At 36.1% G+C, this 53,619-nt stretch overlaps 2 protein-coding genes across 3 annotated transcripts; both read right to left on the bottom strand.

Moving 5' to 3' along the window:
* Nucleotides 1–11,363: 11,363 nt before the first annotated feature.
* LOC121411485 (magnesium transporter NIPA2-like) lies at nucleotides 11,364–29,579 on the bottom strand. Of its 2 annotated transcripts, none has more exons than XM_041604248.1 (7): nucleotides 28,526–29,579; nucleotides 23,273–23,452; nucleotides 22,466–22,522; nucleotides 20,322–20,412; nucleotides 19,055–19,215; nucleotides 16,667–17,239; nucleotides 11,364–12,117 (listed from the first exon to the last, which is right to left on the bottom strand). In XM_041604248.1, exons 2-7 carry the CDS (start codon nucleotides 23,412–23,414, stop codon nucleotides 12,077–12,079), a joined length of 1,065 nt encoding a protein of 354 aa, XP_041460182.1. In that variant the 5' UTR covers nucleotides 23,415–23,452; nucleotides 28,526–29,579; the 3' UTR covers nucleotides 11,364–12,076. The 2 variants fall into 2 exon arrangements, with proteins under 2 accessions (XP_041460182.1, XP_041460181.1); XM_041604247.1 differs by having other exon boundaries at nucleotides 28,530–29,579.
* A 2,031-nt stretch (nucleotides 29,580–31,610) lies between these two features.
* On the bottom strand, nucleotides 31,611–51,977 carry LOC121412087 (G-patch domain and KOW motifs-containing protein-like; the record flags this gene model as incomplete). The annotated part of the gene is given in 11 exon segments (XM_041604996.1): nucleotides 31,611–32,707; nucleotides 35,428–35,513; nucleotides 38,303–38,469; nucleotides 39,071–39,490; nucleotides 40,684–40,811; nucleotides 41,429–41,571; nucleotides 41,574–41,638; nucleotides 42,304–42,410; nucleotides 44,685–44,824; nucleotides 47,275–47,504; nucleotides 51,763–51,977. Coding segments are annotated over 11 exon segments (1,842 nt in total), but the record flags the coding sequence as incomplete, so codon positions are not given.
* Nucleotides 51,978–53,619: the final 1,642 nt, after the last annotated feature.

The raw sequence follows: 53,619 nt of genomic DNA, 5'->3' as shown, positions 1-53,619 counted from the left end.
TGTTTGTTTTTATTAATATGTTCAATGGTATATGTTTTCAAAAGTATTTATTGTTTGCTTGTGGTAGTATGTATAATTTATTATAATTGGTATTGTAAAGTAAGAACTAAGAGAAGTGTTATTTTGAAAGAGGTTGATACTCCACGATTGGCGCAATAAACCCCCACCCCCAAAAAAATGAATAAATAGGGGGGGGGGGGGCATCATGGCGTATGTGGAGGTTTTTTTTTAAAAGGGGGCGAGCGAGAAAACAATAATTTGTGGTCTTATCAAAATGAACACTATTTCATAGATTTTTTATATACATGTTCAAGAAATAATATCTCATTTCACACCTTTTCCTATCCTATTTTTATTGTTCGGGTTTTTTTTTTTTTGGGGGGGGGGTGGCGGTCAGAACCCCGCTAAGCCCCCCCCCCGCAATTTATACACGAACCGGTGTACCTCCACCCTGTCGTCAACCCTGAAGAAAAAGAGAGCAGGATATAAGCAAAGAACAAAATGATGAGAATACCACGGAAATTGGACGATGACTCCCTCCCCGAAGTTACTTCGTCTAAAGATAGCATTATTATTCCATGGTAGGCCGTGTCCAAATTATGGAGATAATGATGATACAAGTTTCCTTTTCCCATTTTGAATCATGCAATTACATTGTCACACTTTACTGCTCAGACAAAACACGATTTTGGACTCTAATTGAACTGCTTTGACACTTCCATCGTTTAGTATCAAAATTTGTTCAAATGAAAATTATTGTGCAAAAACAAAATCATTGTTCAAAATCACTTTACTGATTATCTCGGTGGAGTAGCACTCTTTCGGGCGACTGCCAACTTGCCTATTTGGGATGTGGTTCGTGAGAAATCATCTACAAAAAGTAGATATATATATATCTTTGTATGTATGAAAATGAAGTACAGTTTATTAATAAAATAACAAATAAGAACTTGGCGTGTTGTATTGATTCCGTTATTTTAAGCCCAGCAATATTTTAGAACACTGTCGCAGTGGGCGAGATTCATCGCGTGACTTGGTATACTCAATACCCCATTTAAGTCATGGATGTGGACTGTTCCCGGTTCATGATTTTTTGCGTAAATGAGATGAAAACGGATGAATGAAACATATGAATAGAAACTAGGGGTACAAAATAGGGTATATGGATTAAAATCTATAATGTTAGTAGACAATACAGACATGTTTATATTCACTTCGTCCCCATGTAGCTGGTTTAGTATCAGTCTAACAAAGGCATAGATACACAAATGGTAGTCTTAGTTGCTTGTGGAGTTTCCGTTCACACAATACACGTTTCCGGCCATATGATTAAGTCATCGATTAAGCCTTCATTCCTCAACCCTTTCCAGGTAAAGCCGAGGTATACCTGTATGTATATCTGTAAAACTCCTTTAAAAGAACGCGTTTAGAGTTACACCGTTGCTTAAAGATTTGAGTGTCACTGAGTGTTCGTGCAGCGAGCGGTACAAGCCATGCCGGTCTATATTCTTTTAAAGAAAGAAAACTTTTAAATTTAGCTCGAAATAATTGTATGAAATGATGGTATTTGGGGACCTATCCCCAATCCAAAAGTATAGACTGAAAAATAAGAATAAACTTTGAATGTATACTTGATTGAGGTTTTCATTCCAATAATGGATTGGTCCGCTAAAGCATTTAGAGAGTACAAAATAATGTAAAGGTAATTTCAAATACGGAGGCCTGATGACATGGATGAGTGCGATGGATGGATGGAGGGGGGGGGGGGGTAGGCCTAAGTTAAAGGACGGGGGTCTGAATATTCAGAATGGGAGACAGAAGGGGGTGGAATGTAACAAATGCATAATATTGAGAGTGGTCGAAAGCATCGCGGTAAGGCAATATTGATTACGCTATATTATTGGGTTAAATGTATTATAAAAAGAACTTCTTTGGTACATTTACAAGAAATGAATGACAAAATGATTCTACTCCCTCCAGTTAAAAAGATGCCTATACTTGAGAATATGCCGAGAGCAAGATTAACATTAAAAAACTATTAAAAAAAAATCAGTTTTGTCCACAGTTTACCCTACAATATTGACTTTGAAATGTGTTGGAAAACGCGGAAGAGGTACTCTAATTAAAGTGTTTAATCCCTTCCACCAGTTACCCCCTCCTACGGAAGTCAATGTTATTTTCTATAACCGGGTATGTGGGGAGTGTCAATCTATTTTGAGGCATTGTCAGAAGATTGTTCGTGACATTAGTGTCGATTCTACTGTTTTGAACCGCTCGTACCATCAAGAAGAAACGAAAGGTGTACCACCTTCTGGAATGTTATCCGTCCTTCTTTAATCTTAATTCAGCATACCTAAAGGAGAGGGAATGAGTAGGAGGGAATGAGTAGGGGGGAATAATTATCAATGCAAAAAGACACATTTAAATGTTTCATAGCTCAGTGTCGTTGAAGGGGAAGTTCCACCAATACGCATTTGATTTTAAATGAAAAGAGAAAAATCAAACAACGCTGAAACAAAATCTGGTATAAAATGGTTTTCTTGCGATATTTGAAAGTTTCCCTTAATTTTACAAAACAGTTATGCTTTATCCTGGTCGGTATGTCCATGAGACCCGATGACATCTCTCATTTCATTTTTTTTTATGTATTTCAGTACCTGAAATATTTCGATTTTTCCTCATAATATGAAAGAAAGCTGATCCCTGCATTTGGGAAATCGCGGAAATCGCATTTTTTGTAACCTTTTGCTAATAAAAATAACAAGAAAAATGTATTGAACAGTGTTTCTCAGAAATCATTCAAAGAAAGACATTATCATTATTTTGATCTATTTTTTTTTTACTCTTTGTGCCTTTGATTAATTCTGAAGAGAAAACAAACAGGGGCGAAACCATGCATTATATTCAAGGGGGGGGGGGTGGATAAACTAATCAACACTTTCCCGGATTGGCTATTTGTATAATAGTGATAGAATCCGCTGCTCGACAAGAAACAAAAAAAGTGACAAAAGCTTTGTATAACCCACTAAAATGTGGCATTCATATTTTTTCCGTATATAGCTCGAATAATATTTATATTACGAATCAATAAGGATATTGATGTGTCTGAGGATGAGGTAGGCCAATAGAGTAAAACAAAACATGAACCCGAATAAGGTGTACATATACAATCAGGTTTTATGATAGATTATCAAAATGGACTAGCAGTCCTATATCACTAACCATTTCCACGAAAATTCATACCACACCCAAATTAGATTCCTAATCTTGAATACAGTTGCGGGGAAAGATTTGCAAATGCGTCCAAAAGTGAAACATATCTGACTTGGCAATGTTACTTGGCGATGACCCAAAGTGTATAATCAATTCAATATTCACGCTAAACTAATATAAAAACATTATAACTACATACATTTTGGTTAAATCTTATTCATTTTTCCAGTTTTACCATCCGATAGGGGTGGGATGACGTGCAACACCCCCAATATGGTCACCTCAAGGCATGAAAGGAGGCTTATTTGAGTACCTTTAGGATTAATTTAAGGGTTTCTGTTAAAAGGTGAAATATACATCGGGGAATTCTCAGGGGCAGAGCCATGATTTTTTTTCATTTAAACATATATGGGGAGGGGGGCAGGGTGGAAATGACTACCCTTAATGTGACGACATATATTATATCACTAGATCAACAGGGGTGATATACGACTCATACCTCTAACCTTCACACTCTTCTTTCATTTCATTTTTGTTATTTTGAAAAAAATATAAACCAAGCAAAAATACAATCATAACAATGTCATAAACAATAATTATAGCAAGGTCATTAAATCACCTTTTTTCTTACATTATTTCCGCTTCTCCACTTGTTTTCCCTCAACTATTTAATAAATAGTAGGGGTGGTCGCCCCCTGTGTCAGCGCCCCTGCACCCTCCCCAGGTGGTTCGGTTGTCTTGTCGCTCTATGGTTTGGTAAGGCGTATATAGAGCGACATCACATCCGCACGACATGAGAAGTGTTCAAGAAATTCGAGTGCAAGTCCATGTACGTCCCAAATTTAATCTTATTTCTTGTACAAATGTTTACCAGCTCCTTGCACCAGGAGATATAAATTCATATGCTACACATAAAGATCAATTTATCATTTGCATATATCTGAAATTGAAAATTGACAGTTTGTTGCAAAAGTACGCCTCTTGCAAACATCTTAGGAAGAGAGAAAGGGGGACGAGCTGTCTATATCAGCACATGACATTCCGTAAAGTGACTTTCGTATTTCCTACTTTAAATAGCTGTCATAATACTAAGGAATATATATCTATAAATACTCATGAGGAATTTGCCAAAGAGTTTTGAAATATTCCTCTGTCCTTGAAAGCTGAAACATAAATGTGGGCATGTCGCAGTCCTGTGCTTATAGTAAATAGAGCTCTGATACGCGCGAATATCATGAATATTCGATGCTGTTGGAAATTGACCTTAAAAGTGTACTTCTTAAATCCACTTAATCACCTCGTTAAATACACCGCACCCCTAATGCACTTTTAATACATTTCAGTGGTTGTCCCGAGAAATTATAAAACGTGAAAAAGAAATGCTACAGCAAGAACATGTATGGTACAACCACTTGGACCGATAGGATTTGTAGGAATTAAAATTCAGGTTGAATTCACACGGAACCATGCACTACAGATGGGGGGGGGGGCGGGGCTTGGGCACTGGACTCACCCCCCCCCCAAAAAAAAAAATGAGGGTCCACGTACGACCATTAAAGGGGAATGAAACCTTTGGAACAAATAGGCTTGTGTAGAAACAGAAAAATCAAAGAATAAGAATAAAGAAAGTTTGAGAAATATCGGACAAATAATGAGAAAGTTATGAGCATTTGAATATTGCAATCACTAATGCTATGGAGATCCTCCCATTGGCAATGCGACAAGGATGTGTGATGTCACTGATGAACAACTTTCCCTTTGGTGGACTATAAAATACCCTCAAAATGTCTCTTTTTACTTTTTCTGATGATGATACAAACTCTTTATCCAAGATGTATTCTTAAAAAATATGTATTACATGCCCTCATGTAGAATGAACACATGATCTATGGATAGATGTGATAGAAAAGGGGCAATTCAAGTGAAATATATACTAAAGTAATGGGGAGAGTTGTTCACAAGTGACACATTCTCCTTTAAAAACTAGAATTAACGAGTAAGTTCAAGACAGTGAAATTGAAAATAGGTAGAATATACTATCAACTGAATACTATGTCAAAATCTATCCAAAACTAAATTTCTTTTTCATTTTAAAGAATTGAAAACGACATTATAGAAATCTTGCCCCGTAAACCATGTTGTGCCCCCTCAATATTTTTGGCTAAATATGTCACAGCGTGGAACATGTCATAGGCCTACATTAATTGAATTACTGTGTCACAATTTCCATTTGAAAACCATTCTTATAACTATAATCACTACCACTATCCTCAATCATCATTATCGTCATCTTCATCATCATCATCATCATCATCATCATCATCATCATCGCTATAATTTTCATTTACCCCCCACAAAAAAAAAGAAAGAAAGAATAATTCAATTAAAAAAATCACTCTTTTTCATTTCACTCCAACAACACTTAACCAAAGTACACAATTCACATTTAGGGAGAGACTAGTATGGCGTATGTGGTGATCCAGGCGATAACCGATGTAGAGGAGGAGTCAGGCAATATATCATGATACCCAATTGAATATTTTATTCATACAATATAATTACACATAAAACAATATATAATACAATATAAGTACAAACTGACCACACGTTGTGTAGCTGCAGTGAACACAGGGACTTCATAAATATTACTGTCACATTACACATTCTTAAAAGTCAACATACAAAAAGACTTAGTGGTTCTAAAAACAACAACAAAAGAAAACAAATCAAAACATGAAACTGTAGTCTTGTGGACAAGTCTTAAGTCGTGAGGTTCAAAGTTCGAATCCCTTAATGGTAACAACATAAAACTAATAGTTACCACAGAGTCAATCTCATAGCTCTCTCAAATCAGCATTTTAATTTTATGAAATGTAAGACACATATCATTATGTATTGAAAAATGTCTTTCTATTAGGTACATTGATTTAGCATAATTACGATTTCCTTTTTCATCACATCCATTCGTTCTAAGGCATCAACACATGGAGGCATAATCTATTGAGATTAAAAAAGTGTGTTTTTTTCTTTAAAACATAATCAACTAAAAATGGATTATGGTTCAATGTTGTAATTGTTCATCTAAAATAGAAAATTCAATTCAATTCAAATAATTACCCCATCTCACTGACAACAAATTCTTATCATCGTAACGTGATACACGATTGGTGCTAATAAAAGAGCAACATAGTTTGTTTTCATTCATTCATTATCTATGTTTAATGCACAGACTCATTGAAAACAACTTTAACTTATTTTTGAATGCCATATTGAAAAAAAAATGAAAGCAAATTAAACAGTATTAGCACTTGTCATATTTGGTAAAATAATTCGAAATTAATCTTTGGAACATTTCTCAACAATATATTAAATGCAAAGGAACTTGAAAATGAATACATGTATCTTAATCTGCATGTTGCCAATAATTATACAGCTTTATCACTGCTGATTGTTAACTCACTTATTTGGATTTTACAATTTTTCTAGATTTTAAAACTTTAAATTATTATGAAATTTCAATATAATCTATTCATGAATGCGCATATTACTTTAAATAATTGTCATTTTGCATACAATTTTTTTAGTATAAAAGTTTATTTGCTGATATTTCTATTTCTCAAAATAGAACAATCTAACAAGAATCTATCAAAAATCTATTATAAATTCAATAGTGAAAGGTTTGTAAGCAGTAAAGTGTTGACTGACATATTATGAAGATAAATTTAATATACAAAATATTCAAGGTTTTTATTTAAAACTCAATTCCTAATAAACAATTGGTGATATAACCTACCAAATTTGAGCCTTATCTTGAAGATTTTAGTTACCAAAAAGTATGGAAAGAGAAGGGTAACAGTTTGTGTCACAAATTGGAAGAAAAATATGAAAAGTACAACAAAGAATATCATGAAATATAACGACAAAATGCCGAACAAAAAACTTATGACATGCTGAATCGAACCCAAACACATGATGCAGGTCATCAAGTAGGGAAAGTGATACAAAATAACGAGATCTGATACAAAAGACAGGATGTACCAGTAAACCACAAATTTATTCCAAAGTTTTCGGCTGTGAGACTGGTTCCAGGAAATCTACAACCAATCGATTCCCTGCAGTTAAAGGTCAAGTCCATCCCAGAAAAATGTTGATTTGGATAAATCGAAAAAATCAAACTTGCATAACGCTGTAGATTTCATTAAAATCAGATCTAAAATAAGAAAGTTATTACATTTTAAAGCTTCTCTCATTTTTTTTACAAAAGAGTGATATCCACAGCTAAGTGACATGCAAATGAGACAGTTGATGATGCCCCTCACTATTTTTTTCTTGTTTAAATTATACATTATTTCATTTTTTACAGATTTGACAATAAGGACCAACTTGACTAAACAATATACAGCGCGTCCCAAAAAAAACTATACACTTTTGAAATGGCCGCCAAATAAAAAATCTAGCTCTTTGGGGAAAAAGACTCTCATATATGGATAGCCAATGAAGTCAACTTTCAAATGACACCAAAAAGTTGGAAAAATATTAATGCTTGAGCGAGCACTGCTCACTGAAACAAAGGGTATGAAAATTAGGGTGGGCTGGAATTAGCCTTCCAATTTATTTCAGTTGTTGAGAGGCAAATCATTTCGAACTTGCAAAGTTAAGGGCGTTGTGATAAATTAATGATCAACCTTGATCAGTTTTGATAGCTTAAGCAAATTTTTTAAGTTATTAAATTGAACTTTTATGCATGAGTGAACACAAATTACACTTTTGGAGCAGCATTTCAGCTTTATCATTTGGATATCTTTTGGGGCAGCATTTCAACTTTATCATGGCGATCTCAGCAATGTGTTCATGGGAGTCGGCCAGTCGGGAGAATAGGGGGTGAGATAGGGCTTAAGTGGGAGAAGTAGGTTGATGGAATAAGGGTCAACAGAACATTCAGCCCCGCCCCCTCCCTCTTTCCCACCCTCCCCTCCTGTTGAGAGACTGATGGCTATTCTTATGTACGCGTGAAGTCCAGAGCAGAATGTTGGTTTAATGATTAATTCTGAATTAGGGCATCAACTTTTTCCTATCAATCATTCAATCAACAATTTATCAGTAAATTAACTCATTCAATGTGCAATGTGATCAATAAAACATTCATTTTTTTTCCAATAAATTATTTCATTAATCATCATAATCATTAATTTTTTTTTGGCAATCATTCAAACTGACCATCAGCCACCGGTCACTTGGCAGTTAAGTTTTGAAAAGGCTACAATCCGGGAGATGAGACAGAGAGAGAGAGAGGGGGGGGGGGGGGCTGGAAAATGGAGGTGAAGAGGGGAGGGTACCTATGACTTTTAATTTGTAAAAGGACAAAAAAGAGGAATGCCCTTTTAACCAAGTCTTAGCATACCTCGCCTTCTTGCTTGTAACAGGTACATGTACCATCACATTACTCTGACTCTCATGAACACACTTCTGATGTCCACAAGATGAATATGCTACACACTAAATTGCATTCCTGTTCACTCATGCAGTACATTTCAATTGAGTAATTCATGAAATTTGCCTATTAAAACCAAAACTTATCTCACTCATGAATAGCAGAACACCCTTAGCTTTGTAAGTTCCAAAGGACTAACCTCTCAAAAAACTGTATGGCTAATTCCTGCCCAGCCTAGCCAAGCTTAGTCTCCCAGGAGGAGGGAAGTGGGGGGAGGGGGTGAGATGGAGGGAGGGGTTGCTAAATGTTCTGTTGACCTTAAGCCCATCAACTTACTTCACCTACCTAAGTCATATTACCCCCTCTTCTCCTGACTGTCATGAACACATTGTTAAGATCCACATGATCCACATGATAAAGCTGCACTAAAAATTGCAATTCATGATCACTCATGCATTAAATTTCAATTTAATAACGTATGAAATTTTCACAAACAACAAACTGATAACATCTGATCTTTAACTCACCAAATAACCTTCAACTTTGCAAGTACCAAACAAAACATCTGAAAGAAATTGGAAGGCTAATTCCAGCCCACCCTTATTTGCATACCCTCTGTTTCAGTGGGCAGTGCTCGCTCAAGCATGAATAATTTTCCAACTTTTTGGTGTCATTTGAAAGTTGACTTTATTGGCTTTCCATATCTATAAGTCTTTTCCCCCAAAGTGCTACATTTTTTATTTGGCAGCCATTTCAAAAGTGTATAGTTTTTTTTGGGACGCACTGTAGTATCAAGCAATGCTAATTCTACATGTTCAGGGAGTAATTAGTAGTTGTTGCACTTGACAATGAGGAATAAATGAGAATATTTCATATTTCATATAATAAAATACAAAAGAAATAGTGAGTGGATGACGTCATCAGTCTCTTCATTTGCATACCGACCAGAGTGCATAGAACTGTTGTGTGAAATCAAGCGAAACTTTGAAATACCATAACTTGCTTATTTTACATCTGATTTTGATGAAATTTTCAGTGTTATGCTTGATGGAAAATGCAAAACTTCTTTTCTGCTACATGAACATTTAGGGGAATTATTATTAGTCCAATTTCCTGCCTAACTCCCATGTAAAATATATATATTGGCATCACATTAATATACATTCATAAATTCATACATACATAAGTACACACTTAGACAATTATAGTTAAACATGGTCACAATCTCTTTAAACAGACAATCCCATTCTGAAGTTGATAGGTCATACCATGGGGGGGGGGGGGGTAACACAAAGAGTTACGATTGATTTTCACAATCAATCGCAACATTTCATACATATATGTAAGTTACCTTTAATTGAACAATGATTTACATTTTTCATGTTAGTAATTGTTACAGTATCCACATCTGCCGCACTAATACACATCGATCAATGATTATAAAAATCATATCTTTGCATAGAACAATGGCATATAAAATGCAATAAATTCCCGTTCAGCCTCATAATAGAATAAAATCACTAATATATCTATTACAATGCCATTCGATGGAAGATAAATTTACTTGCACAGGTACAACAAAAATCATCATTTTGACATGAACATACATATATATATTTACCAATCATTTACACAAATATCAACAAGAAATTCATAATGAAATGACACAATACTTTAAGGCTAAGTTATAAGAGAGTACTACATTATATTTAATAATCAATTGATTTTGACATGGAAATTCATGCCTCTGCCAATGTCAATTATTTGAAATCTACATTACATGTTTACTTCATTCAAACAAGTAAAACACTTTTAATCTTTCAATGATTTGCATGACTTTTCTTTCATGTACGTGTAATGTCTCCTAAAATAAACATGCACGCTATGTACATGTAACGTCAGTGATGATTTAACAAGTCATACATTTTCAATGATTTGAATGAAAACAAAAAAATTCTTTGCAATAAAGTTCAAACTTCAATCCTGATGGCAGAGTTATGAATTATTTCACCACAAGAGGGCTCATATCTTGTTTAATGGTGGTAATCTATTTAGTGAATGAGGAATTACACAAAAATGTTTGACAAGAAAGAAACATGCAGACAGTTGATGTGCCAGCATGATAAACAAATGGCATTCTTGAAAACTCTTATGATGTAATAGTTGATATCAGTAAAACAAACAAGGTATGTTTGTACTTTGCTACTCTGATTAAAAAAACCCCAAACATTGTTGACAGGGTATTCCGCCTCGCAATTGTGCAAGAGTAAAACACAGACCATGAATTGCATGCAAGTACTTTGTTCTAAAGCCCAAAGGTAATTGAAATTTCAATCTGCTGGCAACATAATTTGTAATAATTCATATAAAATATTTTTCTTTAACTGTTGACAATTGCAAATCTAAATTAAATACAATGTAGCAGAAAAGGAACAAATGAAGTTAACATCCAACATACAAAAAATGTATTAAAATGTAAACATTCGAATGTATGGCAAATATCATGATCAGTATATTATATCATTGACGATTTTGGGAAGCTTATACTAATAATCAAGTAGGATGTTAGGATTGCACAACACAAGGCCATGATGATGATATTAACTGATGAGTCTGGAAAGCGGTGACAACAAAAATTTGAAAAATTTGCATTGCTTTATAATTTTACATAGCTTACATGTATACACTCTAAATTCCAAGGATTTAAAATAAATCCAGATCGGCTGTGAATAGCAACCAGCTGAATTTTTCAAATTTATTTTAAATCTCAATGATTAACTTTTAAATCTCATAAGATTCAAATTCAAGTCTTTTAGATTTATATTCAAACCAACAAGGTTTAACTCTAAATCTAATATTCGGCTGGTCACTATTCACAGCCGATCTGAATTGATTTTAAATCCTTGGAATTTTTTAGAGGGTATAAGCTTTAAATTTGTGCGTTCTATAATTGGGGACAAAATCACCCCAAGCCCCAATGTGGATACTAAGTATGTATGTATTTGAGTTTTTTCAGACGTGTATCAATCAGGTATGATTATTTACGTCTGGGACCGACCTTTAAGGTCACCATCCGAAAGATATCGCAAAATATCTAGAACAAGTTTATTACCAGCCAACCAGGTTGAATAATTACAGTATAGCTTTTGAACAGTTTCAACTTTGTTATTATGACAAGCTTATGACTAGTCTGATAAGCCATGAAAACCAGTAAAATTTGCAGTATTGTTTCATGTGGTCAATACCATTTTCTCTACATACCGGTATATGGCATTGACGACGAGAAAGAGTTACAAGTATTTACGACCTCTCACTTGCAGCTTTCACTATTCAAAATTCATTAAAATCTCCTAAAGTCAATGACGCTTGTTTTGTATTAATTGTAAGCCAACTGAACCGACAACACACACAAAAAAACCCTGGTAATAGAAATTACAAGAATCTCACCCTCTCGCTGGTAGATTTCATATGTCCTAAACACACAGAGGAAAGAATAAAACCAATTAAACGAAAACCATCTGTTGATGATATAATCATCTCAACGTGAGTGAAAGAAAAACACAGAAAACGTATAAAACAAAAGGCTTAAAAGAAGAAATTTAAAAAAAGTGTCAAACACCACATCCCATGAAATGATTATGTATGATCTACACCTGTAAATTAGTTCAAGTAAAAATCAAATCTATTCATGTTTATTCATACATGTATCAATCATTACAATTTTCCCCCTAATTTTCACATCAGTATGAAAAAGTACATCCTTTGCTGCAGAATGTCCAATTTATTAAATAATTAAACATAAAATTGCACTGTACAAACCTATTTTTACTAAGTACATTCAGGGTATGTACAGTACCGAATTGATGACGTCATAAACACTTTATTTGCATTTCAGCTTTTTGATACCCTATTTATAAAAAGTATGACGAAAAGGACCGATTCCCATCAAAATTGGGTTGCACAAGTATTTCATCATGCTCAACCAAAATATGATATAAACAAGTGGAATGCCTCTGGCCGTCTCACCTGCATCACGCGGTTCAATATAGCAGCAGTGCTGACTTTGAAAACTACTCTAACTCGCACAAGATGTTCAGTGATACATGGTTACTCTTATGTCCACTTTTTATGAATTAGACCAATAAACTTACAGAGATATGATGGTTATTCAACAAAAAACCCCAACATGGCCAAAGTTCATTGACCTTACATGACCTTTGACCTTGATCATGTCACCTGAAACTCGCACAGGATGTTCAGTGATACTTGATTACTCTTATGTACAAGTTTCATGAATCAGATCCATAAACTTTCAAAGTTATGATGGTAATTCAACAGATACACCCAATTCGGCCAAAGTTCATTGACCTTTGACCTTGGTCATGTGACCTGAAATGCGCACAGGATGTTCAGTGATACTTGATTACTCTAATGTCCAAGTTTAACGAACTAGACCAATAAACTTTCAAAGTTATGATGGTAATTCAACAGATACCCCCGATTCGGCCAAAGTTCATTGACCCTAAATGACCTTTGGCCTTAATCATGAGACCTGAAACTTGCACAAAATGTTCAGTGATGCTTGATTACTATTATGTCCAAGTTTCATGAATCAGATCCATAAACTTTCAAAGTTATGATGGGAATTCAACAGATACCCCCAGTTCGGCCAAAGTTCATTGACCCTAAATGACCTTTGACCTTGGTCATGTGACGTGAAACTTATGCAGGATGTTCAGTGATACTTGATTAAGCTTATGTCCAAGTTTCATGAACTAGGTCATATACTTTCTAAGTTATGATGTCATTTCAAAAACTTAACCTCAGGTTAAGATTTTGATGTTGATTCCTCCAACATGGTCTAAGTTCATTGACCCTAAATGACCTTTGACCTTGGTCATGTGACATGAAACTCTAATAGGATGTTCAGTAATACTTGATTAACCTTATGTCCAAGTTTCATGAACTAGGTCCATATACTTTCTAAGTTATGATGTCGTTTCAAAAACTTAACCTCAGGTTAAGATTTGATGTTGACGCCGTCGCCGCCGTCGGAAAAGCGGCGCCTATAGTCTCACTCTGCTATGCAGGTGAGACAAAAAGGGTAATATATGGCACTCTATAAATCCATACAATCATGACGGTAGACAACAAAGGGGAGGGGGGCAGAAATTTTGAAAACTTACATTTTTATTAATTGAAAATTGTCACAAAATGCACCAAAAATGTGCACAAAACCCTTCAATATCATTTAAGAAAAGCGCCCCAGCGTCACGCTTGGTCACTTCGCTCTTTCACTTATGAATTTCTTCAAAAAATTTTAAGCGTCTTGCCATCGAAGGAAAAAAATTTGCATACGGCCATGCATACAATGCACAAAATTCTACATGGACATACACCCCAGTTCTTTGCATTTATAATTTGGATTAAAATAACAGCCATTTGTCATTTTCCTGAATGAATTAACTTACGAACATGACTCTTACCCGTAAGGCATTACAAACTACATGTACTGTTTTAATATCAATTACCCCCAGTATACAATACCTTATCTATACAAAAAAACACACAAAAATCACAATATACAAGATATTTCCAGATAACAACCACTTAAAAAGACGATAAAGGGAAAAATACAAGTACTTTATAAATCATATCTTTAGTATTTACATACTTTTTCTTGATTATTCTATATCATTTATGTGTTTTAAAAACCATAATACAGGTCTAGATGTCTTTCTTAATATTTTTTTTATAAATTGCATATTTCCTAACTTACTTGTGGAAGAACGATTCCCTAAAGCCTTGATCAACTATTAATCAAATTCAAGATAATGCAAATATATCCCCTCATACAATAATAACAGAATAAAAATAAATAAAACCATCACAGAATGTTTCTTGTCTTAATTTTTTGTGTTTGGGGGATATAATTTCTTTGTAAAAAGAGTAAACAGAGATTAAATTAACATGGGTATTTTAAATAAACCATGGCTTGTGGACAATTCTCTTCGAGCTCATAAACAGGGTATGCAAGAAAAAAAAACACCATCAGAAATAACTTTATAAGATGAAAATCAGGATATTAGCCAAAATATGCTTACTACATTGTAACTTTATTGTAACCAGTGAAAAAGGTCGAAGAAATACACCATAAAAGGTTCCTAATTCTACACGATTTGAGTTTAAAATCGTTAGGCCTACAGTACAATTGTTTCACCTCTCTATACAAGTATATAAAATATAATTTATGAAGTATTTATGTTTCTATTAAGTTACTCAAGCACTGCAATCTATGTTCTTGTATTTCAATTTTCAATAAAGAGTTTATTGCAATGATAATAGTAATCTTATTTTCGAAAAAATAATTACGTAAACATGAATTTGAATACTTTACACATAAAGTACTTAGAGAAAGTTGATCTCTAACAATCACTGGTGGCAGCATACAATTACATATATTTTTCAAGACATTTCATGGCATGGATTTATTATTTTCTATGTGTGTCATACAGAGCAGTGATTAAGAACAAACATGCTGTTTAAACTTTTTAAGAGCCTGATTCTAAAGCCAAAAATATACAGAATTTTCTAAGAACTCTGTACAGTCAAGAAATTACGAAAATATTTCGAAAGCTTTTTGTTCACTACAGTGCGGTCTGCATCTTTGGACAGCAACTGTGTGTGCTGAAACCTCACCTCTAGCCAGTCACAGCAGACATCGCCTGAAGAAGCTTACAGCCACAAAATAGGCAAAAAAAATCATCTCAATACAGTGTAGGTCTTTACCTATTTTTTTTTTATATTAAAAGTATAAAGATGACATTTTTTATCAGAGCATATTTTTGTCTCTGATACCTTGTTTCCACTATAGAGCGATCCATTACAAATACCACGATTGGCTCATTGCGAATTTTTTTTCTCCAAAGTCAATACATTGCCACAATTGATCTGATAAGTTCACTACATGTATGCCTATTTTATGATCCAGACCAGGGTTTTGATCGTGACACAAATCGTGACAGTGTGAACTAGGTAGTACATAATTTATACAAGGTTAAATTAGAATAAATTCTACTTTTGGTATCAAATACAAGCACCATTACACACAATATATATATTTTTTTCATTCTTAGTTAGAATTAACCTGAACAAATAAATAAATAAAGGGATAAATAAAGCTGCAATGTAAAGAAGGAAATAATCACTGGGCTTTTAAATTCTCTCCATGATATCATGGAAGAATGGTAAATTGCCAATTCGTCCACTCACCACATGGTCTACTTTCATACCCATTTTCTTTTCTTTCATTTCGCCCACTTATTGAATTAGACCAAATGGTTTGTGGACTAAATGGCTATTGGACTAACTGGTTATTAGATGAAATGGTGAGCGGTCAAATTGGCAATTAGACCCTGTGGATAGTGGACGAACTGATGGTAGACCAAATTATAGTAGACAAGTTGGCAATTGGACGAATTGGCATTAGACGAATTGGAAACAAACCGGAAGAATAACTTGATGAATGGTCGTATGCCGAGGACTGCTCTTCAAATGCCTTCACATTCAGAACATTACAAATAAAATCAGAGACTGCCTGGCCGACAATTTTCATGTAGTCCCATATAATGCTCATCTGAGTGCAGTGCACATGACCAAGTACCAGGGGCCCTAGGCATGAGATTCTTGCATTAGGGACACTTGCTCATCCCCTAAATCTCTTGCTCATGCCAGTATTGCAGTGTGTCCCTGGTGATCTCCCAAGGGGTCATGGTTCCCTGCCTAAAATCCCATTCATCGCTTGTCATTGAACTTGGCATCTCTGGGAAGTATTGGCTCAATGTGTTATCAATTTGGTTATTCTAATGAGTTACTGCAAACATAAGTTTTTGGGGAAAACAACCTTCCACAGTCACTTTGCAACTGTTTCATCAATTACTCAAATTACCAACCAAAAACTAAATGTTATCTTAATATCTAAACAAAGCTTTAGGAAAGCTCTGATAATGGGATTTCACTTGCCTGTTGACTCTGTATCACTATCCATAGAGACGACCTCACTGTGACTATTCATCAGCGACAGATCTTCGCCCTTGGTCTTTGGCGACATCAGAGTGACAGCGTCCATTGATATATTCGCATCCTTGAAGGTATGGAGGAGATAGATGCCCATAAAGATGACCCCAAAGCCGGCGAGCGTGGATAACGAGTCCTGTATGCTCATGCTGGCCCACTCCTTGAAGAGTATCCCCGAAGCGGTCACCACACACGTCGTGAAGAACACGTAATGGATCGGAGCGATGACCGCGGCGTTGAAGGTGTCCAGAGCTTTGTTCAAATAGTGCATGCTCATTAATATACAGATTACAAGGCTTGTCAGCAGGAACCACGTGATGGGGAAGAGGAAAGTGTTTGTGCCTTTGGAGAATTCCTTGACGGCGATGCCGAAACCTTTACAAGCGAGGACAGAGAGGGAGCCCACCAAGGAGCAAATAGAGAGGTAGACCAAGATGTTTTTATGGCCATACGTTGGTGAGACTACGTAGATGAGGACGATCACCACTATTAATAGTCCTACGATGTATGTTACAAATACTGTAGGAGAGGAGTAAAAAGTATTGTAATAATAATTTATTTCTTATTTGATGTACATCACAAACATTGTCAGAGAGGGATTAAAGGAAAGACATACATGTAGGCCATTATTCTCAAGAGGTTTCAATTGTACCATGGTTTATGCAGATCTCACATGTATTTATACATGGTCTTTTCTTTAGTGCATGAAATGAAATAAGCATAAATATGTACACAAATCTGCATAAACCAAGGTTTTGTACTATGGCACAATTCAAACTACTTTTGAGAACATGGCCCATCGTGGTAATGACAAGGCATGCTAAACAATCAAAGAAAAACTTGTAAGAGATATTTTCAATAATATACAGTAATAATCTGTCTGGATGCACGTCTGGGGCCCGTTTCATAAAGGACTTGCAACTGTTGTAACTTTGCCATAATGGCAACTACATGTACCATGGTAACAGGGCTCAGCAGCCAATCAGAATCAAGGTTTCCATGGTAGTTGCCATAGTGGCATAATTATAACGGTTGCAAGTCCTTTATGAAACAGGCCCCAGGAGGGAAGGATGGGTCCTTAGAAAATCATAGGATGTAATGGATTGTAATCACTTTGAATAGGAGAGAAATGAGTACACCATTTTAAACCAATCTTTAAGGATTAACAATCATGTCACAATAAGGGCACAAAGATTGCAAAATGCTCAAATTAAACAAGAATGAGGACAGGGGCGTCGATCGATTTTTCAAATTGGGGGGGCAAAATCATGAATCAACTTTCCAAAGGCGCTCGATCACACAAACTCACACATACACCCCCCCCCACACACACACATATATATATATACATGTATACAGTATATGATTCATGAGATAGAGACACATATCTCACCAACAAATTAATGCGAGCGCGAAGTGCGAGCTGAAATTTCTTTTTAATCAGACCTGAAAGCTTGATGTTCTAAGCATTTTTGGTACCATTTTTAAGATGGGTATCTAAAAATTAAAAAAAATTTGATATTTCGATCTGAAAAAAATTGAGTTTAATGGACGTTTTCAATAAACAACAAGATATATATTCAACAAAGATTATTGCACATCGAAGTGAGATTCTTTCAAGGTTTAGAACTGAAAACGGGACATTATTTTCACCTATTTAATCAAGAAAAGTATGGGTTTTGCTACATAAAATGATGCGAGCGGGAAGCGAGAGCTGAAATTTTTTTTGTATTCCAATGTAAAAAGCGGACTTTTTAGCATGATTTTAGATAAGGAGCAAGTTGTGTATCTCAATCTCGCTTGCTGATTTCTGTGTAACATTACAATCTTATTTTATTTTTTGCATATGCAGAATTATGGGGTGGGCAAAACGATATGTTTGCCCCCCCCCAAATATTTCATTGGTGGGGCGATTGCCCCCCTGTCCCCCAGGATCGACGCCTCTGAATGAGGATGAAAGGTATGGAGGATTTAAGTACCTATCTTCTTGACATCTCACAATACATCATTTTACCTTGATATGTTTACTTAATATCCTAAATATAAATGCATGGTGAAATATGTAATCTTGCCAAGTCGGCTTATGTACAAATAGCAAGATAGTTTATCTTGCTAAGTAAATGTATAAAAAGTTATACATGTATGTTGTCATGACAAGTTACATTATCATTATTTATTACATATTTCTCCATGATGACAAACATTTTTAAGTCAAATTAAAAAGATAGCCAAGAATCATATAACGGCAATCAAGTCGACATGGCAAGATAAAATTTCTCGCTGTCTCGTCAGGTAAATGGCACTTGGGAGCATGCATAGAAAGAATATACTGACCTGACTCTTGTAAAAGTATGGACAGTTCAGCCAATGTGTTGGCCCCTTTTTCTGCCGGTGCGTGTAAAACCATGATGGTTGACCCAAATATACACTGCATACAGCCGACTTTACCAAGTAAGTTAAGATTTTCTTTCAAGAAGTAATGGGATAATACAGCCCTAGGAGTACAAAGGAGCATAGAAAATGTTAAGAAATATAGAGGAAATATCACAATAAGCAGGGGTGGCCCCTAGTCTGCAGGCACAGACCCTGATTGAAACTTTGATAAAAAAGTGGGTCTTTGCACGAGACTAGCATATAAACCTTGCTGTTTCAATTTCGAGGGCCTTCGGTACACAAGCCATTGTAGGCTGGGCATTCAGACCACTTTACTAGAGTGAAGAGTTTGCACGGCAGACTAATTGGCGCAGGGTATAGCGGGGCAAGACTGCCTTAAAGGTGACATCATTTTTTCTCTCAATTGAATTACATGGTTAACATTACATGGGCAAGAACTTCTTTATTTTCTTTTCTTCTTGTTCACGACTTGAAAAAGCTTGGGAGGGGGGGGGGGGGGGAGGGCATTCGACCCTGCCACCCTGTAGCACCACCCTGACAAAAAGGGATTCAACGATAGAATAATGTCAAATGGAACAATATTATATCCAACATTGTAATACATGATTATTTATTGTGAGATATTAATAGTATTTGACTAATACAGACTATGTATATAGTTTATAATGAGCTTAACTGCATGTACAGCGAACCACGTAAAAAAAATATCACCCGTAGAAGTACATGTATATGACCCTGAAATCTACATTCAATAGTATAATAGAAAATACACAAAAGTGAATAAAGACTCCAATCAATTCAAAGACCAAAGGACAAAAAAATAAAGCATCTTCTAGGTCAAATGGAATCCATTTCGAATGACCTATCTCAAAGCACAAATATTTTGATAGTCAACACACTCAATCTTTATTTACTGCATTGTACTACATACACATTTGCCTCTACAGCTGGACAAAACAAACACATCACAGTCACTGGCACATGATTGTACATGTACATTGTAAATACAAATGTCAAGGTAATTAGTGGAGGGGGAGGCAGTTTTTCCAATAATTGTGAAAATTGAAAAAAACAAACATTATACAATTTACCATCAGATTAATTTTTTTTACATGGTCTGCATACCCCTAAAAAATTATGTGGTCTGACATGTATACATGGCTAAGTTCAAATCCATATAGATATAATGTAGATATATCCAACTTACGTAACTAAAACACTAAGAGCACCAAGCGGGGTGACGAGGAGAGCTGGGGCAAAGGCATAGGCAATGAAGTTGAGGAACTCCCCAGTAGCCACTGCAAATAGAGATTGAGAACGATTCAACAAATGAAAATGATCAGAATTTAGAATGATACTGGTACGGCATTGCACATGTATTCAACAAATTGGAAATGGATTTTTGAAGATATTGGAATCTCTTGCATTGAACATTCAACAAATGAAAATTAATTTAGAATAAAATATTTTTTAATTCTTGAATCGGAGAATCAACAAATCAAAATGAAGTTAGAAGATATCTGAATCTTTCTCATTGCACATTCAACAAATGGAAACTTATTCATTTTTTCTTGCATTGTAAACTCAATAAATGAAAATTAATTTAGAAATATATTGGAATTTCTAACATTACACATTCAACAAATGGAAAGGAAATGAGAAAGATATTGTTATTTCTTTAATTGTTTATATACCAAATAAAAATGAATTTAGTAAAATACTGGAACCTATTGAATTTCACAATCAACAAATTAAAATGAATCAAGAAATATATTGGAATCTCTTGCATTTCATATTCAATATTAATGACAATGAATTAAGAAATATACATCTATGTGAATCTCTTGCATTACATTTACACATTCAACAAATGAAAATGAATTAGAAAGATATTGAAATCCCTTGCATTACACATTCAACGAATGGAAATGGAAAGTAGAGAGTATGTACGTCTGATATAGGAAAAGAGGGAGAGGAGAGGAACTTGATCTCCCAACCAGGAAACGAATACACTGACAATTTTACTTTTGGTTTGTATACTGGTATGTTGAAAATAATTATGAGAGATATAGTCAGTACTTTCACACCTTTGCTTTGTTAAGGTCATATTCATGCACAACTCAGTAAACATGAGTCAATGACAAAATTTTGCAATGTTTTGAGTGAAGTAGACGACATCAGTGGTACAAAATCAAAGAGCGAGAGACAAAAAACTTTTTGTACAAAAATACCTAGACATATTTCAAATGTCTATTATAAAAGCCCCAGTTTTCTGTGAAGCAAAAAACAATACATACATACATGCACCATCTGAATAAACGTAATTTTACAGAAAGCACAATTATTAAGCCCATCCCATGATCCACCCCCCAAGAAAGAATTAAGAAATATATAGTGGAAAATCATGCAACTCAAAGTAAATGCAATTAAACAAAACTGTGCATAAGTGAAAATATATGCTCATCAACCTTGTATGCAGTGTTATGCTTTATCAGCATGGTAGAAAGTAGATATTATGTGCATTTTATTTCTGTATGTTCTACAACATGGGACTGAATTAAAGATAGATGCCAGTTGTGGTAACGATCTCAAAATGACTTTTTACAGAATCCAATATAATGACTACCCAAGTGTCTGTTTATATGAATAAAAAATATTTGCCGAAGGATTCTGGAAGAAGTTGTGTAATTGCTGAGAAATAAGCATAAGTGTGGATTTGGGCACTTCCATTGGGTCTTTATTCCAGCAATATAATATACACTGTCCCATGTGTGCCTATCTGTGTTGGCGATCTTCAGTGTGATTGTTTTTCAGTTTAGATTTTATGATTTCACAAAGTGCAGTTTATGTAACTGTACCAGAACTAGATCGACGATGATATAGTATTACTTAACCTTGGTATTACAGACTTTCTCACGAAATCAGAGTTTTACTGCAACTACTGTAATTTATCTTTAACTATAACCCTTATCAAATTTTGATACATCATTAATTGAGCATTCAGAATTTCAGATGCTTGGTAACACAATAAGAAATTTCTTCTACAAAGATTAACAAGATTCTTATTTATAGACGTATGTAGTACAGAGTTCAAATTAATCTAAGGCTATCCAAGGCCATGTCCTCCAATGCCGTGAATAGGAATTTTTCGGGAGCTCTTTTGAGCCTCTTGCGGATGAAATCGCCCAGATCCCCAAGTTAATTTTTCCCTGGTCTGAAGTCAATTTTACTGGTGTGACCATGGCATTAAGGTGAATTCCAGCTTAGGAATTCTATCCACTCCACCTTGCCCCCTATGATTCACAAATAAACACAAACTTATGATTTTTTTGAAATAATAATCATACTTACGCAGTCCAAAGCCTGCCCACCAGAGCCATTCCTTCAGATATGCATGGCCACCATCACCTGCAAGATAAAATTACAAGTTATGCTCTGAACTTTACAAAAAAAGGGACTTTCATACACTACATACTGAAAAAAATACCATGCAATACCTAATACCCAAAATCATGATATGAATAAATAATCCTTTAAAACAATGTGTATAATCTAATTACATCCTCATGTGCAAATCATTATAGGCATTGACCGGTTAATTCTGCAGAAGTCACCTTTACACATCCAATTTCCAAAATATGCAAGGGCTTCAAAAAGTTTGAACAGACAAGAGAATGATTAAAAAAAATACTGAAAGCAATGTTGAATATTTTGAGCAAAGAATCTTATAGGTAATCTCCTAAAAACATCATGCAATTGCACTGAAGTCAGCACCTAAGTTCCTTAGAACTTGAGAATTACAGTTCATCTTATTGGTTTGGTCAACTGATAAATTCATTGAATCAAATTATCTAACATTGTGAACAAAATCCTTATTTATATGTACATGTATAATCTGCAAATATTTAACAAGTATCCATCATAACTTCTGATGTAACCAAACTAAAAGTTTAAGCCAACCAAATCCTAAACTGTCACATGGTCAAGGATGGTAAAAATTGATAAAACTGAACAAATTACAATTTTTAAAAGGATATACGATAATCATTTAAAAACATAACTGATATGTTACCATTATCCTTATACATGTAAAGTCTTATCTCTACTGGCCAAAATATGATCTCAATTACATTAAACTGCAAGTCCACCAAAACATACCTGCTCTTGTTGCATATGCATGAATCTTAATAAGAGCCTTCTTCTTGACTATCCCACTTGATCCAATAAATACCGTTGAGCTGATGGCAAGCAACAATCCAACTGTCAGATCACTACTGGATCTTTCTTCTTCACCTCCCATTGTACAAGCTTTTGCAAGCTTGGTAGTATTTTGATTTGCTAGGGAGGAAAAAAAAGCAGAGGCATGATTAAATTACAATTACATTATCTTTTAAAGGTATTTGCTAATATTGATTTGACTTTTAAAAAAGCTGAGCTGCGAGGTCCCACTTGTCACCTGCACCTGTGATATGTTACAAAAATGAAGCCCAGAAAAAAAATCGCGTCTGAAAATCATTAAGTGCTTCAAAAAAGTGAAATATAAAGTGACCGGAAATACCATCTTAATTTCATTCATACACTTATGTGTTCTATTATTATCGGCACGATAGAAATTACACAAAACCATCAATTATAACGTATATCAAAAGGATTTCTTTCAATTTTTTTGTTTTAGAGTTTTTAGGTTGACAGAAAGACATTCATGTACATATTTCATCTCTCCTTTGATATTTTTTAAATTACATGTCTACAACTTTAGCATATATATGCCCTTAACCTATTTAATAACTTAAATGAATAAACATATTTTTAAAAATGATATTGTGAACTTCAACATGAATATGGGCCCAAGGAAGAATTTTGCTTGTAAAAATTGCTTATCATTTTTTGTCATAAGATAAAAGATCTTAATTACTTTCTGTAAAATCCTATGGAAAAAAGCTGCCACACAACAAGACATTCTCTGTAGGAGTCTTCAAAAATTATGGAGCAAATTGCAATACCAGGAAAATTATTAATTTAAGCTGAGATACTGCCTGCTTTGTCATCATTGCCATTAGTGTCATTTTCTCTCAATTTTTCGTAATACTATACACAGCACTCACGTCATAGTTAAAAGTGTATGTAGGGTTCTAATGGGCAATTCCAAGCAAAAGTGGAAATTTTCCAAAAAAATTATATTGGCGGTATTTCAAATCTGGATAAAAATTTTTCTATCAAAACTCATATGATTATGGAATTTCATGAATACAAAAGGGGAACATAACTAGCCACAAATTTGCTTTCTTACGCATCTCCTCATAGGAGAATCCAAACCATACAAGAATTACCATACAAGAATTTACATACCCGAGGGGAGGGGGCACTCATTATATAGTGCATAGTGGGTATGTGCCGCGGAGGGGACCCCCATTTTCACACTCAAATTTCCGTTCCAAGGCGTAGCATTTTTGTCTTATTAAGCAAAAGAACAAAGAAAGCCGCTCGAAAGAATAGCATTTTCTTTTTGTCGAGACAAAAGAAATCCGCTCCAAAGCTATGCATATTTTCCGTTACACCGTTGGCTGTTCTGTCCGCATTGATCTGCTACATAAGCCGCATTTTTGGTGAAAAGCGGCCGCAGAGCACTGTCCGACCATTGCCTCTGCCCTAGCGCATCCGGCCCCGTGCCGCCGAGCTAGCTGCATGCACGTTCCATAGGGATGCATAGGCAATCACACGCAGGCAACCCGTTCCAAGGACCCTCCTTTTTACAACAAGCCCGCTCCAAGGCCCCGTTTTTTTTTATCTCCCCCACGGCACATCCCTACTTCTTTTTTGGTCGAGTGCCCCCCCGGGATTGTATACTGTACATGACACCGTCACTCCGTAACCAGGTATGGGTTTACTTTTGAAGTTGTAAATAATGAAATACACTAATATTTCAATGTAATGCAACATAAAGCTAGAACATAGAATCCAAACAATAAATCAAATTTGTGATAGCAATTTAAAGTTCATAGAGTTTGAGCAATATGTTTTCTCCTCATATATGCATGTCCATTTTGCGTCACTCTGTAACCATGTTTATGAATATTCATATCTCATTTATTCAGTGGATCAAAATAACAAATGTTATTATTTTGAAAAGTGGGTTTCAGCAACTTCCATCAGGTACCATTTCTTCGCAAAAAACTATTAAAATATGGGTGATATCTTTGTTTGTATACAAAAATTTGCTTTTGAATGTCACTCTATTACCTTGAAACTGCCCTAATGTAATAGATGCATTGAACAAAATCTACAGTTAAAAGTTGGGAAAATGGAGTTAGGGGCCTATACTTTGAATGTGAATTTGGAAATGTACCTATTCAATGTTGTCAATATGTTCTCGGGGTCAACTGCAAATAATGTCTATGGTACGATATTTCTGAATTTTATATATTTTTTCGTAAATTTGGATGTAATTTCTTTTTTATATTAAAAAATGTGACTTTAGTACAAAAAAACAATCCGAAAATCGGGTTTCCGCAGAATGTTAGATCTAACGTCAATACGTCATCTGTGCGTACGAGCCTTTAAGCTCTTCAGTCTATGTATTGGTGAGTGGAGCCAATGTAGTTCAGCGGAACATACCGAGATTGAAGCTTTTGGTCGACTACATGATGATGTATACTATTGTAGGCTCCGACCTGCGAAGCGGGCCGGAGCTCCCAAGTAATTCCACTGTCTACAGTGCGCTGCCGCTCTCCTCAACAATATTTATTGGCATAATTGTACTTGATGCCCCCAGGGGACATCAACGTTTTACCTTGATTCATGGATCCTCGACCCGACCTTGTTTACCATCGGCAAGTTGACATCCATCTGCGCGTGATTCGGTTGATCGCGCAAAAAATAAAGTAATTGGGGGCATCAAGTGCAAGTAATATAAGAGAGACGAGCTATAGCCCTCAAGGTTAAATAAGCTTTCAAGGTTAATTTTGCCAACAAGGTTAATTTTGGTTGCAAGGTTAATTTTGTTGAATCTTTTAGGGGCATCAAGTACAAGTAATAATAGAGAGATTATTCTCTAGCTATCAAGGTTAATTTAGCCAACAAGGTTAATTTGATTCGACGATGTTATGAAGGCTTGCGCGGCTAGAGAATAGAAAGAGGGGAAAATGGGGTTAGTGGAATGTAAACTTCTGAATAAACGTGCTGAATAACTGGAAAATTTGGGGGCATCAAGTACAAGTTATATAGGAGAGACGAGCTATAGCTTTCAAGGTTACATTAGCTTTCATGGTTAATTTTGGTTACAAGGTTAATTTTGTTGAAATTTTGGGGGGCATCAAGTACAAGTAATAATAGAGAGACTATTCTCTAGCTATCAAGGTTAATTTAGCCAACAAGGTTAATTTGATTTGATGTTATGAAGGCTTGCACGGCTAGAAAATAGAAAGAGGGGAAAATGGGGTTAGTGGAATGTAAACTTCTGAATAAACGTGCTGAATGGCTGGAAAATTTGGGGGCATCAAGTACAAGTAATATAGGAGAGACGAGCTATAGCTCTCAAGGTTACATTAGCTTTCAAGGTTAATTTTGCCAACAAGGTTAAATTTGGTTACAAGGTTAATTTTGTTGAAATTTTTGGGGGCATCAAGTACAAGTAATAATAGAGAGTTTATTCTCTAGCTATCAAGATTAATTTAGCCAACAAGGTTAACTTGATTTGACAATGTTATGACGGAAAATTTGGGGGCATCAAGTATGGCATTGAGTCCAAACTTCGCGCGTGTCCAATCTTCGCGGACGGTCATTATCTCCAAAACTTGCCAATATCCTTAAAATCTGACATCATCAATGTGAAAAGCGACCTAAAATTACCCTTCGCTGAAAGTTTCTTTAGGATTAGTCCAGTATTCATGAAAATATTGGCAAAAGATCGGCAAATTTGTCACCGTTAGCGCCCGTTTTGAAGAAAGCAACAAGCATCACGATATCACCATTTTACAAGCAGAAATCATAAAAAATGTGAGTTAAAGAGAAATTCCAGTAGTTGCAGTAAACACTGATTTCATGAGAAAGTCTGTAAAACAAGGCTTAATTGTCAGTATATCATCGAGGATCTAGATCTGTTACAGTTACATTAACTGAACTTTGTGAAATCTTGAAATCTACGCTGAAAAATGTTCACACCGAAGATCCCCAACACAGATAAGCGCACGTGGGACAATGTATAATTATTGCTTAGGGCGTCGGGCCCGACGCCCTACCCGAATCCTGTGCTTATTTGCTGATTTCTCAGCAATTACACAATTTCTTCCCAGAATCCTTTGGCACATGCGTTTTATTTATACAAACAGACACTTTGGTGGTCATTTCATTGGATTCTGTACGAACTCATTTTGATATCGTTACCAAAACTAGCATTTACCTTTAAATGTGGTACTAACCAATTCCATAGCATTTTGTCATCAATCTGATATAAATATTTCACTTTTTGAGCTTGAGTCTTTGTTTAAATCTCCACAAAAGCTTTGGTGCGCGAAGTTAGGTCACACTTTTTCTGAACGGTTTTCCAGCACAGCCCGCATTCACAATCACAATCACAATCACAATACCGGCGAAGCCCGGTGACCTACCTTACATTTTCGTCCATGATTTTATAGTTAATGATCTTGCCGTCAATGTGGTAGCTATTTCTTGAATTGGTTTTGTATAAATTATGAATAATTTGTGGACAAAATTAAGCCTGATAAATATTTTTGAAAAGTGCGCGAAGTTTGGACACCCCATCATACAAGTAATAATAGAGTTTATTCTCTAGCTATCAAGGTTATTCTGTTAACACGACTAGGAATCTGCCGGATCACCGCTTTCATCAATTTTGGGGGCATCAAGTGCAAGTAATAAGAGGATAGATGAGGAGGCAAGGATGCGCGCTCATTTAGATGCACCTGTTTGTGCTAGCGCAAACCGGAACTACTTTCTTTTTTTTTTTAAGCGAGAGAAAAGAAAATGTTTACATTTTGGAAACGAAGAATCATCGCGAAATCAAGGAGTACCACAAAGTTAAAACATTGAAGTCCCCTGGGGGCATCAAGTACAATTATACCTAATTATTAACCCAACCATTCAGATTCAGAACCCCAGAGTTAGATCTATTCGGTACCGCCTCAGACTCTTTTGGAGGAATCCCACCATAACGCAGGCCATGCAGAAAAGAATCCTAGGCCTACCCTAATCCTACTCCAAACTCTGCGTCTGGGACCGAAGTAAGCAAATCTCTTCGCATACTAAAATGGCCCTTGATTAGTAAATAATTCCCATCATATCCCGCTTTTTTCGTGATGTTTGTATTTGTGAAAATGCACAACGGATCTTATCAAATAAAATTCAAATGATTATCATGCTTCAAACTAACGTTATAGTCTAAATTACACATACTTACTGACACTCCTCTCTTTCTATCGATCGCATTCCAAGGTTAGCTTCAGTGAACCTGATACGTGACGTCATATGCATCAACAATGCAAAACACACGCCAGCTTTCATTTCTCGTATTTTGTGCAATCGCATATCGCGACGTACTATACTATCTTGACAGCATGCACTTTGCTGTACTGCATGCTGTCCATTTACAGCCGGGGTTTAGTAGTACATGTACTTGATTCTACCTCTTATCTTTCGGATCCTTTTTTTTAATGGAGATGGGGGGGGGGGGGGTGGTAGTAAATTATGGGATTGTTTATTCAATTTTCCTGCAAATTGGGATTAAAAATAAAACCTTCATAAATCATAGCGTACTGTGAATTGCATGGGTGGGACTGGTGAAAATTGTTTCATGGATTTACAGAGGTAGACGCATTTATGAAGATGTTCTGATCACCTAGTATTGACAGATTAAAAATCTGAGTGAATACCAAGTTTTCAAACTGAGGTGCTCCCTCGACAAGTTTATGAAACAATCCCTTTCGGCCACTGATGATGAGAATAAGGCGAATATTATTTGCTAGGACTTGGTCTTTTGCAAATGTGATTACCTTTCATTCTGAAGTGGCTTTCAACAGAAAATTCAATTTGTAGTTGAATAGCCAATGCGGAAAAATGACAATATGAACTATGAAACTACCCTTATAGCTTCACATAATGAAGGACAAAAGGGCTAATTTAATCCCGGCAGAATGACGTTCACCAAGCAGTACGTAAAAAGCGTGTAAATTGTCATATATATATAGATATATTTCTTTAAAGCTAGCAGTCTTTATCCAATTAAATCCATTTATACTGTAGTTCGATAAAGCACCTTTCCATACGTTTTGGCCTCTAAATAATCCACCACCTCAGAATGGTCAGCTTGTGCATTTCCATGCACCGAGTTCATTTTCATATGGGGAGTTAATATCCAGCCTGATTTCAGTTCACTGACAAACTTGCTCTGAGACTACATTACCAGAGCTACCAAGTCTCACGCATTATGCGTGAGACTCAAGCATTTTGGACTCTTGTTCATCCCCTCAAATTTCTGTCTCACGTAACTATCACAGCCTATCCAGATATATACATTGTACACAATGTCTGTAATCTCACTCAGATTCATAGAAAATCTCACGCATAGCTGGTCTTTGAACTTGGCATCTCTGCATTACATGCAGGGAATTCATAGCATAGCTCATAAGGGTCATGGTCAGGGGGGGAGCAATGGACACATGATGTAAAAAAAAAAGATGACAAGCAAAAAAAAAGAAGGAAAAAAAAAGGTTATCAACTAAAATTTTAGGGGAAGGACCATCCCCCCACCTTAATTTTTTTGGGGGACCTGTCCCCCCCCTGCTTCCACCGCCTATGACTGCTTTAGTTTTAAAATTCTTCAAATTAGGTGCATCGCTGTAGATGTTACATTATCGTTCACTTTAAATTCTTGAAGATACTAGAAAGACACCCCACCAATCTGTATCCCCACTGGAAAAATCTATTCATACACTTTCTCTCACTTTCTCTTAGTGTCAATGTTTCTTTTTATCACTCTTTTTCAGTTAATTTCCTCACCACATGCATACTTCTCGATCCATCTTTCATATGTACGTTTCTATTCACTTGGTCTACATTCTACAGGCAGTTGGTCTACTTCTCATTTAGTCCAATACCACATGGGCTACATCCAATTGGTCTACCATTTGATGTAAATGCTGATTGGTCTACAATATACCTGGGGGCCGTTTCATAAAGCTGTTCGGAAGCTAAGAACGACTGGTGAATCTTTCTTACACGCTAAATAATAAGCGATGAACATTAATGGCGAATATCATTTACCATAAGAAAGGATCACCTGTCACTCTTAATATAGGAACAGCTTTATGAAACACCCGACTTATTATTTAACTTCGCCAAATGAAATCTGTTAATCCAACATTATACACTCATTGGTTTCAGACCAACAGACCAAGTGGATATTGGATGAAATTGGTGTATCCCAACTGGAAATTAGACAAAGTGATAAATGGGAAAAAAGAAGTTAGATCAAATGGTTTGTAGACGAACTAGGATTAGATCATTCATGAGACAAAACGGAAGGTAGGCAAAATGGTTGTAGACCATTCGGCAATTGGCCAACCTTAACCTTAGAAGACTGAGCCAACACATACAAGGGCTGGAGTCTATGGAAAACATGTGCTATAGAAAAATGATTAAGTCTCCAATGGGTTAATACCATGTATTCCTCGTTTCCAGCATTCAATGCATATTTCTGTCATTCATCTCTCTCCCAAACAATGCATGTCTTCAAACAATAGATCATAAGAAAATAATGCAATCCCAAATATTTAATGCTAAGCCTTCAAATAACAACGCCTCTTCTCTTATATCAACAGCACATAGCATTATGAAAGCAACAAAGCTAACTAAAGATTTTCTTGAATGTATACAATAATACAAATTTAATTTCTATAAAAATTGACATTTTATTAAAAACAAAACAATTATGGTACAGTGCAAAATATAGTTTAATTATCTGTGCATTTCTTTCGCACCATTGCACATCTGTGGGCATATTCACATTTTTCCACAATATATTTCATTACCATGCCCACTTGCTATACAGAATGACCATGGATTTCCTGTAATCGACCTTTTTCTAGTTTCCAGTGCTCTTAGGCACAAATTCTGTGCACATGGAATTTATGATTAATATGCATTCACTCTTTTAAAGGCAAATGCTAGTTTCGGTAACGATATCAAAATGAGTTCGTACAGAATCCAATGAAATGACCACCAAAGTGTCTGTTTGTATAAATAAAACGCATGTGCGAAAGGATTCTAGAAGAAATCGTGTAATTGCTGAGAAATCAGCAAATAAGCACAGGATTCGGGTAGAGCGTCGGGCCCGACGCTCTAAGCAATAATTATACATTGTCCCACGTGCGCTTATCTGTGTTGGGGATCTTCGGTGTGAACATTTTTCAGCGTAGATTTCAAGATTTCACAAAGTTCAGTTAATGTAACTGTACCAGATCTAGATCCTCGATGATATACTGACAATTAAGCCTTGTTTTACAGACTTTCTCATGAAATCAGTGTTTACTGCAACTACTGAAATTTCTCTTTAATTCAAACATTTCAAGTGGAGCATGTTTTAGTTTATTGACCCACTTTTACATGAACAGCATTTAGGATCCACTCCCCTACTGATACATTCACTATAAAAAAAAATGTCAAGTGGGATGCTAATGAGATGTTCTTTATAAGGAGAAAAAATTAACACTCCCTCATGACATAACAATGACACAAGGAAGTCAATTGAAAGAGGAATGGAAGGGGGAAATCAATAACCCCTTCTCAAAACAATAGCCTAGTTTAGGTTCCTTGTTATGAGCCCATGATTCATGCAACCAATAAAAGAAGAGCTCTTCACAAAGACATGGGGGACCAGGTCTTTCTATTGCATAGATTCTTCTTGTGATAAGAAGATTTTGTTTCACTCAAAAGCTTGTCTTCGTATCTGTGCAAGTGAAAACATGGAAGTCTTGCAACACACAACAGACAAAGTAACGATGGCTGAGGATTTGCTGATAATGACAGAAGAAAGAAATGGTATAGAGATAGAGAGTTTTGTAAACACAAGTTCACTAGTATTCCAATCAAAGCAGACATGATTAGAAAGTCCATTAACTACTCTTCACGTTTGTCATAAAACTTTTTTTTCTTGTGCCAGTCTTGCATTTAGACCAAGCAAGAGCAAGATTATTTGTGGAGAATAGAGAATAAATAACAAGATACATTTATGATTTTAAGTTAGCAACCCATATATATATCGGTATAGGCCCAGATCCGAGAGGGGTTGGGTGGGGGACGCAAGGTCCTTAGCCACATCCTTTTTTGTTTTCTTTAGTAAAAAAGGGAAATGCTTTCCACAAGCAACAACACTTTTTCTTCAAAGTGTGCCCATTAGACAACCCCCTCCCCCATCCATCAATCTTGGCTCTGCCTGTTTCAGTAATCTTCCTCATCATGTATATTTCCAGCAAATTCACATATAATATCATAATCCATCTTGATGATCCGGTCTCTCTCTCTCAGCAGCTGAACACTGGCTTGGCAATTAGCTTTGTCCCTCTTGAGAACGGTACCAATCTGTAATGAAATTGTAAATAAAAAGAACCATCCAGTGTTAACATTGATGATAAATGTTTCTCCTTTTTCAAAGTTCAGTCAAAACTGTTCAGTCAAAATGAGTTCTTTGACACATTCTATTCAAATGGGAAACAACTTAGGTGTCAACTAAAGATAAAGTTTTCATTATAGACAGGTGGCTGCTAAGAAAGATTTGTATTTCAAAGTCCTACGCAATGTAAATTTTGGGGGAGTTAAAAAAAGGGCTTACTGTACTTTGGTTATCACGAAAAAGAATTGCAATATATTATTTTGGGGGGTAAAAACAAAATATGGGTGTATTTAACTGTAACTAGCACATCAATGATGTGGAGCTCATCCGGCATCTCGCAACACAATTTAACAAAATTTTAATTTCAGCCCAGCTGACAATGTAGTGAATTATATTGGTGACAATAAATTGAGGATATAGAATTGAAATTGATGAAGAAATGACATAGAAGCATTTTTTGTAATCTATGAATAAATTTCATATGAATTAAGTATTAATTATTATCTAGTCAAAATTTCTTAACTCTGTGTAGAACCTTGGTGAACCTAATGTAGCTCTCAGATGGAACAAAAATAACCAAAATCAATCAACAAATAAGTAAGCAATTTTTGTGAGTTTTGAAAATATATGAATAAATAGCAGATTCAATGAGTTTCAAAATTCTATGTTTAAATTTTGTATCACCACCTCGAGCTATCATATAAAGCAAACAAAACTGAAATTGATCAACAAATGAAGAAGAAAAAACATTTTTAGTGATTTATGAATAAATTTTGCATAAATGAGAATAAATAATTTTCCAGACAAATTTTCAAAAACTTGTGTACAAGTTTGGTGAACCTCATGCAGCTCTAACAGATGGAAGAAAAAAATCAAAATCTGGCAACAAATAAAGAAGAGGAATTTTCTGTGATTTATGAATACATTTCGCATAAATTAGCATAAATAATTTTCTGTTGAAAATTTTCAAAATTCTGTGTAGAAGTTTGGTGGGCCTCATGAAGTCTACCGGGTGGAAGAAAAATATCAAATTCTGTCAACAAATAAAGAAGAAGAGGCATTTTCTGTGATTTCTGAATAAATCTCGCATAAATTAGCCTAAAATTGCTCGAGTCAAAATTTCAAAATTCTGTGTACAAGATTGGTGAACCTCATGAAGCTCTACCAGATGGAAGAAAAAAAAATCAAAATTGGTCAACAAATAAAGAAGAAGCATTTTATGTGAATTTTTAAAAATATGCATAAATTTCGCATAAATTAGCATAAAAAATTCTTTTGTTCAAAATTTCAAAATTCTGTGTAGAAGATTGGTGAACCTCATGAAGCTCTACCAGATGGAAGCAAAAAATTCACAATCGGTCAACAAATAAAAAAGAAGAAGCATTTTATGTGAATTTTTTAAAATATGTATAAATTAATTTCTCATAAATTAGCATAAAAATTGTTCTGGTCAAAATTCTGTGTAGAATTTTGTGAACCTCATGAAGCTCTACCAGATGAAGCAAAAAAAAATCAAAATCGGTCAACAAATAAAGAAGAAGTAGCATTTTTTGTGAATTTTGAAAAATGAGCATAAATTAGCATATTTAATGAATTTCAAAATTCTGTGTAAAAGTTTTGAATGCCCCACCTCGTGCAAACAGAATTGAAATCGGACTTGAAATGGTGAAGAATAGCATTTTGAATTGTGGATGGACGACGGAGACACACGCCACGCCACGGCATAAGCTCATCTTGCCCTTCGGGCCGGATGAGCTAAAAACAATAATAAAAAAATTGCCTTTTAAGTTTGTTTGGTACTACTATTTTACAGCGTATAATAAAAAGTAACTTTTTTAAGAAATATATAGAAAATGAAAATGACCCTTCTGATCAAAATCACATTTGATATCCTCTAACTGTGAATCACAGAGTGTCATTTTCTTGGTTATGCCATGTATTGTCACAAATGTGATGCATTTTGGGGAAAGAGATTTATTGAAAGACACGGTGGTTCATGAACCAAGAGTCTCGCCTGATTTCGCGATCAATAAAATATGCAATATGATCCCTTAATGTTCAACATAATTTGCTTCTATAGCAACCTTACTAAATCGGACAAAGAGAAGCTTAAACGTCCACGGAAAATTGCCCAGAAAATAATCGGTCTTGAATTACTCCCAATTGAACTCTGTACAACGGGAGATTACTGGCTAAAGTTCAGGCTATCTTAAAAGATCAATCTCACCCTCTACACTACAATTATAACTTCAATAGGTCCGGTGTTCGCCTCTGTGTCTGTGTCAAACAGAGTACGTTTTAGGCAGTCATTCGTCCCCAATTCTCAACATGTGTTTAATAGTACTGTTGTCAGATAGAATGGGGAATTGCACTTAGCTTACTGTGAACCCCGCCCCCTTTTAATACTCACCTTTAATTTACTGTCTCGCAATACTCGTTCCACCCCCCCCCAAACACGACCTTTTGATCCCAACACCCTCATGGGCACACATGTGGCATTACCCAGGGATCATTTGTACCAAATATGAATTTAATTGATGCAAAAATAAAGAAATGACAGCAAGTTGAACAAAAACATTTTTGTAACAGACTAAGACTAACAGGAAAAGTGATCACTAGGGTATCTGCTGAACTTTGTGCAGGCAGAAAAAATGGGCTATGAGTAGATAGAAGATAACAGTGGACAGACCTGGCCTTTGTACTTCCCACTGACAACCATAATGTATCCAGGATCGGTTTTTGGTATGAGTGTCTCCAGCATAGATTGATGGATATCTGCAAGAAAAAAATGGATGATATAAAAAGTTGAAATACAATATTATCGAAACTTAAACAAGCAAGAATGCTCCTTGATACATAGGCATGGTTCCCACAGAAATTTGAAAACAGAATTCCATGACTTTTCAATGACTAAATTGCTGCCTTCCATGACTTCCTGTGACGTCCCGGGAGTTTTTTAATTTGGGATGTTACAAACCTGGGAAAATGGAAATCATCGACACCAATCATAATAGCAGAGTATGATCATAGAGTATGAGAGTTGCGAGATACAACAAACTGGAAAGCTGCCATAGCCAAGAGGTAAATGCAATTCCATGACTTTTCACAAATTTTCCAAACTCCCTGACTTTCCATGACCACAAATTTTTGTTGTAACATTAGGCATCGCTGCCCCATACCAGTTGTAACAGGGCCTCTGTTAGCCTATTGTTAGCGCTAATAACGCTTCTGTGCAGTCAGTACTGGTCTATAGCATAGCTTTCTTTATACCACATGATGCTATGTTGGGAAATATCCCAATCTGGAAAGTGTTATCGCTTCTCCCATTGAAAAAAAGGATAAGGTAATTTAGGAAAAAGCAGCTCATGAGCCAACTATAAACTGGCTTATTCCCATCTGACTATTTCCTAGAACATGACCTCCCTAAGGGCATCTCTCCACTAGTTTTCTTCCATTAGAGAAATGTCATAGAACTTCGTGAAAAACAAGTGGAATGCCTCTGGCCGTCTCACCTGCATCACGCGGTTCACTATAGCAGCAGTGCTGACTTTGCATACTACTCTAACTCGCACAAGATGTTCAGTGATACATGGTTACTCTTATGTCCTCTTTTTATGAACTAGACCAATAAACTTACAGAGATATGATGGTTATTCAACAAAAAACCCCAACATGGCCAAAGTTCATTGACCTTACATGACCTTTGACCTTGATCATGTGACCTGAAACTGGAACAGGATGTTCAGTGATACTTGATTACTCTTATGTACAAGTTTCATGAATCAGATCCATAAACTTTCAAAGTTATGATGGTAATTCAACAGATACACCCAATTCGGCTAAAGTTCATTGACCTTTGACCTTGGACATGTGACCTGAACATGCACAGGATGTTCAGTGATACTTAATTACTCTAATGTCCAAGTTTCATGAACTAGACCAATAAACTTTCAAAGTTATGATGGTAATTCAACAGATACCCCCGATTCGGCCAAAGTTCATTGACCCTAAATGACCTTTGACCTTAATCATGAGACCTGAAACTTGCACAAAATGTTCAGTGATGCTTGATTACTATTATGTCCAAGTTTCATGAATCAGATCCATAAACTTTCAAAGTTATGATGGGAATTCAACAGATATCCCCAATTCGGCCAAAGTTCATTGACCCTAAATGACCTTTGACCTTGATCATGTGACCTGAAACCTGCACAAAATGTTCAGTGATGCTTGATTACTATTATGTCCAAGTTTCATGAATCAGATCCATAAACTTTCAAAGTTATGATGGGAATTCAACAGATATCCCCAATTCGGCCAAAGTTCATTGACCCTAAATGACCTTTGACCTTGGTCATGTGACGTGAAACTCATGCAGGATGTTCAGTGATACTTGATTAACCTTATGTCCAAGTTTCATGAACTAGGTCCATATATTTTCTAAGTTATGATGACATTTCAAAAACTTAACCTCAGGTTAAGATTCGATGTTGATTCCTCCAACATGGTCTAAGTTCATTGACCCTAAATGACCTTTGACCTTGGTCATGTGACATGAAACTCTAACAGGATGTTCAGTAATACTTGATTTACCTTATGGCCAAGTTTTATTAACTAGGTCCATATACTTTCTAAGTATGATGTCATTTCAAAAACTTAACCTCAGGTTAAGATTTGATGTTGACGCCGCCGCCGCCGCCGCCGTCGCCGTCGGAAAAGCGGCGCCTAAGTCTCACTTTGCTTCGCAGGTGAGACAAAAACCAAGATTTGTTTTTACAACGACCTTTTGCTTTTCCCAAATAGACAAACGCATTTCCATCAATTTCCCAGCCTTGATATACATGTAAATTTTATTATCCAAGTCATGGGGGGGGTTGAGAGCAATATTACGCTTCGAAATATAAAACAAAGCAGTAAACTAGAAAAATAATCTCAAAAGAAATGCTTCTGAGATACAAGTAACACTTGCTACTGGAATAGCTGACTACTTGACTTATTTAAGCTATGGCTGTTCTGTTTAACCGACAGGATTCTGAATGAATTACTAGGTTAATATGTGATTTTGATCAATATACAAATAATGAATGTTTATCAGTGCAATGGATAGAATACTTCATGAGGTGAAAGATGAAATAATGATCCATTCAACGAGGCGTAATCATTATTTCATCTTTCTCCTCATGAAGTTATCTGTCCATTGCACGAATGAAAAAACATTCATTATTTGGTTTATATGACACTTAATTTTTTTTTCATATGAAATTTATGAATTTCGATGCAAAACATTCTCATGCAATGCGAGTTCGGTCTGTTAACTGTTACGTCATTACAACATGCGCACTGCTGGTGCCTGCAGCTGCAGTTATCTTGGTGTGTGCGTGCAATGGATAAAATCGTACGCATCCAAACTTGCGCAATGAATGGATCCAAAATTGCACGGTTGGTGATGTCATTGCAAAATAGGGTGGATGAACGTTATGAAACAACCAATCAAATCACAAGGATCTATCTAGGTCGTATAATAAAGATTGTCAATCCTGGACAAAGTTACTGACTGTCTTTACCTTCAATAAATCTGCCATCATCTGTTTGACACGTGCAAGTATCTCTGGTGATGACATCGACAATCTTGACCTTGACATTGTAATACTTGCCCTTCTTGTAGGTCGCGTCAATAAAGCGTACTCTCAAATCAGGGCGCAACCAGTAGGTCGTCTTCTCAGAATTTGAGCTACAATATGGGACAAGAAAAAAATAAATCATAGATTTATGAAACAAAAAACAGTACACATCAATCAGTATTCATGGAGTGTGTCAAGTTAATACATTTTAAATGTAATGTGGTGTACTCTGTCCCATTTAATGAAGGTATCACAACTCTAAATTTATGCCATATGGAAAGCCAAGCCTATGGACAATCCACTGGTTAGACAAATTGTAGACACATATTGCAAATGGAAAGCAGACATCACAGATGATATTTGACCAGCTTGGCTTTCCATTGAGATAGTGTCCAGCTGGAGTTATGATGCTTTCATGAAATAGGACACAGGTTGTGTATTTGAATCCCACCATGATACTCATATCCTTTTGCAAGGCATCAATCTACAATTTGCCACTCTCAACCCAGGTGTTGAATGGGTACCCAATCCGATGCAAAAGCCAATGTACAGTGCCGTGCATGTGAGCTTGGAACAACTGCAACTGAACATTTCTTGATAATAAGAGTGAAGCAGCAAAGATATAGCCGACATTTCTGCCTAAAATAGGCAAGTAAGAGAGGCACTGCAAGGCACTAACAGAGCATGATCTAGAATCTGTCATTCACATACCTAGAATGCCTATCATAATCTGAATGATGCTTGACCGATCTATCTGTTCTCTCCTCTTTCCTTTGACTGGAGTCCTTCCTGTCATCATCTCTTTTCCGATGCCTATCGTCTTTAGTTCTTGATCTGTCATAATCCTTATCATCTCTCCGTCGATCATCTCTTGAAGTGTGTTTGTCTCTGTGACGCTCGCCATTTTCATATCTCTCCCTATCCTCATATCTGTCCCGTTTAGAATACTTATCCGACCCATCTCCATCCTCTTTTCTCCTGTCTCTAGAATGCTTATCATGTCTACTACTGCTAGTCCTATCTTTATCAATCTTGTGTTTGTGTTTCCTCCGATCCGATTCACTATCATCCTGCGATGTCTGGTCCTCTCTCTTCTTCAATTCATCATGACCTCGACTAAACTTCCCTAAGAAATGAAACATAATGAATAGCAGTAAAAAAATTTGCGCACATCACAATCACTGTGCAAAAATCAAAATCTTATTGTGAATTAACTACTTTGGAATAATCCTGAGGAATTGGTCAACAACAGTGACAGTGGTGTAACTATGGGGGTAGGGGGGGCATGGGGGGGGGCACATCCCCCCCCCCAATCGACTGGCAAAAAAAAAACCGGGAAAGGTGAAAAAGAGGGAAAAGGAAGAGAAACATATATTTTATCATTATTATGTTATATGACATATGAAACATGTTTTTCACAACTTTATGAAACATAATTTGCTCAGGGCCTATGTCTTCATTGTTTCTGGTGCTCACATTGTCTGTTTAACAGGATTTTTAGGGAGGTTTTAGTACGACAGCATTCTTGTGCTAGAGGACCTGTGCTCAACTCGCCAAATGGATATACTGCACTCGGTCCTGCGGACCTCGTTGTGGTAGATCCATTGCCTCTTCTCGCACATCATTCATTATTGGCCCTGCATGCACACGCTTACATGCATTATTTCATATTATCATTATTACTATCATCATCATCCATATCATTTTTATAGTCATTATTATACACAGCTAAAGAGTGGAATACACCTCAGACTTAAACTAATGAGAAATGAAAAATATCAATCATATCATTGATTATATCATCATATAGTTTGTCATCACAGATGTTTGCATGATGGGGGGAGACTGTTTTATATACTGAAAGTTATGTACGACTTAAAACAGCACGGGTGACATAATTTGACATAATCCTGTAATAATTGGGATGCCGCAAATTGCATTTGTTTTAAAAAAGTGAGTGAATGTCTAACAAATGCAACCCTATGTAAATATTGCAAAAAGAAAGAAAATTTGTTTTCCATAGTTTCTTATTCACATCAACATTCCTTCTCCAAACAGGCAAATGGAAAAGATAAAGAATGCAATTCAAGGGGTATCGCATTGTCTATAAAACAATGTCAATTGAAGATTTCTTATAAGGAATCATATTAAAGTGTTCTCATCAATTTTTATAAGGATGGGAGTATGCTTATGATGCAAGAAGTCCATGATTTTCATTAGGTATCTCCGGCGTGTGATTCTTACTAACGTTCTTGATGATGTGTAACAATTCCATGATAATTAAAGTTATTCATCTGTTCTAATCCACTTACCGCGCGAGTAGATCTTTAGATTATTTCTTGTATTCCTCTTTTGAGACTAGCTGAACTGCAAACTGGCTAAGAGTTGCTGATTGGTTGCTCAAGGCAAACTTGATGACGACCCGAGAATTATCTTCATCCACACCTTCAATCTAGGGTATTAAGTACAGTCAGGATTGTTGTGAAAAGAGTGACATTCATAACGGAATCTAAATGGCAAAATTTACTCAAAATATTTCGTAATAATGAAGGTAATACACATCTATAATCTACAAGTGTTAACCTATGTTTTTTTCATACCAAAATAGAGTTGAATGACAAAATAATGGGATATTTTGCCAATTCAAAAAAGTATTACATCTGACCCTCTTTATGAGTGACCTTGCTGAAATTATTTGTTTCTGTTTTAAATGTTTCACATTAAAAGGTGTAATGGACTCAATTTATCATGGCTTGAAAATGGCAATTCCATCTACTTTTTTTGTACCTTCGACCACCATTTTTTCTCAAGTCTCACTTCACTACATAAACTGACCAAGTCATGGTCAATTAGAGAACATTATAGACTGTCGAAAGTACAAAAAAATCAGACACGAAAATTTCATAAAGGTCCCACATATAGGGGATCGGACACACATATTTTATGGAATTGCCCAAAGGCTCATGAAGTGCAGTAAAAACTGAGAAAAATGGGGGTTCCATGCACTAATTGGTTGACTATTTTATATAATTGCTCAGTTTAACAAAACTTAAAAGAAAGAAGATATACCATTCCATAAAGATTCTTGTGTGGACCACTGCACACAAGAACATGAGCTCCCTTTGAAAAACCTTTTGGTTCTCCTTCTTCTTCCTTCACAGCTGGCTCTCCCGGTTTTCTCCTTCGCTTCTTTTTCTTGTTCAGAGCATCTCGGGTCGTCTGTCTGCGCCGAGCCCTTGACCTTTGGGTCGCACAGTCACTTCAATGGGTTCTACAACTCTGGGATCAATGAAACAAAGTCGTGCACGTATTCTCAATCAATACAATCTAGGGATGTTTCACTTAAAGTTAAGTCTGATTAATAAATATCACATTTAAATTGCTAGATGTGTGTCATAATGGTCAGATCATGATCTGGAGTTGTGCGCTATCACATATCCATCAATAAATTTATGTGGTAAATATACATAAGACATTCCTAGCTTTAGGATGCTCCCTCTCAAAGCAAACCTTTACAATTCTTCCTTTCCGTTTTAAGTTAATCTTGTCAATACTTAAAGAATATTCCTTTATTTCTTGTTTGTGTATGTTTAGCTATTGCACTGCTTTATTATTCGAACATAATTTATAAGTCATTGTATTTCTGATAATTCATTTTGTTTAACTTATTGTATTAGAACTATTTAATTAATAAATCTCATTGCTTTTATTATTATCATTATTTTGTATTTCCCAACTTGAGTAGGCAGTTTTCTTAGCTAATTTGTAACATGAAAATACTTTACACTGTACATTTCCTTTTTTGTTTGTTAAAATGTTCAATTATATTAATGTATGCTACTTAATCGTTTTGTAAAGCGCTTAGAAACACCATGTATTTAGCGCTATATAAATACAATGTATCATTATTATAATTATTTATTAATTAAACAATCTTCACTTACTTTTTCAGCTTATTTCCTATTCCCTCATCTTCCTTCCACCCCATTCCACGAAGCATAGCCATACCAAACTGTTCAATGGGAATCTCTTCGTAGTTAGCCTCGGTAGCCTGAAACATAAAATACAGCGTGGTGAAAAGAAATTAAGTGTAATGTTTTCCTATCATGATAATAAATTTGCTTCATGATATGTACATAATGGAAAGATCTGCCTTCTCTTTTTTTCCATTTGAAGCCTATTAAACTCAATGCTCACAGTGCAAGCATGACAGTGCAACCAAATTTTCATTTGCATGAGTGAATTAGGAGTTTGAGTGAGTTTTTCTGCCTTTTTCCACTATCTATTGCAAAAAGAAAATAATCACAGCCTCAATATCCATAATGTTTCATGAGGCTACTATGCTTCAATTTTACCCAGAGATAGTTGAATAAGGGGCCATTTAGGTTTCCCTACTCAGCATCGTACATTGGTCATGATGCTTCAAATAATTTACACCAACAGGGAAATAAAAGGCAATGTTATAGTTCGGGAATAAATAGGGTCAACATTTAAACGAATAAAGGAAAGCTGGCCTGACCATACAGCTAAGCACAGAGCAAAGGTTTTTTATTGTGACGGACTGGTCTCGTTCTGGGAGCCAGCAACAAATTGCAGCAGCCTTCCATGAGCAATTTTCACAAGGCAATGAAATCAACGCTTGGGAGAAATGTTAGGAAATATGAGCAAGAAGGAACAAGCATCAATCTCAACAAGGGGCGATCTGGTCCAAGAAGGACTGTCAGATCAAAGGAAAATATGGCAGCAGTAAGGTGTACCATCGAAGAAAACCTCCAAGTATCCATGAAATGGGCTGGTGATATCCAAATCTTCATTTCATCACACTTTTGGCAAGAGATGAGATGGTATCCCTACAGGATGTCGTCGAGTCTCTTTTTTTTTTCATGGATGACTGTGTCTCCCAGTCACAACATCCGAACCATCCCATGGAAAGGCCTCCATGGAGTCCAAACCTTATCCCTTTGTCTTCTTTCTTTGGTGCTTTCTCAAGGGAAAGTCTTTGTCACTCTTTATGATCTTGAAGATCTCAGAGCCAGAATCAATGAAGCGATAGACAGACCTGCCAACCTCTGGGAATTAAAAACTGTATTCTGTGATTTAAAAAAAACTGTATTTTTCCCCCCAAAAATGTATTTCATACTAAAATGTGCACAACTATACAGATAGCAGGCCTACCAACATTTGAAAATAAAACAAGGGTGTCGCTAAGGCGAGCCCATAATACGCCCGCCTGTAACACCGAAAATGGAGTTATTGGTCAGGCAAGAAAAGTAGGTGGTGACTTCACCTTTGACTGTCTGACCTAAAAATCAATTGGCTTCATGGGATCCATGCGAGTATCATACAAAACAAATTATATGAGCCTAGGTTAAGTTAAACTGAAGTTATCGCGTTTACAAGGACTTCAGAAGGGAAAGATGAAAACATGTCACTGTGACCTTGACCTATGACCTTTTAACCTCAAAATCAATTGGCTTCCTGGGATCCATGCTGGTATCATAGGTTAAGTCAAACTGAAATTACCGCATTTACAAGGAAAAGTTAATGGACGGACACCGAGCATGATACCATAGTACACCCCGTCTAGAACGGGCATATGAAAAAGAAAGGTGGATACTAAAGTTATGAAATGGTTTTCCGAATGGAGAGCAGTGAAAGTGAAAAACTCTATCGATGACACACTTTGCATGTGCAAATTAAAAGTTTGGTTGCACCACTGTCTATTGTTCTAACTCATCATGCATGCATTATGAATGTTGGTGGGCTTCAAATGCTATAAGCATGCCATTCCAAACACATATATACATCTCATGAAGCAAATTTATGATTATGATAGCCAAATATTACACCATATTACAGTTTCATTATTTTCTGGGACGCAATGTATATATCCTGAAAGAATAACTTCTCCTAATAACTTGATACCATATTTAAGTGGTACATGCTTTGATAATGAAGAGGTATTTGTTGATTAGACGTAAAATTTGATTTGTGTCAAAGTAAGGCATGACTGCACTTAATGAATCCCAATGTTTGTAAACTTGGGTATACTTCTGCTGTCCCATGACAAAAGGAAGCAACTGGTTTTCTTTCAACATTTACTTTTATCTTGATTTTGGAGTCACATACATGTAACCCCTAATTTCTGAAATATAGAGTTTTTAATGGCAAGCAACTATAGGCCTATTTATTTCCACACAAAATAATGAAGCATTTTAATGAGAATCTCATTCCACAGCATTGTTTCCTTTTGTCAGGGAACAGCAGTATAATGCATGACTGTTTGTGAAACCACTCCCTAATAAATTTGAAGGAATAAACTTACAGCATCCGGCCTGATGGAGACATCTAATTTATCATCGGTTTCGAAACCCTCTGGGACCTTGTTCTGCATTAGAAGTGGAATGGTTAGATTCAGATCCTCTTTACCTCTCTCGTCCCATTTCTCACTGTATCTTGATACATCTGATGAATAAAACAAACAAGTCAGGAATAAAACAAGATGCAAAAGTGCATGCACTGCATGCAGCTGAATGACGTGCCGAATGCAGTCTGTTGTACGCTGCAACACGAATGTTTGTACAGCCTTGATGTTTACAGGTCGTGACGGTGGTCTCAGTGAGCGCTTGCCATAGACAAAATCGTATGGATCCAAAATTACAAAAATGATGTCATTGGAAAATGGGCTGAATGATCAATATCAAACAAGCAACCAAATAACAAGGATCTACATGTATTTAGGTGTCATATAAAGTATACCGGTAATTAATATCAGTAGTCAATATTTGATCTGGGTTGTAGTGTAAATTCAGTCCACCTTTCTTAAAACATAAGAACATGCACCATCTGTGCATAAGTGATACATGCAACTAACAAACAGTTTAAGAAACAGCTCTCAGCATTTCCTTGTTCACATAAACACACAAGACATTCTCTTGTTCTACATTTCTTACAAACCAAAATCATATGTAAAGGAGACTGACCTTTTTAAAAGGTATGTATTTTTTCTAATTTTATGTGACTGCACAAGTACATGTAGCTGTACATCATTTTTACAGATGTACCGTAAGGGCACTAGTATTCAACCCGTTTGGAGAGTTTCCTCGAATATATAATTTACCTGAATTTCAGACCCGTCTTTTTTCCAAGAGCAAATGCTGGTTATTCTTTTTCTGTTATTTTTTTCTTCAACCAGTCGACTGTGTGCGCGGGCGATCAAATTATACGGCGACGGTTTTTGGCACTAGTATTCAATCCGTCGGCACTAGTATTCAACCTAGCGATGAAAGATGGCCCTGTCTCTCAATCTGCCCTTGTCCCATCCGACTATGGACTAGACCATTTGAGATGAGACCAAACAGGGAATTAATCAAAGCCAGAGACTTACATAGATCTAGATCTAATTTAGCAATCTAAACCCTTTTGAGATTTGCTATCTATCCTCACTAGGTTGAATACTAGTGCCATTCAGTGCAAAAGGCCATCGCCGCATAATTCGATCCTCCGCAGTCAGACTGCAGGTCCCAAGAAAGTGGCTTCTTTCATCCAAGTGATATTCATGACTTGAGATGTTTTGCATATTTAATGAGCTTGATGCGGACCAAAACACCTCTTTTCATTCGGTCATTGCTGCTCTAATTGTGCATCGAATTTCATGAATTTGGTACCATTGTAAAGAAGAAGAATCATTCTTTCAGGTCATGTGTTTGGATTTATTCAAAGATTTTGTAATATAGGTTAAAATTTTGATCTGAAATATGCTACAAAATAAATATTTTCACCTGACAAAAGCTGCTATTTTCACACTTTATTTTTGTTTGAGCCCAAATGATTTTTATATCATGATAAAGCTGAATATGTATGCTTTGAAATGATATAGGTTTCAAAATAAGAATTGGTTTAATCGGGTCAAGATCACACTTTTCATTTGCCAAGTACATAAAGCAGCTTGAAAACAAGAATACTGCACTCTGATTGGTCAAAGAGACCACACAATGGCAAATTCCAACGGTTCCAGTGCCTGGGTTCGTGGGAAGGTCACACTTCCCATGTGGTAATCTCCTCAAATACCCTGCGCCTGTTGTTCTGTGAACCTTATCCAGCCAATCAGAACTCTGGATTTCATGCAAGTACAAAATTTCAGAAATCTCGTCTTGTACCTTGATGGGAAAAGTGTGATCTTGACCCGATTAAAAGGTGCCGCATATCAAGAGTGGCATTGTGAGAAAGTACAGAAGTTCGGCTTTATGGTGATATAGATATCATTGATGCTCAAAATAAAAAGTTTGCACAATTTGCAAAAGAAAACAGAGGAAGAAAATTCAGTTTTGAGGCACATTTTCAGGCCAGAAATTTACTTATTTAACAAAATATTGTATACAAAATAAATGACCAATATGAAAGAGCAACTTTTACTCTATCTGATGGTACAATAATATTTCATTTAACTTGAGGTTAAAACAGGTAAATTCTTAGAGAAAGAAAATCTCACAAATCACGAGAGTTTGCAAGGAGGAGGATTCGGCCACGAGATGATTTGGATGAATCTGGCCTTTTTGCTCATTAGCATAGGGACCTGCGGTCTGACTGTCCGCGCATACAGTCGACAGATTGATGAAGAAAATATCCGACAACAGATTACCCTGGAAATAACAAATGTATGAAATTAAGACAAATTCCCTATTTCTAAATATTTTGGGGACTATGTCAAAATCTTTGAATTATGCCAGGTTGAATACTAGTGCCCATATGGTAGTTGAGCCCTGCCTTGAAGCCAAATTTTGCTGGCCTTGAGCCAATTTTTCCCACCTCAGCCCGAGTCACATGGACAAAGTCTACAGGAGAATGTTTCTACCAGCATCCTTGTGATTTGGAAGTTCCAGCCTCAACTACATCAGTGAATTCAGTACACACACCTTCCATAATCTCCTTCACGGCCTCATTTTCCAAAGAATTGACAGGAGAACTCGGCTTTTGTTCAGCTTTCTGCTTCTTTTTGGAACTGTGGCTGTGCTCAGCATCTTTGCCATGAGTCTCTGCTGGTCGTTTTCTTGTCTCATCCTGCTCACTGCTCTTCTCTGTCTGCCATTCATTTCTTTTGATGAGAGGGATGACAAGCTCCTTTGGTTTCTCTTTAGGGATGACACTGCAATGTAATTGAATGCATACAGAATATTGTATTAATAAAGCATACATTGTTTTGATTTCATTTGTATCAATTAATCTTATTCTTGTCTCATCCTTTGCAATGATCTTATCTGTCTACCATTCATTTCTTTTGACGAGAGGGATGACAAGTTATTATTATCTTAATGTCTAACATTTCAACAATTTAAAAAACCTTCATTAGCCACTGTCATGCAGTGAGTTGCATGCACATGCACTGTCTGCCAAAAATGAATTAGTCTCCAGACTTTGAGATAGAGGGTCATGGATCAAAGGCATCCATGGTCAAAGTTCTTACAGCAAGAAACTGATCCACATTATGATGCACTCAACCCAGACAAGGTAAACGTGTCACTGGCAAGATTTAATTCCTTTATTTATGTTAATGAGCTGAAAAAGGCTCGACTCATAATAGCAGGGTAGACTCTTATCAGTGGCATACCTAGGATTTTCGGATTTTCCAAGGGGGGGGGGCAAAAATGTCCGCCAAAAAAAAAAAGGTCTTCAAGCTCGTCGGGGGGGGGGGGGGGGGGGTGGGGGAATAAAGGCCTTCAAGCTCATCAGGGGAGGGGCAAAAAAAGGTCTTTCAAGCTCGTCAGGGGGGCAGGGATGCGTCCTTTGCATGGGTTGTGGCTCGTCAGGGGGCAGACTGCCCACCCCCCCCCCCGTAGGTACGCTAGTGACTCTTATTATCAGATTTAAAGTCATGATTAATGACAATGCGTGTATCCTACCCATGATACTGTTTAGTCATAAGCAATATAAATCTCACATTACAACTAGCACATTAATGATGTAGAGCTCATCTGGTATCTCACAAAGAAATTTAACACAATTTTTCATTTCAGCTAAGAGCCCAGTTGACATTGAAGTGAATCATATTGGTGACATAAATTGAGTAAACAGAATTGAAATTGATGAAGAAATGACACAGAAGAAGCTTTTTTTGTTATTTAGGAATAAATTTTGTATGAATAAGCATAAATAATCTTCTAGTCAAAATTTCTAAATTCTGTGTAGGACCTTGGTGAACCTCATGTAGCTTTCAGATGGAATAAAAAATTCGAAATCAGTCAACAAGTGAATAAGAAACATTTTTTTGTGAGTTTTGAAAAAATGCATAAATTAGCATATTTAATGAGTTTCAGAATTCCCACCACGAGCAAACAAAATTGAAATTGATCAACAAATGAAGGAGAAAAAAACATTATGTAATTATGAATAATTTGTAGTATTAAAGCAATTAAAGCAATAATAAAATGGTTCTTCAAAACCACTCATGGTTTCAAATCGTCTCGTGTGTGAAGGATTCATATGCACCTGGTGCACGCGAATCTTTCACACCCTTTTTACGAAAATAACTATGACTTTACATCATAGCTAAGAATTCTACTTGTTCTATAGCACTTACCGAACCATATGGATCGTTCGTTGAATTCTCTTTGCTGTTTTTTTAAATAAAATAAGAGCATTTTTCGTGATCTTCACGTAGATAACTTCTGCTCAGCGTGGATATCAATTTTTGCCTAAAGAGGGCGCGCGATATTATTCACCAAGCCGGTAGGCACTTAAGAACCAAGTTTGAAAGGATACTCGTAAAATTATGTCACTCTCGCCGATGAATATTCATTAGATCGTGGTCGTGCGTGTTCAATACACACTGAGTGCATGCATGCAGAGAGTTTGTATTGAACACGCACGACCACGATCTAATGAATATTCATCGCGACAGTGACGTAATTTTACGAGTGTCCTTTCAAACTTGGTTCTTAAGTGCCTACCGTACCTTTGTTTACGGTCTTGCAAGCTAGCTGCATTCTAGGCGATCAGCATTATTTTCTTGCTCGTTCAACACTTTCATCATCATCTTGTCAAAAGATGGCATACTTCCAATAAGTATATATTATATACAATGAGATGATTTTTGGTACAATTTCCTATTATTGCTGACTGACGACTTGAAATGAGAATGTTTGATACGAAAATTTTCGCTTTTTGTTGCGTTAGGCCTGGTTTGAAAGTCCATTTTTGATGCACGTGTACACGGCGTGTTTTTCGGTCGTGTACACGTGTACACGTTGTAAACACTGAGTGAGAGGAGTTACAGTATTATGTTTTCAGTGTTTCCTACATGTAGCCTAAGTCACGGTTTTAAAGCTTACCTGAGAAGTTAGAAGTATCAATCCACAAAAATTGGTGCAATTAAAAAGTTTACTCAGCTTAGCAGCGCATTAAATTAATAAAGAATGCAAAAGTAAATCAGTGCAGGGCCCTAGTTAGCGCCGACGCTCGGTGGATGCGCACTTTGCATACTGTACCGTACTACATGCACAGATCGCTGCAGAATTAAGTGTAACTGAAGTTATCGATTGATTTTCATTATTTTATTGCCAATTTGAGGAGCGTGTGTTTGTAGGCTTGTAGCATATGTTTATGACCGTATAACACGTAACTGTCGCAATTGGTGATTCTCAAATTGACTCTAAAAGTGATTGAAGAACGCTTTCGAGTCTCGTAAGGTGTTATACGCTCATACACATGTGCTACACGCCTACAAACACACTCCTCAAATTGGCAATAAAATAATGAAAATCAATCGATAACTTCAGTTACACTCAATTCTGCAGCAATCTGTGCATGTATGTACGGTACAGTATGCAAAGTGCGCATCCACCGAGCGTCGGCGCTAACTAGGGCCCTGCACTGACCGGAGCATACCCATTTCGTGTGGTACAAAAACTTGAGTCTCCAGAATAAATGTGGATTAAATCGGCGATTTTGGAAGGTTAATTGAAATATATATATATTAGTGATTAAAACATGTGCAGTGTCTTAGAACTAAGAATTAATGTGAGGCTGTGAGCTTGTTCACTGACTTTACAGTCCCACGCAAGCTTTATGCAGATGCTACCGTGTACACGGTGATGGAATTTAGTACACGTGCACTGACTTGACCGTGCGTGTACACGTGTACACGTGTACCCGAAACGGGCCTAGTTGGCGTACTTTCCACCGCCGTATTAAGGACGGATCGAACGGAGTATCCTGGTTGAGACTTGGAGGTAAGCGATAAAAAACACTTTTATCAACAATTTCCAATTCATTTTTAAAACAAACTTAAATTATTAAAATAATAATACGATAGTGGAGAAATACTGAAACGTTTGGCGTTTTTCATTCCCTCACATTCGTGTGATGAATGAAAAACGTCAAAGTCCACTATGAAACCACATGCGTTGTGCGAGGTTAGTATTACTAACCTCGCATGTTGTGTGAGTGCTTCAAAACGGCATAGTTAGCCGGAAGTACATGTACATGTATGTCATACATAAGCGGTTCAAGGGTCGACGCTATTGTATTTCCGTTGTTTACATGTGGATCGAGGGGTCTACGCGGCATCAATTAGGTAAGAAACCTTCATTTTCTTACATTTCGTACATTTTTATTTAACATTTTTATAAACCTTCCTATGCATCAGATGATTAGGCGTAGGAATGTGTAGAAATTAATAAAATAAACATATTTCGCGCGATCCTGTAATATGAAAAGATGTATTTCCTAGGGAAATCCATCTTCGTTTACTCCGTTCTCTTACAACATGTCAATGAAGGCCTGTTCAAGACGTCAATGATGAAGAAGTATATGACAGTCTGATTTTAAAAAAGTCATCATCATTGCGTCCTCAAGTCAAGACTAGCCGGCCTACTACTACTAGTAGTAGGCCGGCTAGTACTAGTACTAGTCTAGTACTAGTACTAGTAGTACTAGTACTAGACTACTAGAGCGAACTCCAACATGCCAAACAGGCACAAGCAAAAACTGATTATTACTTAAAATTTTACTGTTATTGATTGGGAAATATGACCAGCTAGACATAGATCGGCCAAATCGTGGTTTTGGGAACCACTCGTAGATTTGTGTACGCGCACTTGTGTACAATGTCAATGGAGCTGAATGAGTGGAAATACTATAGGGAACCGTGCGTGTGACTGAATAAAGCGCTGCTGTGTGAAGTGAACGATGGTTCCCAATATCACGATAATGCCCATAGATCTAGGCACTAAGTTCCTATATGAAAAATATAGCGAGCATAATCTGAAAAAGTAAATTTTCAATCCTGCGAAGCGGTACTGCGGCGCCAGAGCCTCTCAACTCATGCCTGGTTCATCGCCGGGTGGGTTCCGGCATAAGTTCACGCTGAGCCGCTGACGAACTGAAACTGAGGCTAGTGAACGTACCTTGTTACTTTCTTTGAGTCTACTGACAAAATGTAGTCCGTTTCAGTCTTGCTTTCCAAAATTTCCGTATCACCAATGTTCTTAGATTCTAAGGTTTTCGTTTCTTGTTTCTTCTTGGCAAAGGAAAAGGAAAATCCTTTCCTCTTCTCACTTTCGTCATATTCCATTTTCGAAATTGAATCGTCCGTCGTCTTTGATATGGTGAAGTTGATGGAAAAAATTGAAGGAGAAAAAAGTTACGGTAACGCGATTCTCACCCCCTCCCTCCCCTATAATGACTTCGGGGAGATGGGGTGGATTTTATTCGAGAAATAATAAAAAAACACACATCTCAGGGCTCAAAATTAAAATGTACCCCATAAATTTTTCAACTCTTGATGGTTACTAAAAAAAATCCATCTTGAACAAGACTATCGCAAGCATTCCAACTTACCCCATATAAGGTAAGTTGGAACATGGCATGGGGTAAGTTAGACAGGAATAACCGTCGTTTCTGGGGATTTATTCAACAATTTCTGACATTTTACTGTAATCCCCATTGTATGGTGATTGGAGCCAACGTAGTTCAGCGGAACAACCAAAATACAGAGACTGAAGCTTTTGGTCTAGGGGTAAGTAGGAACACTGCATGGTCAATTAAGAATTATACCAAAACTACTTAAAACTGTAATATTACATGGTTTTAGCCTATTTGGTTTATTTTTTTCACGTTCAAAATATTAATGGTGTGTATTATTTGTTGAACTTCGTGTTTTCTATTATACAGCCAGGAAACCTTCAATAACAAGCTTTGCTTTTCAGAAGGTTTCTATTTCGTTTCATAACGTTATATTATATTTGGCTTTACTTTGTAACTTTGTTAAAATTTTGGAATGAAATAAATTCGTTATCAATCTATCAATCAATCATCCATCCATCATGCAAGCCGAATGTCAGTGTATTAGAATATCGCGAATTTGTGTGCGTTTGATTTTACATGCAATAAAGTGTATCAGTATTAAATTTACATGACAAAAATCAATTGTTAACATTTTTATTAATTAATTATGCAAATATACATTTATGAAATTTGCCCTAATTTTTTTCAAACGGTTTTGCCTTTGACTAAATTTATTTAGCTAGTACATGTAAAATACTAATTACATTGTTTTTTACATTTATAACAAATATCTACAAAAAATGTAACAAATATAATTTTTTTATGTATTGTTTGTTTTTGGAATTTGTATTCTTTGTTTTTTCGAACCTCTGTTCTTTTATTGTGTTTTTTCTGATGAACTTTGTCAGGGATCTTTTTGCAATCGTAAATAGCATGAAATAAATCCATTTTAACCAACAAAAGTAAAAGTAATCATACATTTATGATTTTTGGTTGAAACACAATTTGCATTGACATTGTAAATGGAACCACGTTTTTGAGCAATTTTGGGTCCGACATGCACATACAAAATTTTGCGTAATTTCAAAACCGGGCACCCGGGCATCGCAAATTTGGTCTCAAATGATGCACAAGACTTGAAATTGAAAAGTCAGTGAGCGGTGCGGTAAAAAAAAGTCGCGCGACGGCGTAGTGACAAAATTTGGCAAGGGGGCTCAAATTGACCTCCCAGTTTGATAAGGGTTAATGAATAGGCCTTAACTGCATACTCAGGCCTAGCTGAGAAACAAAACAAGCATGGCTTTCAGTACATACTCAGAATAGTGAAATACTGTATACATTTTTATATCCAATGTGTTTATTCATAATTATGTTTTATATTAAGTTGGAACATGTTCCAAATAGCCCTTTTAATTTTGTTCCAACTAACCCGGCCAAGAGTCCATTTGACATTTATAAGCTTACAGCACAAAAAGGGG

This window comes from Lytechinus variegatus, chromosome 3 (assembly GCF_018143015.1).
Source record: "Lytechinus variegatus isolate NC3 chromosome 3, Lvar_3.0, whole genome shotgun sequence".
Taxonomy (NCBI): domain Eukaryota; kingdom Metazoa; phylum Echinodermata; class Echinoidea; order Temnopleuroida; family Toxopneustidae; genus Lytechinus; species Lytechinus variegatus.
Note: the sequence above shows the minus strand (reverse complement) of the source record. Positions and strands in the feature narration are given on the sequence as shown.

What these genes read in the sequence shown, in the direction of transcription:
- LOC121411485 (XM_041604248.1), bottom strand. Translation starts at nt 23,414, where the DNA reads ATGGGAGGTGAAGAAGAAAGATCCAGTAGTGATCTGACAGTTGGATTG. An exon ending in GCTCTTAGTGTTTTAGTTAC is followed by an intron (nt 19,216 to 20,321) that starts GTAAGTTGGATA and finishes TTGTACTCCTAG; the next exon opens with GGCTGTATTATCCCATTACT. An exon ending in TAGTGATACAGAGTCAACAG is followed by an intron (nt 12,118 to 16,666) that starts GCAAGTGAAATC and finishes CTGTGTGTTTAG; the next exon opens with GACATATGAAATCTACCAGC.